The following is a 72,089-nucleotide window of genomic DNA, read 5'->3' on the forward strand; positions in this document are numbered from 1 at the left end:
CCACATCCCCAGCCCCTGTAATAGTTTTTATAGAAGGCAGCAAAATGGAGTCTTAGGCCTATCTGTGAGAGTTCTTGTTTTATAATTGTCTTATCTCACTTATGAAAATCTTATATCTATAGTCTATATTTTTTACTAATCTACAACCTATAACTTACCCTCTTACTGATTTTGTTGATTAGTTTGTACCACAACAGCATCACCATTCTAGACCTTAAACTATAATACAGAGCAATAGTAACAAAAATGGGATGGTATTGGCATCAAAATAGACTTGTACAGTGATATAGAATAGAGGACACAGAGACAAACCCCATAAATATAGTTATCTCATACTAGACAAAGGTGCCAGAAACATATATTGGAGAAAAGGTAGCCTCTTCAACAAATGTTGCAGGGAAAACTGGAAATCCATATGCAGCAAAATGATATTAAGCCCCTATCTCATGCATAAAACTCAACTCATAGTGGATCAAGGACCTAGGAATTAGACCAGAGACCCTGCTTTTAATAGAATAAAAAGTAGGTCCAAATCTTCATCATGTTGGATTAGGCCCCGACTTCCTTAACAAGATTCCTTTAGCACAGAAATAAAATCAAGAATCAAATGGGATGGATTCAAACTGAAAAGCTTCTTCTCAGCAAAAGAAATAATCAGTGAGATGAAGAGAGAGCCTACAGAATGCGAACAAATTTTTACCGTATTACATCAGATAGAGCACTAATCTCTAGGATGTATAAAGAACTCAAAAACATAACACCAAAAGCCCCAAATAATCCAATCAATAAATGGGCCAAAGAACTGAACAAACACTTCCCAGAAGATGTTATACAATCAGTCAACAAAAATATGAAAAAAATGTTCAATATATCTAGCAATTAGAGGAATGCAAATCAAAACTACTATAAGATTTCATCTCACTCCAGTCAGAATGGCAGCTATTAAGAATACAAACAACAATAAGTGTTGTTGAGGATGTGGGGAAAAAAGCACACTCACACATTGCAGATGGAACTGCAAATTGGTGCAACAAATCTGGAAAGCAGTATGAAGATTCCTTAGAAAACTTGGAATGGAACCACCATTTGACCCAACTATCCCACTTCTGGGTTTATACTCAAAGGACTTAAAAATAGCCTATTATAGTGATGCGTTAGGCATAAATGTCTGTAGCAGCACAATTTGCAATAGCTAAATTGTGGAACCAACCCACACACCCTTCAGTAAATGAGTGGATAGGGAAACTTTGGTATATGTACACACAATGGGATATTATTCAGCATGCCAAACATTCCTAGACACACTCTCATTGACATATGCAGAAGCCTCTTAGTCATTGGTATCTCCTAATCCAGTCAAGTTGACAATTCAAATTAACCATCACAAGTGGGCAGTCTCCTCTTTTTATCCACAGCACTGTCTCTTGCTCTGATAGGAGGAGCTCAGGGTCACAATCTAAGTGATTGGCTAATTTTAAAATTGAGATAGACAAAGGGAAGGGCTAGAGTTAAAATGGCAGCAATTGGATCTCAAAATGGCTATGATTGGATCTTACAACCCAATTAAGGTTAAATACTATGTTCTGAAAATTGACTGAAATTTCTATTTCTTTTTCTATCACAAGCCCCCCTTTTTCTTTTTATACATTTTATTCTTGTACCTTTTGGTATTGCCATCCATCCTATGCATATTAACTTTTTGAGGTGGAAACTACCCATGGTAATGAATTCTCTCCTTTTAGAAGTTTAGATAGCTATCCCAGTGATCAGGAGCACTTGGTAAGATCCTTTTCAGCTCAGTTGAAACTGATTTGGTTTTTATTAAAACCAAATCACCTGATAGAAGTGATAAATTGTGAACTCCAGGAGTCTGAGCAGCAGCTTATAATAATAATCATTCATACCAGCAAAAAGCAAAACACAAAAAACCCCCCAAAGAAACAACAAACAAAACACAAACATGTCCCAGATTTACTCATAACAAACCTGTGATTCTTTTCTTTCTTTCTTTTTTTCCTGTAGTGCTGGGATTTGAACCCAAGGCCTTTGCATGCAAGGCAAGCACTTTATCAACTGACCTCTATCCCCAGACCCTGAACCTGTGATTTTTACAGAGCTTTTTGTGATATTTATCAGACACTCCTGTATTAAAAAATCCTTCCTTTATGACCTCCCAGTTTTACTTACTTCTGGGAGAACTAATGCAAATGTACATCTCAAGTAAAGGAATCATTGTCTTATCTTTAAAATATCCATGTATGGCTATGTTTTTGTTACATTCTCCTGCCAAGTGTTTAAGATCACATTGGCTAAAATTGGCCTTTTGCCTATCAATTTTTATAGTTAGCTGATATTTGTTAGGGATCACTCTTGGGAACTTGTGAGAAGCCTTTTGGCTTCTTTAGTTTTTCTTCCATTAGTTGTGCCATCTTCCAGGGTTGGTCATAGTCTTACTGACCACATGTGGCTTCCCTTGGAATTATCAGGACATTTTCCTCCTTCAAAGGCTTTCTTCTTTGTAGAATGTATACTTGTCAGCTTTCTGTTTTCTAGGGTCCTCATGATCCCCTAATTGGTAGGTCAGGTGGCTCACTAGAGTTGCAGGACTCTTACAGGGGTCTTGTTGTTCCATGGATTCTGTCTGAGCTTAGAGGGAAAGGGCCAAGGCAACTTTTTCCTTGGTCCTTTTACTTTCTTGACTTTGCCCTCCAAGTTCTTGGTTTTAGACATCCAATGGGTCAGTTTCACCAGCCTTAAAGTAGGAGTACTGGGTTTTAACTTCTTTTTTTTTTTTTTTTTGCAGGTTCAAACAGCAATTCTTTATTCCCGCTCTCACACCGCCTCCACACAGGTCCAGGGGCAATCCCGTTCTCTGGGTTTTAACTTCAAGATCTATAATTTTAGAGTTGCCTCTTCTATTTAATTGGGGTCAGTATTAATACTGGAAGTCAGCTTTGTATTCTATTTGCTCTAAAGGCAATGGCTTTTTAATCTCCAATTAACTCAGGTCATTCTATCAAAATCAGCAGTTCTGCAAAACACTAACAGGAATAGTTACAAAGTCTTATAAGAAAAATATAAAATGAAATTAACAAGAACAAAAACATATTCAGTTTGTATAATATCTATACTCCAAGAAACAAAATTTTTATAATACCAAACCTTTAATTGTGTATTATATTTCTTGTTTATTTTGAAATCACAGTAATCCTTACAACAAAATCCTGTCTTTTGAACATAACATTAAATGTTCTTGATTCTGGCTTACTTTAGAGTCATCATAACATGGAGCAGGGCCCTTCTCTCAGGTGAGAGGCAGGGATATTGACAAATCTTGAGTAAAGTTCTTTATTTTGAATCTGATTTTGCCTCCTTCTTTTATGACTAAAAAGGCATAATAAATTAGAAAGTAAAATAATTTTCACAAAGTGCTCATATGACTCTCTGAATTTATCTGAATATCAGTTAATATAATAAATATTCTATCTGGAACATGAATCAAACAGAAAGGCTAAGAGAGCTTTTAACTTAAACAAATCAGACTTTCCTAACTATCTTCCAAAATTATGGTTAAATCCTCATCCCATGTAAAGAGTAACACAAAATTCTGTTATACTTTATTGATAAAAGTTTACCTTTGTCCAGGTATAGAACATTAAATGACATTAATAAATTCCCAGGTAAATTTGCTAATTTTACATAAGTCTAAAACATATTACCACTCCAAACAATTTTAGTTTGGAGAACATCAGCTTTGTAAAGTCTTCTCCTAAGTTTTCAGATATATACATATCTCTAGTCACATATATTTAGGTTGTTTGGCAAAACTGACTCAAGTCATGTTTTACAAATTTGTCCAGAAGACAATGGATCCCCACTAATGCTTCTGTTTTATTTTATTTGTTCTTTTTTAGTTTTACATGACAGTGAAATCCATTTTGATAAAATATACAAGCATGGAATATATCTTATTAAGGAAATATATATATATTTTCTTCCTGGGGCAAGTTATTTGCCCTTTAAACAAAATCTTGGTTAAGATAACATTGGTCATCTTTCTTGGATTTCCTTTGGACCAAATGGTCTTACTTTTAGTAGATCTCCACGATAGTAGGAGATTTTCTTTTCCTGTGAGGTGATAGACCGAACCTGATCTTTTCTTAAAATTGGGATCCATCTCACCACAAAGCCATGAAAAGATAATTTCGGCTTTACTATAAATTACTGCAAATTCTGAACCTGCTTGGAATGCCTGCCCATGCCTTGAACTCACCCATGCCTGGCTCTCTGACCAGATAGCAGCCCTCTTTGAAACTTTAGTGACACCTCATAAATATTGGCCTTCCCTGGCCAGACAATGACCCTCTCTGAGGCTCTAATGGTCCTCATAAATTCTGATGTTGGGTCCAGGAAAAAATGTAAACTACCATTAGTGTGATGCTTGTCAGAGTTCTGTTATCTGTAACCCCTCTTTGTGTAACTTTTTGGGCTATAAAGCTGGGCTGCAGGAAAGCTGCTGTGGCTGTCTTGTTCCTGCAGTTTTGGGAGGGAGAGGCAGCCCGGCCGGTCGAAATAATAAGCTTGCTTTAATTTGATTTTAATTGGAGTCAGTGGTCTTTTCTTGCATCCTGGTCTAACATGAGACACTTGCAAATTAGGTTGTTGCATTTTGGGTGAGAATGCTATCTGTGCATTTAGTTTACACAAAAAAATTTTATCCCAGGAGAGGGATTGGACAATCTGGCCTATACAAAAACTGTGTCTTAATCTTCTTTCTCCTAGGTTGCATTGAAGGGTTGGAGCACAGGATATTGTTTAGCTTAATATATTTCCCTTATCATTATCACAATATCATCAACCTTAAGGGAAATTTTCATTGCCACTTGTACTCAGACTTTTTTTTTTTTTTTTAACATGTTCAGGCACTTTGTCTAATGAAGGCCATATTGACCATACAGAGACTGTTAGGGATCTCTACAGAAATAAGCAGCAAAAAGCCACAGGCACCTCATACATAGGAACCCCAGAAGGCCCTTTTATTTTAGCTCTGTGGGCAATAGGAAAGGCTTAACCCACAGGAAGTGTCCCCTTGCCAAAAAGGGTATCCTGTTAGATCTTAAAAGAGGAGATCAGTTTGTCTTCAGGTTAAAACTAACAGTACTGGAATCTATTGCTATGTCCTGTGTGTCTGGCAGCCTTTATCCACTAAGTAAGATAGGATAGTTAATGGTGAGGCTGTAAAGGTAAAATTTCCAAGCTGATTCTAAGCCGCAGAGCCTGAGTTAAAGTGTAAAAGACCAGGCTTCCTAAAGTTTCCAAAGTGCAGGGATTGGGTTAAAAAGTAAAAGACAATTGTTACAATCATACAAGTCTATTGTTACAATTCCTCTGCTATCCCCGGAACTTGTAATCCCTGTAAAGTTGTTAGAACAATGAGGGAACTGCCTAGTAAATGTCTCCATTGATTCCCTGGTTGTTTAATAGCTAAGGGCTCTAGGTAGCATGGCACGTACGCATCTAGGCCCCAGAACCAATCAGTTTAAATGTGTACCCCACTTAGAAATGACCAATCATCTCTGCCTAAATTGTTCCCGCCAATGTATGTACTAATCATGTTTCAGAATTGTTGTTCAATTTTCCCGCGCCTTATGATGATTTGTTCTGATGTATGCAAAGCCCCCCACCCTCTCCAAAAAGTGTACTTAAGCTCCGCTTGAACTCTGCTCTGGGCTCTGAGCCGCTCTCCCTTCTTGAGTGGGCACAGAGTCCCAGCGCGCTGGAACAGGATCCTCAATAAACTTCCCCCCTGCGATTGCATGAAGTGAGTCTCTTGTGTGGTTTCTCCCCTCCGTCGCTCCGCTGCACCCCAACAAGGCCACCAGCATAATAGGTCCCAATTAAGTTTATTTTTTTGCAAATGTATAGCCCACCACATGAGGTAAATATTCCATTTAACTAATTTCTCCCAGAGCAGTGGGAAAATGGAAGTGTGGTGATAGATTTAAATGAAGATTACTAAAAAAATTCAGACTCAAGGACTAAAAAGGCATAATAAATTAGAAAGTCATAGGCCAAACCAATACCTGTACAACATAGATTTCAACCATTAGCCCCAACACTTTAAAAATATGTATTCAGGCTCTCTCTCTTCCCCCTCTCCTCTTTCTTCCCCCTCTCCTCTTTCTTCCCCCTCTCCTCTCTCTCCTCCTCCTCTCCTCTCTCTCCTCCCCCTTCCTCCTTTTTCTCTCTCTCCCTTTCTCCCTCTCTCCTCTCTCTTTCTTTCTCTCTCTCTCTCTCTCTCTCTCTCTCTCTCCCCCCCCCCATCTCCCTCTCTTTCCACCCCCTTCTCTTCTGCGACTGGCCTCTACTCCTGCTAATAAAATCTCAGACAGGTAAAAGATTGTTTCTGCTTGTTGAGTTTATGGAGCTTTTCAGTCGTTCCTACAGATATGGGCTGAAGAAGCCATAGAGTGTTGTAGACAGAGCTTAATGGGCAATTCTGATGGGAGCTTAGAAGACCAGAATGCTGTTAGAAATGTGGCCAGTAAAGACTGTACTCATGAGTTTTCAGAGGGGAATGGGGACTCTATTGGTAATTGGAATCAGACTAGAGAATATTCATGTTACATTCCAGCAAAGAAGTTGTCTACATTTTGCCCATGTCCTTACACTTTCTGTGAAGGTGAATTTAAAGGTAATGGACTAATAATTTGGTGGAAGAAATTTCAAAGAAGCACAGCATTCAGGCCTGGGTGGCCTGGGTGTTGCTGGCAGACTTTAGCTAGGTTTACTGTGAGAATTGGAAGCAGAGAGACTTGAAAAACTTTGTTGGTCAAAGAATCTAGATAAAATTGGGGCCAAGGAATTTACTGTAAAGATGGTCATCAATAAAGAGAAGTTAAGTACTTTGCTGAGACAAAGGAAAGATACCCTAAGGGCATCTCAGGAGTCAGCAAAACCACACCCATTGCAGGCTTAAGAGTGTAGAAGTGAAAACTTGTCTGAGAGACCTTGGACCTATGCTTGCATAGGGTTGCCTAGAAAGAAGTTTCCCCAGGATTCATTTCACTGTGTTTGATTGTCCAGGCATTCAGAGGTCACTGCAGTAATGGTCTAAGGGGGCCAGGCTACAACTTGAGCTGACTTCAGACCTCAGCATCATTCACATGGTGCTAGTTCTACATGGATACAGGACGCTGGAATTAAGGGGTATGGGCAGTTTACACGGAAATTTCAGAGAAAGGCCTGGGAGGCCAGGGAAAGTGCAGCAGGTCAGAATCCCTGCAGGCAGCCCCTGAAAGATCAATGCACAAGTCTCTGAGAAGGAAGCCAAAGATGCACTGCAAACACTCTGGATTAAGAGATGTCAACAACATGGAACATCTGCTGGGGAAAGAGGCTGGCTGTGGACAGAGCCAGCTTAAGAGAAAGGCCATTTGGACTGCAACTGGCAAGGCCATAGGGGTGAAGCTGCACAAGCCCTTTGAAGATCATATTTTGCCCTTATGTGCACTGAATACAGAATTTGGAGCTATAGGACTTGTTTGCCTAGCTGGATTTTGGTCTTGTGTTGGGCCCATCACTTTTTTCTTTTTTCTTTTTTTTTTTAAAGAGAGAGTGAGGAGAGAGAGAGAGAGAGAGAGAATTTTTAATATTTATTTTTTGCTTCTCGGCAGACACAACATCTTTGTTGGTATGTGGTGCTGAGGATCGAACCCGGGCCGCACGCATGCCAGGCGAGTGGGCTACCGCTTGAGCCACATCCCCAGCCCCCCCATCACTTTTTTCTATGCCCCCATTTCTTCCTTTTGGAATGGGAATGCTTACTGTGTGCCAATATATATTAGATATATGCAACTTGCTTTTTATCTTTACGGGGGCTTATAATCAAAAGTTTGCCTTGAGCCTCAGATGAGACTTTGGACTTGGACTTTTGGGCAAAACTGGAGCTGTTAAGACTATGGGGACTCTTGAAAATGGACCACATGCATTTTGCATTATGAAATGGACATGAGTTTTGAGAACCCAAAGGTGGAATGTTGTGGTTTGGATGAGCTATCCCCCAAACAGGAGTTTATGTTAATACAGGAGTTGAAATGATTAGATTTTAAGAACTGTCACATAATCCATGGGTTAATTCATTTGATGGATTACTAATTTGAAAATACTTCTTTACTACGTAACTTCAGTTACTGGTTAGCTGAAGGCAGGTGTGGTGTGGCTAGAGGAGGTAGGTTACTAAGGATGTGGTTTGAGGATTATACATTTTTGTCCCTGGCTCCTCCCTCTTTCTCTCTGTTTCCTGGCTACCCTGGGCCTTGAGCTGAGGAATTTTCCTCCGCTATGCCCTTCTGCTGTGATGTTCTACTTTACCTTAAGCCCTGAGCAATGGAGCCTGCTGAACATGGTCTGAACCTTTTAAATCATAAGCCAAAATAAACTTTTCCTCCTCTAAAAAATATGTATTCAATATAAACTCTGATCAATGCTTTTATCCAGAAGCCATAAGTTGCCAGAATAGCATACCCAAGAGGAATAAATCCTCTGTCAGGTTCCTCCTTGCACCATGAAGACACTATCTTTTTTTATTCAAACAAATCTTACTTTTTTCTTTTTTTCTTTTTTCTCTGCCACCATCCATGGCTTTTGTTCATTGAACATGTGAGAAAGGAATCAGCAAGGCCCTCAGTCCACATAGACAACAGCCACCAGCATAAGTGGTGAACTGAGTTCTATTGTCAAACTTCAGTTTTATTCCCATCAGCACAAAAGGGGCTGAAAAGCAGGGAAGAAGCCAAGTCCTCTTTGCCCATTTCTCCATATCCCAGGCAGTTTTGCTGGGATTTTGTTTTCTCAGCTCAGGTAGTGTCTCTCACCCACAGCAGGATAATTTGTAGCTGCCTGGGGCCAGGTTGGGAAACAGTGTTGGGGCTGCCAGAATTGACAGGATTTAAATGTTTAAACCCTTTCTTCTCATGTCCTGCTATAGATATGTGTTAGAGGCAGTGTCTTTTTGTGCCCTGAACTTATTTTCAGACTGTTCAGAGTCTTTTTCATGAAATTGCATAAATGCTTGTACCTACAGAATTTCTTTAACTTACTTTACCTTTGACAGGCCAACTCCAACTGCAAGATTATGCAATAATTCAGAAAACTATTCAAAGATCAGATTGTTACAGTAAAACATCATGTTTTTGTTTGATAGGCATATTGGTGGCCCTTTCAGCCAAGATCTTCCCCAAGAAACTACCTATAGGATCAATATAGTATTGCCACATCTTAAAGGCCCAGTAATGAAGTGGCATCCTCTCTCCACAGAAAAAGTCTTAACTGGGCTTCTCCAGGAATTCTCACCATGGCTGATTTTGGGACTGTCAGCCAAAGAGTCTCTGAGAAAAAGCTCAATATGGATAAATTTTCTATTTTCCTATTGCCCTGTTTTGCTTGGCCACTGGCCAGGAAGATACCAGCACTCCAGGTGCTGGGCACCCCTTAATAATTTTTCACAAATGTATCCAGTATAGTAATTTGTAGAAATGTGCTAATGAGGCTTCTGGCCTTGAGCTGGGCTTCACAGAGATGTCTACATTTTTTAAGATAAGATACCAATTGGGCTCCATGGTAACAGCTGGCAGGGGAAGAAAGGAGAGAAGAAACTCTCCCCTTCTCAGGTGTTGTCCTTGAAGTATTAACTTTCCCAAAACAGTGACAGAAAAAGCTGCTTTTGTATAAACTTCTGCAGACTGTGAACTTCTGAGCCCCTCCCTTAACATACTGGGTATTAAACTCTGAAATTAGATGTATTCAGAGTTCAGGGGATTGATTGATTACAGCAAAGGCTGTACCCTCTGAACCTGGCTGCAGCCAAATAAAACTGTTTCCTGCTATCTTCAGTGCCTTGCCTCATTTGTCCCTACTACAGTAATGGATAACAAACAAAGAAACAGAGAGGATTCCCAAATCCATGGCCAACAGATGGAAACTTTCAAAACACAAAGTCCAGATTGGGATAAATTCCCCCAAATGTTAATCTCCTGCTTAACTGATTTCTACACCAGTAGCACCATGTATGTCCCCACAAAGAGGAACAAAATATGTAGAGTCAAAGGTCTTGGTGTGTACGTCATGGGAGGTTACCAGATGGCCAAGGTGTCATGAATTTGTGAGTTCAGTTTTCTTTTTCTCAAAGTAGACCAAGATTGAGCAATGCATACAGTTCAGGGAGACAAAGTGGGAGTTCCGTGAAGAAAAAGTGGATTAGAAAGCTCTGGGATAGTGCCTCAGTCCCTCCCTTTACTCACACAAATAGCTCCTTTCACCCATCTCATAACTCTCCTGGGCTCTCAGCAAGTTCACAAGTGACCTCACATCTTCAGCCTGAAAGTGAGGTTTCTTGGAGTGTAAATACTGCCCAAGAAAATCAGAGCAGAGGCTGCTCTCAGGTCCCATATGGGTCACCCATTTGTTAACAAAAGCTTAGTCTTTGTCCCCAATGCCAATCTAATAAGGAAGAAGCCATTTTGAGAGAAAAAAAAAAGGTTTTGTTGCTTTGTTAGCAAAGGGGACTTCTACTGTTAAACCACCACAATGCAAAGAAAAGACCACTGACTCCAATTTTAAATTAAATTAAAACAAGCTTGTAATTCCAGCCAGCCAGGACTGTCTCTTCTGAAATCCATGGGTTAGAGGACAGTGACCACGCTCATAGGAGCATGGTTTTATAGCACAAAAAGTTGCAAAAGGGGGTGTCTTGAGAACTTACAGATAACAGAATTTTGACAAGCATAATACAAAGGCAGATAGTAGGTTAATGTTACAAATAGTTCAACATTTCAAGTTAGGGAGTAAATTTAGATCCCAACACCAGAATTTATGAGGCACCACTAAGGTTTCAGAGAGGGTTTTTATTTGGTCAGGGAAAGTGAGACATGGGTGAGTTCAAGGTACAGGCAGGCATTCTAAGCAAGTTTAGAAATTGCAGTAATTTATAGTAAAACAGAAATTAACTTTTTATGACTTTGTGACAAGATGTCTCCTAATCTTAAAATAGAATTAGGCTGGGTTCATCATTCCCCACTTGTCTTATGTGTCCCTTTCAAATCTTTGATAGGGTAGAGGAAGAACTCTGAAGGAATTTTAATCCCTCAGATAATGGTTCTCAGCTTCTTGGACTCACCCAAAACTGGCATCCCTGATCTAACCTGACTTGATTTACCTATATATATTGGTTGTCTATCTATTTCTGGCCTCATTGTTGTAAGAAAAAGAGGCGATTATTCTGGCTTCTTCAGAGCTGAGAGGGAGTGATGTGGGGTGAAGCAGCTTTGGAGTTCAGGTCAGATTACAGACTAGTTGGGAAGAACAGGTTGTAAAATGATGAGGATGCAGTATTAAAGTATTAAAGACATGATTCTTTAAATAGATAAACACAACTGAGGGTATTTAGCTAAACTGATCAAAAGAAGGAGAATGACTGAAATAAATAAAATTAGAGGTGAAAAAGAGACATTACAACTGATACCACGGAAATGAAAGGATCATCAGGAAATATTTTGAAAAACTATGTATATAACTTGAAAGTCAAGAAGAAACCATAGATAAATTTCTGGACCTATATGACCTACCAAAAATGTACCAAGATGATATGTAAAACAAATAGACAAATAGCAAGTAATGAGATTACATCAGTAATAAAGAAATTTCCCAACAAAAAAAAGTCTGGATCAGATAACTTAACTGTATAATTTTACCAACTATTAAAGAACTAATAACAATGGTCCTCAAACTATTCCATAAAATAAACAAGAAAGAAACCCTTCCAAACTTATTCTATTAAGCCAGCATTACTCTGCTAGCAAAAACAAATAAGGACTCAACAACAACAACAAAACAAAACTATAGATCCATATAGACAAATATCTCTAATGCACACAGATTCAAAAATCCTCAGGAAAAATAAATCAAATTCAATAGCATAATGAAATTACAAAGCACATTAAAAATTATATACTATTATCAACTGGACTCATTCAAGGGCTTCAAGAATTGTTCAACATACAAAAATGAACAAATGAAAAAGCACATAAGTAGAAACAAGTACTTTTCTGCTTCACATGATGTAGAAATATCATTTGATAAAATTTAACCTTCTTTCCTGACAATATTATTAATTAAATTATGTATAAAAGGGTCATACCTCAATAAAACAAAGATTATTTGTGACAAATTTACAGGAAATATAATACTGAATGATGAAAACCTGAAAGAATTTTCTATAAAATCATAAACAAGAGTTTCTACTTGCACCACTCTCATTAAATGTAGTACTAGAAATTTCATCCAAGAAATTTCAAGCCAAGAGAAAGAAATAACATGTAAAAACTGTAGAGGAGTAAATCAATCTATCTGTTAGAAAGTGATAAGATTCTGTGCATAGAAAATTCTTTTAGGCATCATGGTGTGCCTGTAATATCAATGTCTTGGGAGGCTGAGGCAGGAGGATTTCAAGTTCAAAGCCAGCCTCTGTAGCTTAGTGAATCCCAAAGCAACTTAGCAAGACACTGTCTCAAGATAAAAAAAAAGAGGCTAGAATGTGGCTCAGTGGTTGAATGCTCCTGGGTTCAATCCTTGGTATGAAAAACAAAAACAAAAAAATTCTAAGGAACCCACCAAAGACTATGAATACTGCTAAGCAGATTCAGCAACAGAGCAGGACACAAAATAAGAATACCATAATCAGTAGTTTTTATACATATTGACAATGAACTTGCTGAGACAGAAATCAGTAAAATAATCCTGTTAACAAAAACTTCTTGGAATGAACCTAACTATAAATTTTCAAAACATATAAAATGAAAATTATAAAGCATCAAAGAAAGAAATTGAAGCAGATATCAGGATGGGAAAAGACCTATATGTTCATGGATTGGGAGAATTATTTCTGTAAAAATGGTCATACTATTAAAAAAATTCACAGATCCAATGCAAACATGATCAAAATACCAATAACATAACCAAATGTGGTGGCACATTCAATATTCAGTATTCCGGAATCTGATGTAGTAGGATCATGTGATTTCAGTAGTCCTAGACCAGCCTGGACAATATAGTGATACCCTGTGTCAAAATATTTATATTTATATATATATATACCTATTATGATTTGGATCTAATATGTTACCTAGAAGCTCATGTGTAGAAGGTTTTGTCTCCAATGCAGCAATGTTCAGAGATGGGAGTTTCGGAAAGCAACTGTTTTATAAGGGTTCTAATTTCATCTATGGAGTAATCCATTGAATGAGTCATACTTGAAGGCATTTGGGGGAGGTAGTAGAAACTGTAGAGGGTGAGTCCTAGTGAGAGGATGTTTTAGTCAGTTTTTTCATTGCTGTGCCTGAAAGTCTGGACCAGACCAACTTTAGAGGATGAAAGCTTTATTTAGGGGCACAGGGTTTCAGAGGTTTTAGTCCATAGAAGACCTGCTTCATTCCTCAGGGATTAAAATGAAGCAGGACATCATGGTGGAAGAGTGTGGCAGCTTACATGGTGATCAGGAAGCAGAGAGAGAAAATCCACTCTTCAGATACAAAACACATACTCCATAGCCATGCCTCAAATGAACCACTTCCTCCAGCTACATCCCACTTGCTTCCAGTTGCCACTCCATCAATCCCATCAGGGATTAGTTCTCTGATTAGGTAAGACAATAACCCAATAATTTCTCCTTCAAACCTTCTTGTACTGCCTCACATGTGAGCCTTTGGGGACACCATGTCTAAACCATAACAGAGGGCATAATTCCCTTGGGACATGAGCTAGAACAATATATTTTATCCCACCTTCTTTCTTATACACTCTCTTCTTTCCCTCTCCCTTTTCAAGGCAATGATGAAGTGAGAACATTTTTGATGTGCTCTTCTGCTTTATTTCTGCCTTGAACCAGTCAACTATAGACTGACACCTCTAAAACTGAGTCAAAATGAATCTTTTATACTATGGTGATTTTTTTTTCAGATATTTTGTCCCTGTGATGAAAATCTGACTAACACAGAAAATTGGTAAAGGAATATCAGGTCATCTCTGTGACTAAATCTGAATATATTGTCCAAAATCCATTAGGACTGGTTTGTGGAGTGAATTTGAAAAAAATGGAGATACAAGTTAGAGAAGATTTAGAATGTAAGCAGTAATTAATGGACAATTTGGATGTGATCTTGGAAAAATACAATGCCAGTGGTTTGCAGACTTTAAAGACTGTACTCATAAAGTTTGAAGGGAATGAAATCAGGAATTGGCAAATAACTTTTCTTTTGTCCATGTCTATGTTTCTGCCTTGAACCAGTCAATCATAGACTGATACCTCTGAAACTGAGCCAAAATGAATCTTTCCTACTATGGAGATTTTTTTTTTTCAGAAATTTTGTCCTTTTGTGCAAGGCTAAATTTAAAGGTGATGAACCAATAAATCTAATGGAGGGAATTTCAAGACAGCACAGCATTCAGAATGTGGTGTTATGCTTGAATTCGAAACCCCCAAAAGACCACCAGAGACCAAGATTGATATAAGCAGCAAAGAGGTGTTTATTGTGAGCTAGCTTGGTCCTCGTGTGCACACAGTAACTGGTGAACTGAGAGGCCCCGAGCCCAGGGTTTATAGCAGTTTTATACACTCTTTGGGGAACAGGGACTTCACATACATCATAGCATCTCTTAGCAAATCATCACACAGCACGGGAAAATCAAACAACTCTTAACATTGATTAGCAAATTCACTAAAATCAGGAATAAGACAAGGTTGGCCATTCTCACTACTCTCATTCAATGTATTCCTTGAAACTCTAGCTAGAGCAATTAGACAAGGAAAGAATATTATAGGGATACAAATAGAAAAAAATGCCTCTGAGAATGACATGATCCTTTACCTAGAAGACTAACCCCCCCACAAAAAAACCTCACCAAAAGACTTCTAGAGTGGATAAATTAATTCAGTAAAGTGGCACAATATAAGACCAACATACAAATATCAATCACTTCCCCACATTCCAATAAGGAATCTGTAAAGAAATAAATCAAGAAAACTATCCCATTCATAATTACCTCAAAAAATACTTGGAAATAAACCTAACCAATGAGATTAAGGACCTCTACAATGAAAACTACAGAACACTGAAAAAAGAAATTGAAAAAGATCTTAGAAGACAGAAATATCTCTGATGTTCTTGGATAGGCAAAATTAATATTGTTAAAATGCCCCTACTAACAAAAGTGTTACCTGCATTAAAATACCCATGATATTCTTCATAGACATAGTAAAACAGTGCTAAAATCCACCTGGAAGAATAAAATACCCTGAGTAGCCAAACCAATAAGAGCAAGACTGTAGGCGTTGCAATACCTGATCTGAAATCATAGAGCTGTAGTAACTAAAAGCAGTATGGTATTATAATCAAAACAGAAAAGAAGACCAATTTAATAGAATAAAAGAAAGAGGAAAAATTGACATAGATACAGTTATCTGATCCTCAAAGAAAGTAGCAAAGTATTTGCAGGAGAAAAGGCAGTCTTCTAAAAAATGGTGCTGGGAAAACTGGATATCAATATATAAAAGAAAAAAAAAACTAAATCCGTCTTTCACCCTGCACAAAACTCAGCTGATCTAGGAATTAGACCAACAATTTAGCAATTGCTAGAAGAAAATGTAGGCCCAACACTCCAACGTATTGGCATAGGCACTGACATACTTAAGAAGACTTCTAAAACATAAGAAATAAAACCAAGAATGGATAAGTGGAAAGACATCAAATTAAAAAGCTTCTCCATAGCAAAGAAAATAAGAATTTGAAAATAGAATAGTGGAAAATCTTTGCCAATTACTTTTTTAAAGGGAATTTAATATACAGAATATACAATTTTTTAAAAAAAAATTACACTAAGAAAACTTCAGCTCAATATCTCTAATGAATATAGATGCAAAAATCCTCAATAAAATTCTGGCAAATCGGATACAAAATCATATAAAAAAGACAGTGCAACATGATCAGTGGGATTCATCCCTGGGTTGGTTCAACATGCGGCAATCAATAAAAAAAAATTCATCACATCAGTAGACTTAAAGATAAGAACCATCTCAATAGATGCAGAAAAAGTATTTGACAAAATACAGTGCCCCTTTATGTTCAAAACATTAGAAAAACTAGGGATAACAGGAACTTACCTCAACATTGTAAAAGCTATCTACACTAAGCCTCAAGCCAGCATCATTCTAAACCGAGAAAAATTGAAGGCATTCCCTCTAAAATCTGGAACAAGACAGGGATGCCCTCTCTCACCACTTCTATTCAACATAGTTCTTGAAACACTGGCCAGCACAATTGGACAGATGAAAGAAATTAAAGGAATTACTATAAGAAAAGAAGAACTTAAACTAGCACTATTTGCTGATATGATTCTATACCTAGAAGACCCAAAAAACTCTACCAAGAAACTTCTAGAACTAGTAAATGAATTCAGCAAAGTGGCAGGATATAAAATCAACACCCATAAATCAAAGACATTTCTGTGTATCAGTGACAAATCCTCTGAAAAGGAAATGAAGAAAACTACCCCATTCACAATATCCTCAAAAAAAAAAATACTTGGGAATCAACAAAGGAGGTGAAAGATCTGTACAATGAAAACTATAGAACCCTAAAGAGTGAAATAGAAGAAGTCCTTAGAAGATGGAAAGATCTACCTTGCTCATGGATAGGCAGAATTAATATTATTAAAATGACCATACTACCAAAAGCACTATACAGGTTCAATGCAATTCTGATAAAAATCCCAATGGCATTCCTCATAGAAAAAGCAATTCATCTGGAAAAAAAAGAGACCCAGAATAGCTAAAGCAATTCTAAGCAGGAAGAGTGAAACAGGTGACATCACTATATCAGACCTTAAACTATACTACAGAGCAAAAGTAACAAAAACAGCATGGTACTGGCACCAAAAGAGGCTGGTAGACCAAAAATACAGAATAGAGGACACAGAGACAAATCCACAAAATTACAACTATCTTATATTAGACAAAGGTGCCCAAACTATGCACTGGAGAAAGCATAGCATCTTCAACAAATGGTGCTGGGAAAACTGGAAATCCATATGCAACAAAATGAAATTGAATCCCTTTATCTCACCATGCACAAAAGTTAACTCAAAATCAATCAAAGATGTAGGAATTAAACCAGAGACTCTGCGTCTAATAGAAGAAAAAAGTAGGCCCTAATCTCCATCACGTTGGGCTAGGCCCCAACTTCCTTAATAAGACGCCTATAGCACAAGAATTAAAGCTAAGAATCAACAAATGTGATGGATTCAAACTAAAAAGTATTTTTCTTAGCAAAAGAAATAATACGTGAGGTGAATAGGGAGCCTACATCCTGGGAACAAATTTTTACCCCTCACACATCAGATAGAGCTCTAATCTCTAGGATATATAAAGAGCTCAACAAGATAAACACCGAAAAACCCCAAATAATCCAATCAATAAATGGGCCAAGGACCTGAACAGACACTTCTCAGAAAAGGATATACAATCAATTAACAAATATATGAAAAAATGCTCATCATCTCTAGCAATCAGAGAAATGCAAATTAAAACTACTCTAAGATACCATCTCACTCCAGTAAGAGTGGCAGTCATTATGAAGACAGACAATAAGTGTTGTCGAGGATGTGAGGAAAAAGGTACACTCATACACTGTTAGTGGGACTGCAAATTGGTGAAGCCAATTTGGAAAGCAGTATGGAGATTCCTTGGAAAGCTGGGAATAGAACCACCATTTGACCCAGCTATTCCTGTTCTCAGACTATACCCAAAGGACCTAAAAACAGCATACTACAGGGACACAGCCACATCAATGTTTATAGGATCACAATTCACAATAGCTAAACTGTGGAGCTAACCTAGATGTCCTTCAGTGGATGAATGGATAAAAAAATGTGGCATTTATACACAATGAAATATTACTCAGCAATAAAAAAGAATAAGATCATGGCATTTGCAGGTAAATGGATGGCATTAGAGAAGATTATGCTAAGTGAAGTTAGCCAATCCCCCCCAAAACAAATGCCAAATGTCTTCTGATATAAGGGGGGTGACTCAAAGTGGGGTTGGGAGGGAGAGCATGGGAGGAAGATTACCTCTAGATAGGGAATAGTGGTGGGAGGGAAACAGAGGGACAAGTGAAATAGCATGGATGGTGGAAAGAGACCCTCATCATTATACATTATATTACATATAAGAATTGTAATGCAAAAAATAGTAATGAGAGCTCATGTATAATGGGATTATTTGGCGTGAACATACTTTATATACAGAGTTATGAAAAATTGTGTTGTGAATAGATAATTATGATTGTAATGCATTCCACTATCATCATGTAAGAAATAAAAAAAAATAAAAAATACATTAAGAATAATCAACAACAAGAAGTAACCCATTGAATAAATGGTCAAAAGTACTAAACAGACATGTCTCAAAAGAAGAAATACAAATGATCAACACACATAAGAAAAAAACGTTTAACATCCCTAGCATTCAGGGAGATGCAAATCTAAACTACTTGGAGATTTTATCTCATTCCATTTAGAATGGTAACCTTAAAAAATATAATAACAAATTCTGGTAAGGGTGTGGACAAAAGGTACACTCCTAAATTATTGACTGCAAATTTTACAACCAGTTTGGAAAGCCATATGGAGATTTTTTAAATGGCTAGGAATGGAACCACCATATGACCCAGCTGTACCACTGATATTAGATCTTAAAGCACATCAAAAATTATTAGCAGTGCAATTTATAATTGCAAGTTATGAAACCAGCCTGAGTGCCCATCAACAGATGAATGAATAAAGAAGATGGGATATATGTGCACAGTGGATTTTAACTCAGCCATAAAGAAGAATGAAGTTATGGCATTTGCTGGTAAATGGATGGCACTGGAGAACACCATGTAAAGTGAAATAAGCCAGAATAAGAAAATCAAGGGTCAAGCATGCTCTCTCACATGTGGAAGCTAGAGCAAAATAAGGATAAAAAATGGCAATCTCATGAAAATAGAAGGGAGATCTGTGGAAATGAGGAGGGACTAGAAAAGGGAGAAACTACAGAATGAAATGGAACAAATTATTGTGTGTACACATGGATATACCAAGTGAATTACAACTTTAGGTATACCTATAAGGGAACAATTTTAAGAACATAAAATAAATAGATGGCAGATGAGTAGAGTAAGAGAAACATGGGGAAGGAGAAGGGGAGGGAAAAGGGAACTACTGGGACCTGAAATGGAGCAAGTGACTTTCCATGAAAATGTGAAATCTATCAACAGGAACCCTGATATTATGTATAACTATAATGAACTAATTTAAAAAGTATAAAAATTTGAAAAACACAAATAAGTCATTAAAGTCATGATTGATTCCACCAAACTTTTAATGGCAATTCAGTTGTTGGCTGTTATTTAAACAGCTAGCAGTTAGATAGTTTAAGTATGAAAAATTAAAAAGACTAAATTTTCATTTGTAAAATCTACTTAAGACATAGTTATGAATACCAAGAAACAGTTATTATTTTGCATTTCCAACATGATAATTAACATTGTTTTATATTGTTTGTCCCTTAAAAAGCATTAGAGCTGTTACTACTTTTGTTTTGTCTTTTTTCTCTTTCTTTATGAATGAGTGGTTTATAAGTCACGACTACTGTGTTTTTTTTGGATACTGTGGGTCTGTGTTCAATGTCTGTCACCTTTTGTTCTTCTGAAAATGCCTTACCTCTCCTTTGTTTCTGAAGACTGGTTTTGTGTATTCTGGGTGTTTTTTTTTTTTTTTTTAATTTTCTTCCCTCAGCACCTTCAATATATGATTCCACTTTCTGCTGCCTTTGGATTTTTCTGCAGATAAGTCTTAGGATGGGTGTATTGAACTCCTTTATATGTTACTTCCTTCTATTGTTGCTTGGATGATCCTCTTTTTGTCCTTGATCTTTGAGAGTTTCAATATAATCTTTATATTGGGTGAACCTGATTGCTTAACTTTGAACTTCCTGTGTCTGTATATTAGCATCTTTCTCTAGGTTTGGAACATTTTCTATTATCATTCATTTGAGTAAACTTTCTGTCCCTTCAGTTATGATTGAGTCTTTGGTTGACACCAATGACAGGGGGATTGGACTTTTGATGGTGTCTCTTCAGAAATAAAGGAGAGATTAGGACATTTGCAGATGAACAAAAGGCGACAGACTCATTGAACACAGACGTACATTATGAGACAAACTAGAAGAAAAAGATGCCAATATGTACAATGAGAATCTCTAAAGGTATAAAATCTACAATTATGGGTAAATGTCCACAATATTCAGAACTCCCTAACACAGTAATCATGAACTGTAAACACTTATTCATAAAGGAAGATTAAAAGACAAAACAAATAAAAATAACAAGAACTACAATGATTATTTATGAAACAAACAATGTAAAATGATGTCTACAATGATGTTGGAAATCCAAAATATTTTAACTGTTTATTGGATGTAGAAATCTTCTTGATTCTCATTATTTCTGACTGTTTGTGTATTTTCAAGTAACCTGTCTTTGAGGCTATTTTTTGAAGCTACTGAACTCTTCCTGTATTTTGTATATTCTGATATTGGTGTATTATATTCTGTTTTTCCCTTTGTTTATTTTATTTCTTAGCTCTAGGATTTTTGCCTAAATTTTAAAAAACCACAGTCACTTTTACATTAACCAACATACTGAACTAACCAGGATGTCCATCAGTGGATGAGTGGATTGATAAGAAGAAAATATGGTGTGAATATACAATAAAATATGATATAGCAATCCAAAAATAAAATCATAGTTTACAGCAAAATGTCCTATAGATTATCATCAGACATATGTTACAAAAATATTTTCTTCCAATTAAGTTTTCATGTCCAATATTCAATAGGAAGTAACTAAAATATAATATTAAAATATAATTATAAATTATGGACTTATGAATAAGTAAGTAATAAATAACTACTTTAAAATAGTATCACAATATAATGCAATAAATATATGGACATATAAAAAAGTTAAAATAAGATATCAAAATATAATTATAAATTATAGGCTTATGGATAAAATATTACATTGCAATTCATACATATATATGAACATATTTAAAATCTGTGTATCTTCCTGTGAATCCTCCTTTGGAGATTTCTACTTGACTTATTAGTAGATGATGGGGGTGCAGGTCTAAATAGTTCATATTGTAATTCAGCAGTAGCTTAAAAGAAAATGAAAATATTACATTCCTTATCTGAAAGATTTCATAATTGTCTAAATAAAGGTCAGTAAGTTGAGAATTTTTTTATCAGTGTTAATAAATGAAAAATATGTATGTTTATAATACCAACTTGTGACTAAATATAATTCAATTATACTTGACCCAGAATTAAGTTTCATTGGGGCTAAGTATTAGAGTTTCTGGTTTTCCCATTGTTTATTTATCCAACAAATGTATGCTAAGGGACTATGACAAGCACCAGAATGACAATATGAAGGTGATAGTGTCCACCCTTCAACAATTGCATGATGTGTTTCTCCCCACCAACCCATCAACTGGCAATTCACATACAGAGTCATGGGTACTATGATAGGTGTAAAACATAGCACACTATAGGAACACAGGGAAGGGACCTTGTCATTGTAAATATTGCAGACTTTCTGGTGGAGGTGAGCTGTAAATGGATACCTGAAGGATAAGGAGAAAGTACACAGAAAGAGAGAAGTACAATGCAAAGAGTTAGAGATAAGGAAGAAAATGTGGAATTACAAGTAATACAATTTGGCTAGAAGTTATAAAAAAGAGACAGGATAAGAGAGAAAAATGAGGTGGGATAACCTGTCAAGAATCAAACTGATTTATGCTTTTTTAATTTCCAGGTTTTGGAATTTGGAACTTTTCCTGATGGCCTATGGTAAATCATTCTCATTACAATGTAAATGACAGTAGATTTAAAGGGGCATTTGTTAATAACAGGTCAGGAATTCTAAATGCTTGCCTAAGTAGCTTTTTGGCACCAAATCTGAGAAGTTGGTGAAACCTTTGTTTTCCAAGAATAGTTTCAGTGTGCAGTCTGACAGTTTCAGAGATGGCAGAAGTAAAGAAAGTGTTGAACTAAGAAAAGAGAAGCATATACTTTTGAGATTTTTAAAATATATGAAACATGAATAAATGAGGAATAAGTATGTTCTTCCTTAGAGGTGTTTTCAACATCTTTTGACATAAGGAAAATAATTAGTTATTGTTTATTTGAAAAACCAGTTCATCTATATTTGATACACAAATTTTGGCAACATACCTTCATTAATTTGTGTTTCCACGTTTTGTAATTTCTGCTGGAACTGAAATAGATCAAATGTTATTTATAATGTTAAAGTTAAACAAGAAACATTATCATGTGAATGATATATAACTTTAAATATTTGGACTTTAAATAGGACTTGTAAGCAGAGCTAATGTAGGGATTGCTTACAAAATAATAATATAAATTGTTACTTATTTTGTATTGATAATAGAGAACACATACAAAATGTGGTTTGGATTAATCTGATAAGCAGTATAATTAATATCAATCTACTAAATATACATGATTTTAGAACAGTGATGTTTTAGTTTACTAATACAAAGATTAAACCACTCCATTCATTGTTTATACTGAAGGCATTACTTTGTGATTCTGAGAAACCTCTGCCCTTTATAAAAGTTTAATCAATTTTTTTCAATTCAATGGATTTTTCCTTAAAATAAATTTTCTATTCTATACTTTTAGAAAATTAAAAATTTAACATATGTTCTATGCTATTTATTTTTAAGCACAAAATCTAGAATATGTATGTGAGGTGAAAATTCTTCTGGCAAAAATTTAAAATATTATGTTGTCTAGATGATGACCAAACATTTTTGTTGACTAATCATACTTATCTATTTAATTATGAAATATCAAACTATCTGAAAGTATCCCAACAAGAGTATTACTTAAATGTTTTGCATACAAGCTATTCTCTTACTAATGCCCCAAGCAGGTTCTTAGCAAGGTGCACTGACTTTAATACATAATTCATGGTGATAATGATAAGGTGATACCTAATGCCTTTAAAAATTTTAGGTATAAAGGCAAATTTCTTTGACTGAAAGATATTACAATATTTTGAGTATCACATCCTATTTCTGTGAGAATAACATTAAAGATGAGTCTTGTAAAAGTAAGAACTCATTACCAGATGATGAGAGAAGCCTTTTTTGAAAAAATCGTGCATTATCATCAATAAACACTATTTAGAACATAAATCACATTTTATAAGACTTGAATAAGGAACTACACCAAGGTAATGTTATTATCTTTCCCCCCAAAAGTTATTCTTTATATTTATTACTATAAATGGTAGATTTTATTATGTTTTTATAAACACACCCCAAATACTTTCAAAATACATAAATTCTGCTTAGCTGAAAATGATATACTTTCTTAAAACACTTCTTAATTTTGTATAGAATAAAATTTCCTGCCCTTTTCTCCTCTGCCACTTTGTTTAGTGCTGGGTATTGAATCCAGGGCCTCTTGTATGCTAAGAATACACTGCCACTAAGCTACTTCCCTACCCATATGCTTAATATGCTTAACAAATCTTAACTCTTATTATTACCACTCATATTGTGGTATGATAAATTTCAGTCAGGGTTTTTTTTCTTACACTTAAAGGACACATAGTAGAAGTAGTTGCTTCTGCTCTATTTCCCTGCATGAATTATCTTCCATTCTTTGACTCTAGAAACTTGGCAGCATAAATGAGCTGAGGAGAAACGACTTTTGGGAAAGGGATAACAAGAAAGAAAAGACAGCTCAGAGGGATAGAGGGCAGACTAAGAACACTGGGGGTGAGCAGGCTGGCCTGGAAGAGAGTACATAACAGCTGAACTATGTGGAGTACTAAAAGTTCCAGGTTTGTCCTGGATGGTGGGAGGTGGAGGTGATTGAGCTGACAAGTGAAATCTGACAAACTCAGCATGTGTTTTTTAAAGTCCATTTCACTCAATTCTTACTTATCCATTAAATCATAAAGATTCCTTATTTCTATTAATAGAAATTCAGAACTGTTACCCTCAGTTAAATGGCTTAACATTTTCCAGCACAGACTACAAAGAAAAAAGTGAGAAACATGTCTTGGAGGTATTAATCTCTCTCTGTCCTATTCTGTCAGATAACAGTGCTGCCAAAGGCTTTCAAAGTGTTTAAAGCAACAACTTAGGAGAAACTAAATGTTACCAAAAGAAATAAAAAGCTTAATAAATTGCTAATTTTCATTTTATGCTCAATAACCAAATCAAAAGTCTGAAATAAGACATATTTTCCAGAAAACATTTCTCCTTCCTTGTTAACCTATATTTTTCTGGGTGGACACTGTGTTTCAGATGGTGGAGGAATCTTGAAGTCCAATCTTAAGAAGCCAGTAAAGTTGTAACTTAATTTATACTTTTCAATTTTCAAAAATATAAGGTGAAAAAATTATACCCATTTGTTTTAGTTATTTTTTCTTGATGTAACCAAAGATCTGACAAGAACAATTTTAAAGAGGAAAAAGTTTATTCTGGGATACATATTTTCAGAGATCTCAATCCATAGTTAGCTGGGTTCATCCTTTGGAGCTCAAAGTGAGGCAACACATCATGGTGGAAGGGTATGGTGGAGGGAAGCAGCTGAGAACGGGGAACCAGGAAGCTGAGACTCCATTTGCCAAGGACAAAATATAAACTGCAAAGGCACTACCCCAAAGACCCACCTTCCTCCAGCCATAACCTACCTGTCTATGGTTAGCACCAAGTTAATCCTTATTAGTGGATTAATGTACTGATTAGGTAAGGCTTTGAAAACCCAGTCACCTGTAAACACTCTTGCATTGTTTCACAAAAGATCTGGGAGACACCTCATATCTGAATCATAAAAACAGTAGACCAATGTACCATGAACTTTAAGCTCATTAGAAGAATTCCCTCATAGCTGGTAGTTTTCAAACCATGTCCTCAGAAATTGATGTTTCCACAGGGGGCACTGAATGATGCAGATGTAAGAAAGTTCCACCCTCACAGCCCCCATAATTCCTGTAGAGAGAGAGCACTCATTTCTATTTGTTTTATATCATGCAGATTCATGAAAAGTTTTTAAATAGAAAATTTATATTCTTTGAACAAAAATGTTTAGAAAAGTAAGAAAGCCACAATGTCACTAGTTTTACATAAGAGCAAAAACATTCTTAGGGATATTACAGCTTACATGAGTTCAAAAGCCAACTGATGGCAGGTCAGGAATGGCCTTAGTTGTTCTTACTAAAGTATGTAGTTCTGTGTAGTTACTTCTTGCATATTCAGGAACACGACAAAGGTTTTTAAACATAGCTCTGAGAAAATGCATATGCAAAACTGCCATGTAACTCAATGATATTTAAAGCATGAGGCATAAAAGCTCTCTAATAAATTATACTTTCTAAAGTTATGAATAAAAGGGAAGAGAATAAAAATTATATTATTTTTGTTAGTAAGGAGTGCAATACACTCTTTAAAAAAAAACCCTCTCATATTTTAAACAATGGAGCAAAGAACATGAAAGAAAAAAATCTTTACTTGAATAAAGCAAGCAAATTTTTCCTTACAAAATGGTATATTTTGTCCAAATAAGATTTGTTTTCCAAAATCAATTGATAAATGAATTATCTATGTTGTAGATTATTTATATCAAAATTTAAAACACACAAAAAGAGATTTCTCTTTACCATCTTGCCTACTTTTGGCCAACTTTCTAATCATTACTTAGGATATACAAAGATATGTGCTTGATTTCAATTACTGTTTAAATTCAGGCAGGAATTTAAATGATAGGAAAACCTTCATTTCCCTGGCCTCAAATTTCCATGCAGTGATTTATATTCTCTCTACTTTCCTCATGAGAAGAGAGGATATTTATCTACTGGAGAAATTGGATGAAGTACAATGAAATCTCTATTTGCAAATGACATGATTACCTAGATAATCTTAAAGAATCTTCAAAATAAATATTGAAACTACTAATATAAAGGCACAAAAACTACTAATACTATACTCATTTTGAATAATTGTGAAAAAATAATGTAAGTTTGAAATTTCTAAAAATTATAATAATAGTATTCCCCAAAATGAAATACATAGGCATAAATTTAACAATAGAGGCACAGGACATGTATGAAAAAAAAAAACCTAATGATAAAAAAAGAAAGTTCTACATAAATATAAGTTAAACTGTGTTCGTGGACCAAAGACTAAATATCAAATTTAAATTTTGCTTGTCATATATAACTAATTAGGCTCAAAACTTCATCTTGTTGAATTAGGTCCTGCCTTCCTTAACCAGACTCCTAAAGCACAAGAAATAAAATTAATAAATGAGATGGATTCAAAATAAAAAGCTTCTTTGCAGCAAAGAAAACAATCAATAGCATGATGAAAATGCCCAAAGGGTGGGAGAACATCTTTACGACATGTACATGAGATAGAGTACTAATAATCTCCAGGATATATAAAGAATTCAAAAAACTTAATACACACACAGAAACACATAAAAAACAATAAATGGGCTAAGGAACTTAACAGAAGAAGATATACAATCGATCAACCAAAAAAAAAACAAACAAATATATGAAAAAATCTTCAACATCTCTAGTAATTAGATAAATGCAAATGAAAACTACTCTAAGACTTAATCTCACTCCCATCAGAATGGCAGTTATCAAGAATACAAGCAATAAAAAGTGTTGGCAAAATATGGAGAAAAAGGTATACTCATACATTGTTGGTGGCACTGCAAATTGGTGCAACCAATCTGGAAAGAAGTATGCAGATTCCTCAGAAAAATTGAAATGGAACCACCATTTGACCCAGCTATCCCACTCCTCAGTCCATACCCTAAGGACTTGCCTAATTATTTTTAAAGCTATTGTAATAGTAATATTCTTTTTTTTTTTAATTTTTTTTTTAAAGAGAGAGTGAGAGAATTTTTAATATTTATTTTTTAGTTCTCGGCGGACACAACATCTTTGTTGGTATGTGGTGCTGAGGATCGAACCCGGGCCGCACGCATGCCAGGCGAGCGAGCTACCGCTTGAGCCACATCCCCAGCCCATAATAGTAATATTCTTATTTTACAAATATTGAGATAAAGATGCTATAATGAATCAGCCATTAGGATATACACTTCAAGAAAATGAAAATATTTTTACTTAAAAAAGAAATTACTCTTTAAAATTAATTAGTCTTTTTGAGTATTATACTTTTTAAGTTTCTAAATGAATTTATCTGAGATTCCTTTAAGTTATACACATACATATGTGATGAAATATTTGTTAATCAAACATTCACTATGATTAGGAGTGGTATTCTTGGGATGGTGCAGGAAAGCTTGAAAAGTATTATGAAGTACACCCAAGGTAAAATCACTTGGAAGGTAAGCCAAAGCAATTCAAAGGATCCAGTTAGTTACAGGCAATAATATTCATTTTGGAAAATCTAACTTAAATTGAGATTTTTAAAGAAAGCTAAGACGTATCAGTTAATTTATTGAAAAATGGGACAAGTAAATAGGAGCCCAGGGACAATAAAAACAGTGACATTTCTGTGTTTCTCTCTCTCTCTCTCTCTTTCTCTCTCTCTCTCTCCAGATCATTGTGATCTTTATTTAGCACGTATAGGTCAACTAAACAACATAGTATTTCACCAAATTAAAAAGAAAAAACAAATTCTATAAGGGGAAAAAGCTGATAAACTAACCTTAGTTAGATATTTCTTCAAGGTTTTACATGAAGATTGTGGGTATGAGATAGGCATTTCTCTTGGCATAAAATTTCTGTTGAGTCCCAAGTTGCTATGAAGATTTCTTTCAAGAGGACCCTCTCCAATAGGCCTTGAGTTCCCAGTGCTATTCTGCTGTATCACCAGAAGTCTGTTATTGGTTTCTTCTAGCATCTCAATGGCTCTGCAAAGACTGTAAAAGGCAAAGTCTTAGCATTTCATTTTCCTCTAAATGACTCTAAAATGACTCGCATTAAAAAATTTTGCCATAATTATAAATGGAATTTCCCATCAAACAGTGTCTTACCAATAATGTGTCAGCATGCATAGTGTATACAAACATAGGCTTTATACTGTTCTAAAGATGTACATATGTTTCCAGGGGCATTCTTATCTAATAAGTAATTTAAACAAAGCAGGAGAGAGGGAAATGGCTATTATGACATATCATTTCATAGGGAACCCTGCTGCTTTCTTGAAGGATCTTAAAAGATTCTTAAGGATGCCACTAGAAACACTTGCATTTAAAGAGGAACTGTTGAGATGATGGACATTTAATTTGTTTGACTATAATAGTCACTTCATAATATACAAATATATTATAGCACCATGTTGTATTCCTGCATTTTGTACAATTTAAAATGAGACTGAGAAAAAAAAAACCCTAGAAATACTTGCTTGTAGCAAACCATTTTAGCAACTTAAAAGCCTTCCCTTAAAGACATATTAAGCATTTGCTTTCAGCATCTGGACATTCTATCCATGGAGGAAATTAAGCATCTAGCAATGAGGACTATTTAGAGCAGCCACCACTAAGAGACAAGGAGATGTCTGAGTTAGTGGTCCAAAAGAATTAAAGGGGTGGGGGGAGAAGAATGAAAGCAGGTCCCAAGGCAGTTAGCTTATGACATCATTACCAAGACATCAGAGGTGGATCTGTCCTTTCTATCTTCCACATCCCCACTCACACCATCCAAAGGATATTTTTAAGCACTTTGTGAATTCTATCTCCCTTCACCCCAGTAACAATCATTCCTTGAATCATAAGTATTCCTTTATGTAGAGTAGAAAAACCCATGAAGCACACTTTATATCTTGGTGTCTTCTGGTGACAATACCAATGATCCTAATCAAGTTAATACACCAAGGGCCAGAATTTGCCCAGAATATTAGTATTAGTACTTGAACCTTGAGATTGAAGTTGTACTCTTATAGAAAATAGTTAAACTTGTTAATATTTCTGTATTAGGGAATGCTGATAAGAAATTTTATAACAGTAGAAATATGTTAGTTATAAAGCTTCAAAAACTATTTGCTGAAAGAATAATAGATCAAGTTAACTACATGAGAATATTGAAGGGGAAGAAAGCCATAAAAGGAGGTAATATAAAATATTCTGAGCTAACATTTAAAGATAAATTCATTTAGCAGCATCATTTTAAAAATTATATTGTTTAGTTGGCATTCACATCCTATTAGTAATCTCATAAACCTGTTTTGCTAGAAATTATGCTTTAGAGAAAAATTAAGTACAATTCTTTCTATGATTCTAGATTTTGGCTTACTCATTTAGTTCACTTGACAATGATTTTCTAAGTAAATGTTCTTCTAGATAGAGTTGTTTGAATTTTTCCAGTTCTGTTTTGGTAGAATTGTTTTGGGTTCTACTTTGAGAGACTTCAGATTCCAGATCTTTAATTCTGAGTTCCATCTCATTTCTTTGGGTTTCTCTTAACTCAAATAAATGATCTCGATGTTCTGTTTCTTTCTAAAGCAAATTAAAATAATATTTAAAAAATAATTATAACCCCAACAGTTATCATATGTGTTTCTTTTCTTTTTTTAAAAAATTTAAATTTGTTTTAATTAGTAATACATGACAGAATGCATTTATGCACTTTGATTTATCATACATAGATGGGATATAACTTCTCATTTTTCTGAGTGTACATGTTGCAGAATCATATTGGTCATGTAGTCACCTATATACATACAGTAATAACGTCTGTTTCATTCTACTATCATTTCTATCCCTACCTCCCCCCACCCCATCACTTCCCTATACCTAATCTAAGGTAATGCTATTCTTCCCTAGTGTCCTCTGCCTTATTGTGAATTATCATCCGCATATTAGAGAAAACATTCGCCCTTTGGTTTTGTTAGATTGGCTTATTTAGCTTAGCATGATATTCTCAACTCCAACCATTTACTGGCAAATGCCATAATTTTACTCTTCTTTAAAGCTGAGTAATATTCCATTGAGTATATATACCACATTTTCTTTATTCATTCATCTATTGAGGGACACCTGGATTGGTTCCATAGACTAGCTATTGTGAATTGAGTTGCTATAAACATTGATGTGGCTGCACACCACAGTAGTTTCCTTTACATCTGAGTCAGTGATTCAGAGAGCAATGTTAGTTACATGAAAAAAAGATGAGATGCTGGAATTTATTATATTTATCATCAACTGTGAAATCTTTGTATCTGAAATATAAAAAAAAATCTGTGTGTGTGTGTGTGTGTGTGTTACTGAGGATGGAATCCAGGTCCTCAAGCAGGCTAGGGAAGCATTTCACCACTGAGCTACAACTCAGCCATGAATTACTCTTAGTTCTCATGTGAGATGAACATTCAAAGAATCTTATGATAGATTCAAAACAATGATTAAAAAATTGAACAGCATAACCTAGGAACAATCTGAAAGTGTTATAATTAAAAAAATATTTTTAGTTGTAGATGGACACAATGCCCTTTTAAAATTTATTTATTTTTATGTGGTGCTGAGGATCATATCCAGTGTCTCATACATGCTAGGCAAGTGCTCTACCACTGAGTCACAACCCCAGCTCTAAAAGTGTTATAATTTCTATGTAACAATTTTAATTTTCTTCCTAATAGTCTTGTTTAATGTCAACTAGTCTTAAGAAATCAAATGATTCTCCAATAAAAGCTTTTATTCTGAAAAATCAACTTAGTTATATTAATTATTAATGTGAAAATATTTACAGGGAATACAGATGTCATCTTCCTTCTAAAAGTCTATTAAATTGCTCTAAGGGAGGTAGAAGAAGAACATAACACAATGCATCTAAAACATAATTTTCAGTGAAAGGAATTAAAGCACATTGCAGATAAATTTACCTGTAAAAATAGATTGATTTGTTTTAAGGATGTTTGTAATTCATTATTAAAATGTTCTTCAAGTTCTTTTTTATATTTTCCTAATTGTCCTTCAATGTTTCTTTCCATATGACTTTTTAGTTTTGTTACCTCCTGCTCCAATTCCTTTTTATCTTCTTTTAGTTTTTGAACTTGCTCTTGAATCATTTTCCTACATAAAAACTCCTAACAAAAACATTGATATTTATTATTCACATGAAGATACTAAAGATGGACTCTTAAATTTTGCTGTATGTTCATCAATATGCATGAATAAAGTAATTTGGCAATGAAAGAAATAGGCTGAGAATAATTTAAAAAATCCTACCATATTTGACATACATTCAGTTGCCACAACATATGCTATATACTAGAATCTGAGAATTTGGTCCCTTTAATGACTCAGAAAGTAAACCACTAGGAGTCTCAAAAACCATATTTCTTATACTCATCATTTTTTGCCACAAGACATTTACATTTGATCTTAGGTGTTTATTTTTCTATGAATATTTCATGTCTTTCCTTCTTAAAATTATTCAAAGGTGATTTGGGAGTTCTTCAGGAGGAATTAGGTTGAGCAAACTACTTGGATGCACATGCAGGCTGTTTCTATGACAAGAGTACAGACTACTATGACTTGCTTCTAATAAACAATGTGATAAAAGTGAAGCCACTTAATTTCAAACACTAGGTTAGAAAATCAGGTATTTCATCTGATTTCAACTATTGAACTCTAAGTGAGGCAGCTTTGAGTATTTATTTATCATTCTGGCATGTATCTTCATTTTCCCTTAATCAATGCAAAAGTAAAGAGAACATTATGGAATAATTTTAATTTTTCAGTAGGGAAACAAATGTAGTGTCCTTTGAATGTAAATAATTTTAATGTAATATGTCTTTTACCTTAATTCAATCTCATTTGGTGAAGACTATCTCATCTTTATGTTGTAGCACAATCTTCTCCATAACATGCATCTTGTCTTTAAAATTTTGAAGTTCAAATCACTTTGATTATTATTTGTCTTTCATAAGTAAACTGAATACTACCTGATTTTAAGTGCTGTATTCTTTGGATGAGTTGAACTATTTACTCCATATAGCCTGTACTGAGCTATAAAGCCAATGAAAACTCCAATGAAGTACCACTTCTATAGAAACAAAGTATACTGGTATTTCCTTAGGGCTGAATAGGTGAATAGGGAAAGCTAAGGTTGGATGACATATGGGTATGAGATTTATTTTTAGGGTGATATTCTATATTCTAAATATTCTACAATCAAGATGATGATTGCATGAAAGTATAAATACATGTCATTGAATTATACAATTTAAATGACTGAGTTTCATGTTATGTTAATTATATCTTAATAAATATGTGACCTAAAGTTTTATATCATGATTTAGTACTCATGATTTTGGGGCATGTAATGGTGAAGTGTTTGGCTTTAAATTATGAGCCAGGATTCATGACATAAGAGAATCATCACTATGGATCTTTCATAAAAATATATTTTTCATTAATATCAAGTCTATAAAAATTTGAAAAGATCTTCATTTCAATACTCATAGCATGGAGAAATTTTATTTTTCAAAATCAATTTATTTGGGTCCTAAAAGTGGCTAACCAATTACCTTTTGGCTTTCAATTTCACTGGCTTTCAAATCTCCATTGAAACCATGCTCTTCATATTTATATTTATTTAACTTCTTTTCTGTCCTCAATCTGCAAAAATGTACATAAGTATGTCAAATAACAACTATTTAAACATTCTTTAATCAGATGTTATGTTTTATCACATAAAAGAAATTATATGATCCTTTAATTTGTTTCAGCCTAACATTATGTGAAAACATTCTAATAAAATTAGAATGTGATATGAAAAGATGTTTTAAATTTATATGGTGGATAAAGAACTGATATTCAAAACATATATAGAATTATTATAGACGTGTATACCAATTTTGGTATGTTAACATAAAACATTTAGTATGTTACTATAAAACCATATTTAGTATGTTAATATTAAATATTACTATAACCTCTAAATCATTATCTAAGATAAAAAAGAAGATTATATTCAGATACAAATTTTTTAGAAAGAACAATACACTTTGGTATTTGTTTACCATGGTCCAAGTAGAAAAGAAAGTAAACAGAAAAAATGTCCTGGGGGACTGGAGATGTACTTCATTGGTAGAACATATGCTTAGCCTGTGGGAGGACCTGGGTTCCATCCCAGCACAGAAAACTAAAGGAAACATCAAGAAGATTATTCAAAGCAGATAAAGAGGCAAAGAAAAAAAATATTTGAGAGAAATATATATAGAGAAAAGAAAACAGGTGAAATTTTAGAAGAAAGGAAATCAAAGAGAAATGATGGATAAAGATTCAAAAGATTGTTTTAAGAAGAAATTTAGAGGTCTTTGCAAGCACAATATTAACAAAAATGCAACAGAGGAAAAGCCAGGCCCAGGTATACAATTAGATGACAGAAAATATTCATTAGAATAAGAACAAACTCATACACTCAGCAAATAAATAGTTACCCAGTCATGCTGGGGGCTTCAAAGATGCTAGAAAACATTCAATGTTTTTATAATCTGATGACACAAGCAGGGTTATTCATTTCATTTTTAAGTCATGTATCTTTTTCTTTTTTTTCCTTGAAATACCTTGATCTTATTTATTTATTTTTATGTGGTGCTGAGGACTGAACTCAGGGCCTTGCCTGTGCTAGGGGAGCGCTCTACCAATGAGCCACAACCCCAGCCCAGTCATGTATTTTTTTCTATGTATGAGACACATATAAAGTCAGCCCTCTGTGGGGGTTCCCAGCCCAAGAATCAAACCCCATGGATTAAAAATACTTGGAAACAATGATTCTGTATTGAACTTTTTTTCTTGTCATTCTTCCCTAAACAATACAGTATAACAATTATTCATAAAACATTACAATATATGAGCCTAATATAAGTGATGGAGAAATGATTTAAAGTAGGAGGATGTGAGTAGGTTACAAGCAAATATTACACCATGTTTCATAAAGAAAATGGATATTGATATTGCTATCTGTAGGGGATACTGGAACAAACATCTGCAGATACCAGGAGATGCCTATATATTCCAGTTGTGCATGTGTGTGTGTGTGTGTGTGTGTGTGTGTGTGTGTGTGAACGTGTGTATATTACAGCAGAAGTTTAATAACATGCATACCTCATGTACACATGAAAAATACCCACACAAAAGGAGTATATTTCCATGACTTATACCTACAAAAATAAAGATCCAGAAATAAAAAATATAAGCTAAGTCAAGATAATTCTTGCTATTATTTAAGAATGATGCAGATAGGCTTTTAGTTATTCAAAATGTATGAATGCTTGGGGGACATTACAAAAAGAAGGAAGAAGTTCAAATTTTAAAATTTAAGATGAATGAAGAGGGCAACCGCCATTCTATACCAAAGATATTTGTATTATTGTTTTCATAATAATTAAAGAGTAAATGTAATATTTTGGCATTTTATAATGAGTTCCAGGTTTTGGTGTTAGTTTCTGAAGTACATTTTAAGATAGAATACTTTGTCAAACTATGAAAAAGTGTATGTAAAATAAATTTGTGTTTAGGTTTTAGAAAAAATAGTTTTCATTAATGAGTGGTTAAAAAGATTATTAAAATCTTACCCTCTTAGCATTGTTTCTAATTCTCCACTTTTCTTCTTTTCTTGATCCAAAGCATATTCCAAAGATTGATTTAACTTAACAAGTTTACTTAATTTTTTATCATCTCCAGGCTTTGAAAAAATTTTATAAAAAAGTTTTTTAAAGATCTAGATACTCTGTTTTCTTAAAAAGTTCTTGTAATTAGTTTACAGAAATCATGTATTTAGTCAGGTTCATAAAATGCAGTGTATAATGCCGAATGGCAATCTTCAGAAATAATGACTTAACACAACTAACATTGATTTACCCTTTTACTATCTGTTTAGGAATTTACATTGCCAAAATTTATTTGTTCAAAATAGAAGTTTTTACACATAAGTGTTAATGGAAAAAAAATTTTAAAGGACTGGTTCAGCATTTTAGTTTCTAAAGATGCCTGAAAAACGTTTTTTAAAAAATATTTCAATTTTATTTAAATCATTTTCCTAAGACAATTTTCAGAAACCTCCATTCTGAGTTCCAGGATATTCTTGATCCTCACCTAATTGGCATGAGAAAAATTTCCAAATTAACCATTTCTCTTTAAATTTTCAGTCTTCTTCTTAATATAAAAAAAATAACTCTGGCTTGATTGTTAAATCTCTAGACTTCAACCTACATTACCTAATCCACATTAGCAGCTCTGAACTCTTTAAAGAGGTCATTTATGCTTTTCTTTCTTCCTTCTAGTTCACTTCTCAAAGAGAACAATCTCACAAGCCATTACCCTGGTGGATTTGTCTGGCATATAGCTGACATCACACATGATTATGTCCATTCTTAATGGTGTTACTTGGATGTAGTAATTTTCCCATTAGGTTGGAGAGGGGGCAGAATTTACTCTTAGGAGGGTGTCCAGCATACTTTATTTTTCTTTCTTAATGCTAGACTTTCCCATGAGGGTCAGATTATCAATTGTTTGCCTTGGTTTTCTTTTGAATAATTTCCTTTTCTATACAGACATGGCCTCATGGAAGTCTTGGTCAGAAGTTCCTTTTACATGTATCCTCAACTGTATTATCTGGAGGCTTGAGCCAGGTAGAGCTTTGTCTCCTTGCCAATGTAGACTCTTCCCCTCAAAATTGTGTCTGTCACATCTCTTAATCCAGGTAACCCATTATGTAGGAACCCATGATGTGGGAGACTTCGGGAGAAGTCAGGGGCTATTGATCTTTACTATACACACCTTAAAAGCTGTCTCATTCAATTTTTCATTCAAAGAGTAGACTTCAGATCAGCTAATGATCCTACACTGTATCCCTAATTCATTTCTTTGGGAATCTACAGAAAACCATTCATTATTTTCAAATACTTTTAAAAGATTTTGGATGCTCTCACCAGTTTTTCAGTTTTTTATACCTTAACAGATTTCTGCAACATAGCTATGTAAGTGAATTTAATTTTTAATTACATCTATAAAGCACTAATTTAAAAAAGCATAAATACATAAAAGGGAGACCAGTAGCATAGATCAAAGGGAACAAGGGGAGGAATAGAGGTACAGACTGAAAAACGTCTTTGCAACAAAGGAAACAATCAGTCCTGTGAAGAGAGAGCCAGCCAAATGGGAAAAGATCTTTACTATCCACACCTCAGATAGAGCACTAATCTTCAGGATGTAAAAATAACTCCAAAAACATAACAACAACAACAACAACAAAAACCCAATCAATAAATGGGCAAAGGAAATGAGCAGACACTTCACAGCAGAAGATACGCAATAGATCAACAAATATATGAGAAAAATGTTCAACATCTCTAGCAATTAGGGAAATTCAAATCAAACTACTCTAAGATTCCATCTCACTTCAGTGAGTATATTAATTACCAAAAATTCAAGCAACAATAAGTGCCAGTGAGGATGTAGGGGAAAAGTAGACTGATTCATTGCTGGTGGGATTGCAAAATGATGTAACCACTTTGGAAAGCAGTATAGAGATTCCTTAGAAAACCTGGAATGGAACCGCCATTCAACCCAGCTATCGAACTTCTCAGTGTATACCCAAATGGCTTAAAATCAGCATACTACAGGGACACAGCCACATCAATGTCTATAGCAGCATGATTCACAATAGCTAAACTGTGGAACCAACATAGATGCCCTTCAATAGATAAATGGATAAATAAACTGTGGAATATACACACAATGTAATATTACTCAGCCTTAAAAAAATGAAATTGTGGCATTCAGAGGTAAATGAATAGAGTTGGAGAATATTAGGCTAAGCAAAGTAAGACAATCCAAAAAAAAAAAAAAAAACCAAGTCCAAATGTTTTCTCTGTAAGTGGATGCTGATCCATAATGATGAGGACAAGGTAAGAATGGAGGAATTTTGGTTAAGTAGAGAGAAGTGTGGAGAGGGGAGGTGTGTGTGTGTGTGAGTGTGTGTGTGTGTGTGTGTGTGTGTGTGTGTGTGTGTGTGTAGGAAAGAAGGTGGAATGAGATGGACATTATTACTGTATGTATGGGTATAATTAGATGAACATCATGTACAACCAGAGAAATGAAAAGTTGTGCTCCATTTGTGTAAAAAGTGAAATAAAAAAGTTAAAAATAAAAAAGACTGAAAACAGGTGAATGGGAAAAATCTGGTTTCTGAATCTATGATTCTAGGAGCACTTGTTACTCTGTAAGGGCCTATTAAAACAAGCAGCCATTTCTACCTTTTCACTGGTATCTCTTTTATTTAAAAAATTCAAACAGAAAATTATATTTCTTTGGGATAAGTGTTCATGTAATGATTCACTATCCATTCTTGATAAATACAAATAACAATACTTTATCCTCTAAACCTCATTGAAAGGCTTGGATTACAAGAGAAATTTAAGAGGCTGGGGCTGTGGCTCAGCAGTAGAGTGCTTGCCTAGCATGTGCAAGGCCTGGGTTTGATCCTCAGCACAACATAAAAATAAATAAAGAAAATAAAGGTATAGTGTCCAACTACAAATAATTTTTGTTAAAAATTAAAATTCTAGATGAAATAATTACTTTTTAAAATTTATTTAAATTTAAAGTTATTCTAAAATATTAGCAGGTATTCTAACATATAGTTGTACACTAATGTCCACAGCAGCAGTATCCACAATAGCCAAAAGGTAGAAATAATTCAAAAGTCCATCAACAGATGAATAGATATATAAAAAAAGTTTTATGCATAAAACATTAGTTTTAGAATATTACCATTTTAAATTAAAGTTTTACTTACAAAATCAGTAGTTTTATGAGTTCAGTGAACTTCTCTTATAAAGAGTAATTGCACAACTCGTAGCAAGTAATATCCACATAAATACAACAAGTATTTTTGTCAATGAGACTTATCATATTGCCTATCATATTGTTAGAGAATGAAAGTTCCATATGACAAGAGTTAATAAGAGACTGACTTACCATATTTGGTCTCAATAGTTTTTTCTGTAGCTGTTCAATTTTCTCTGACAGATTTTTTTTACTTTGACTTTTAATGTGGAATTTTCAAGTTGAAGCCTAAAAGGTATATTTTATTTTTTTAAGAGAGAGAGAGAGAATTTCAATATTTATTTTTCAGTTTTTGGCGTACACAACATCTTTGTATGTGGTGCTGAGGATCGAACCTGGGCCGAAAGCATGCCAGGCGAGCACGCTACCACTTGAGCACATCCCCAGCCCCCTAAAAGGTATATTTTAAAACAATTATTCCCACAGACCAATTTTTTGGGGGGTCCTGGGGGTTGAACTCAGGGGCACTTAATCACTGAGCCACATCCCAGCCATATTTTATATATTTTTCTAGAGACAGGGTCTCACTGAGTTTCTAAGCACCTCACTTTTGCTGTGGCTGGCTTTGATTTAGTGATTTTCCTGTCTTAGCCTCCTAAGCCACTGAGATTACAGGTGTGCACTGCTGCACCTGCCCCAAATTTTAAAAATATGACAAATTTCTGAACAAACTTCGGAGAGTAATGAAATAAACTCCTGAAAATTTGAGAAGTAGACTTGGTAACTATAATTTTTTTCTAGATGTACTTTGTGGATAATGAGCAACATTGGAGCATAATGTGGAAACATTGTGCATCTTTTTTTCTTTTTGCAGTGCTTGGAATTGAACCCAGGGCCTTGGGTATGCAAAGCACCAACCCTACTGCTGAGCCACTTAACCAGCCCAATATTATGTGTTTCAAGTAACATAAATGCTGAAAATTTCCCCTGGGTGCATCATAACTGTTAAAAAATTCTTATACTACACTGCTTTTTTGCTTTATAAGTATTCAAGTTATTTTGAATACTGTTTAGATTATAGGTGATCTTGCCATTTCCTAGAGAACTACACTTACTTTGTATATTGATTCTTGTGTTCATGCAACTGAAAAAAAAAAAAAGGAAAAACAAACTTTACTAATCTAATACAAATCTCCCCAAAAGGTTGTTTAATGTTAAAATTTTGTATGAACATGTCTATACCTGTTCCTCAGCATATTGTTTATGGTTACTTTTGTGATGTAACTGCATAGTTAACTAAATTATTGCAACACTTGATCTTAAAGCCCATGAAGCCTTAGAGCCTTTTATAAAATTTATATAAAAACTTTATGAAAAATTTGCTTTTCCCGTACTCTAGTACGGAAAACACATTATTCTTGTTTTCAAATTCTGTTTTATCAGTTACTCAAACTGATATTGGTAAAATGGGAAAAAATAGAAAATTCCCTTAAGATAAATATATATGTCTATATTTAAATTATTTACAGTATATTACATATTACATCTCTTTCTCTAATATATATATATATATATATATATATATACATACATACATACATACATACATACATATTTGTATTCTGATCACCATGAAATTATAATTTGAAAAATTCATATACATATGAATATACATATGGGACCAAATCTATGCCAATAAAAAATTAACATAATGCTTTAGGTGACAACTAAATGTTTTATACAATCCTTTGAGAAGTAGTATTAACAGAGACACTGGGGTGCATGTAAAACACCCACTCCACTGAATCCTAGCTTGCTAGTTATTAACTGTGTGGTCCTGAAAAATATTAACTTTCTAGATCTCAGTTTCTTCACCTGTGAAATGGAGATAATAATAGTTCTTACCTCATGAGACTTGGGAATATTGAGTTAGGGACTATAATAAAGTACTTAGGGTGACCGCCTTCACTCACCTGCATGGAAGCCTAGTCCCAGGGTAGGCCCAGGATAGGCCTATTCTGCCCCACTTACCAGCAGACCCACACCAGAGCTGAGGCCTGGCCCAGGGCCACCCCAGCAGACTTGCATGGGAGACCATTGGATCCCAGGCCTAACCCAACTCCATCTTGAGTGACTGCAGCCATTGCCCTAGCCCTCCCAACACAGTAGCCTCCATTCTATGACAACAGATAGGTCTAGAAGCAGCTACATCTCAGAGTAGGCAGCCCAAAGTCAGTGTAAGGTCCACCCTTTCAGTCCCATATCTGAAAGAGTTTGCATTTATCTTGGGACACCCCCATAGATATTGTGAGTTATCTCCCCTATTGCTGCCACCACCTATAGTTGCTGTAGAATCCATTGCTGGTCACTGGCAGAAACTGGAATCCAAGGTGTTACAGATAATCTGCACCAATACTATAAGATTATAGGGTAGAAAATACCATAAATCCACTCTGCAAAAAAAGGAAGACACATAGACAACATTAAAAAAAAAAAAAAGGGAAAAAAGTGCCCCCAACAAACCAGGAAACCACAATAACAGAACCATGGACAGCACAGTTGATGAAATGTCAGACAAGCAGTTCAGGATGTATGTAATAAAATGATCTGTGAATTAAAGTATTACCTAAATGAGCAAATACTAGCAAAAATTGATCATTTCAACAAAGATATAAGAGAGAAAATATAGGCAACCATTGATCACACCAACAAAGAGATAAGGGAGCAAACATAGGTAGCAAAACATTACTTTAAGAAAGAGAGAGTCTGAAAAAAAACCAATCAGAAATCCTTAAAATAAAGGAGAAACAATAAACCAAAGAAAAAACTCAATAAAAAGCATCCCCAACAGACTAGATCACTTGAAAGACAGAAGGTCATATAATGAAGACAAAGTATATAATCTGGAAAGTAAAGTTGACCACACAGTGAAGATGGTCAGAAACCATGAACAGAACATCCAAGAATTATACAATAGCATCAAAAGACCAAATATAAGGGTTATTGGAATAAAGGAAGGCACAGAGATTCAAACCAAAAGAATGCACAATCTCTTCAAGAAGATAATTTCCCAAAAATGAAGAATAAATTGAAAAATCAAATACAAGAGGCTTACAGGACACCAAATATACAAAATAACAACAGATATACACCAAAGCACATTATAATAAAAATGTGTAGCATTCAGCATAAGGTTAGAATTTTAAAAGCCATAAGAGAAAGAAATCAGATCACATATAGGGGGAGACCAATTTGGATCTCAGCAGATATTTTAATCCAGACCCTCAAAGCCAGGAGATCGTGGAACAACATATACCAAGCTCTTAAAGAAAATGGATGCCAACCAATAATCCTGCAAAATTAAGCTTCAGATTTGATGATGAAAGAAAATCTTTTCATGATAAACAAACGTTAAAAGAATTTACAGTGATAAAGCCTGCACTAAAGAGCATCCTCAGCAAAATAATCCAGGAGAAGGAAATGAAAAACAACAATGAAAATCATCAAAGGGAGGAACTACACTAAAGGAAAAGGCCAAAGGAGAAACCAAGTTACATTGAAAACTAAAAATAAACCAAATTGTCTGGGAACACAAATCTTATTTCAATAATAACTGAATGTAAATGGCCTAAACTCATCAATTAAAAGACATAGCCTAGAAGATTGGATTAAATAAGAAGACCTAACTATATGTTGTCTTCTAGAGACTCATTTCACAAGAAAAGATATCTACTGACTGAAGGTGAAAGGGTGAGAAAAAAACATACTCACATCGACCACGTAAACAAGCAGGTGTTTCCATCCTTATCTTTGAGAAAATGGACTTCAAATGAAAGCTGGTGAAAAGAGATAAAGGGGCACATTTTATACTGCTTAAAAGATACATACATGAACAAGACATAACAATCATAAATATCTATGCTCCCAACAATGGGGCATCTATGTATGTCAAACAACTACAAGAACAAAATAGACCACAACACAATAATACTGGGTGACTTTAATATACTTCTCTCACCACTGGACAGATCTTCCAAACAAAAACTAAACAAAGAAACTATAGAACTCAATAATATAATCAATAATTTGGACTTAACAGACATTAACAGAATTAACAGATTTAACAGATTTAACATTAACAGACATTAACAGACTTAACAGACATTAACAAATTCCATCCATTAACAAGAAAATACACTTTCTTCTCAGAAGCACATGGATCCTTCTCCAAAAAAGATCATATGTTATGCCACAAAGCAAGTCTTAGCAAATACAAAAAAATCCCCAGAGATACTACCCTGCATTCTCTCAGATCATAATGGAATGAAATTAGAAATCAATGATAAAATTAAAAAGAGAAGTTATTCCAACACCTGGGGACTAAACAATATGCTATTGAATGATGCATGGATAACAGAAGACACCAGGAAGGAGATAAAAAATTCTTAGAGGTAAATGAGAACTCCAATACAACTTATCAAAATCTCTGGGACACTAAAAGGCAGTGCTAAGAGGAAAGTTCATTGCATGGAGTTCATTCATTAAAAGAAGAAAAAGTCAGCAAATAGATGACCTGACATTATAGCTCAAAGATCTAGAAAAAGAACAAACCAGCACCAAAAGTAGTAGAAGACAGGAAATAAAATCAGAGCAGAAATCAATAAAATTGAAACTAAAGAAACAATTCAAAAATTGACAAAACAAAAAGCTGGTTGTTTGAAAAAATAAATAAAATTGACAAATCCTTAGCCAGTCTAATGAAAAGAAGCAGGGAGAAATCTCAAATTACTAAAATTTGTGATGAAAAAGAAAATATCATGACAGACACTATTGAAATACAGAAGACAATTAAAAACTATTTTGAAAATTTAAACTCCAGTAAAATAGAAAACCTATAGGCACCAACAAGTTTATAGAGACGTACAATCAACCCAAATTGATTTAAGAGGACAAACAAAAGGCTACCAACCAAGAAAAGCATGGGACTAGATGGATTCACAGCTGAGTTCTACAAAACTTACAAAGAAGAATTAATACCAATACTCCTCAAGTTATTCCATGAAATAGAAAAGGAAGGAACCCTTCCAAACTCATTTTACAAAGCTTGTAATACTCTGATACCAAAACCAGGCACAGACACATCAAGGAGAGACCAATATCCCTGATTAACATTGATACAAAAATTCTCAATAAAATTCTGGCAAATTGCATACAAAAACATATTAAAAAATAGTGCATCAAGATCAAGTTGGGTTCATTCTAGGGATTCAAAGTTGGTTCAACATATGGAAATAAATAAATATAATTCAACAGACTTAAATATTCATATGATTAGATCAACTTATGCAGAGAAAGCATTTGACAAAATACAACTTTTCATGTTCAAAACACTAGGAAAAACTAGGGATATTAGAAACATACCTCAACATTGTAAAAGGTATCTGTGCTAAATCCAAGGCCAACATACCTTGATTCATCATTTCTTCACATGAATGTACCCATGTTTATTCAGTTCAGACACTTGTCTTCCTAATTACTATTGTTTCAAAGACAATAGATTCAGCCCTCTATTTAGTCCTCCCCTGATATGGTTTTAAATTTTATCAATCTACTGAATTTTCAAGAAGAAACTGGACCATAGGTGGTGGCACATTTCTGTAATTTCAATTACTTGAGAAATTGACATGCGTAAAATAAAAACATCAACCAGAAACACATAGAAAACCACTAAAGTAGAATTATCACAAATTATAACATCTAAAATTCAGTTCATCAAGGAAATCTGGAATGAACTATCAAAGTACCCACTTAATTGAATATAGGTATTGGCATTTCTGTTTATCTGATAGTCTTAAAATGTAGCAATATTGGGCTGCGGATGTGGCTCAAGTGGTAGCGTGCTCCCCTGTTTAGAGTCACCTTCATTATATAAAAGAAGACATTCGGCATTTGTTTTTTAGGGATTGGCTAACTTCACTTAGCATAATCTGCTGTAAGCCATCCATTTCCCTGCAAATTCCATGATTTTGTTGTTTTTTAGTGCTGAGTAATATTCCATTGTGTATAAATGCCACATTTTTTTATCCATTCATCTATTGAAGGGCATCTAGGTTGGTTTCACAGTCTAGCTATTGTGAATTGTGCTGCTATGAACATTGATGTGGCTGTGTCCCTGTAGTGTGCTCTTTTTAGGTCTTTTGGGTATAGTCCGAGAAGGGAAATAGCTGGGTCAAATGGTGGTTCCATTCCCAGATTTCCAAGGAATCTCCATACTGTTCTCCAAATTGGCTGCACCAATTTCCTATTTATGTTTAGCACTTTAAAAGGAAGATTATGTAAGATCAAGTTGTAAAATGACCAGAAAAGGAAAAGCCTAGCAAGAAACTTTTAGACAATAAATTTTTGTCTCCAGCCAAACATTACATTACATGAGTCTAGACTTCTACTCTCACCAGACTATAGATTCCCTACTGAATATGTCACAGAGACATTCAGGTCTATGACAAACAATCTAATGTTTAAGCTAAAGAAGTTCAAGAGAAAGAGGATCAACAGGTGGGTCTAAAAATTACTCAAAGAAGTACAGCTGAAAACTTTCAAAATTTTGTAAGTCAAACCTGTGGACTTGAAAAGTTGATAAGACCCTGAACAAGAAATACCAAAAAACGCATATCGAAGCATAATATGATTAAACTTTTGAAAGGTGATAAAAATGACTATAAAACTGTTAAGTTCAATACTGAATCAAAAATTGTGCTAAGCTATATTTTATGAAATAAATAATAAAACATTTTAACTAATGACTGGTGCCCCTTATGGACACCAGTCATCTCCCAAACTCACTCAAACAGTTGCTGATTCCAAGCAACTTTGGTTCTATCACAGCATTTACCTTGGTGTTCTGGAGATACAAGATTTCTCCTCATCTAAACTAAGGGATTCTTGAGGGCAAAAGTTATACTTGTTACCTCAATAACCACCAAACTATATAAGATCTATAACTAATATAAGATCATATGGCCCACAGAATCAGATTACAAATAAGAAACACCAGTCAATATTATAAGGGGATATGAATATTACTTCATACTATTTGTTCTTTTTTTTTTTTTTTTTTTTAGTTGTAGTTGGACACAATACCTTTATTTTTACGTGGTGCTGAGGATCAAACCCAGCGCCTTGCATGTGCTAGGTGAGCGCTCTACTGCTGAGCCACAACCTCAGATCCAATACTGTTTGTTCTTGTGTTGCCCAAATTATTGCTTTTCTACCAAAGTGATGGTTTATTTGCTATTTTTCATTAAATTCCAATAATTATAAGTTAATTTTCTTTTTCCTATTAATTTAATATTTAACTTAAATGATGGTAACCACTCTAGAACCCCACAAAACAAACTACTGTACCTTTCTTGTTCAACTGCATGAACAGTTTTTTCTTCTCTGTTAAAAATGCTTCTACTTCCTGTCTCTTGTGTTTCAGAGCAAACGATATTGGTGTGAGGCCATCCTATGAAACAATAAAATGATTTGTATCAAAATACATATGTCTCAACTGAACTGAAAATCATATCAATGGTCTGCTTAACAAAACATATCAAATAAAAAGTAAAGGAATAGTAAGTAGTCTCTTTCTTCTGACACTACCACATTTTCACATGTGCTGCTTGTTTTCTCTTTGAAATCCCTCTCCTCTGCCTAGAGTTGCCCCTTGTGGACACCAGTCATCTCTCATACTGCTTTCCAAATTGGCTGCACCAATTTCCTATTTATGTTTAGCACTTTAAAAGTGACATGATCCTAAGCAACTTTGGTTCTATCATAGCATTTACCTTGGTGTTTTGGAGATACATGATTTCTCCTCATCTAAACCAAGTGCTTCTTGAGGGCAAAAGTTATGCCTGTTATCTCAATAACCCCGAAACTATAGTAGTAAAGTTGAAAGATTGAAGCACTTTTATTGGATTAGTGAGCTACATTATCATCTCTAGATCAGGGTTTCTCAATCTGGAATATTTCTCAATTTCTGGAATATTTACCTTTTCAGAAGTACCATGACCCAACAGTAATATTCCATGACCACCACTTTGAGAAAGAATACAAAACTGCATTTTATGTCTCCTATTAAAGAATTCTCTTTAACTTTACTTAATCATTCCCTCTTTGTTTCATATTTAATCATGACCTAATCAATAAAAATCTGGTGCCATTATTGATAGACAAGTTTATGATTAAATAACCTTTTTCCCCAAATAAGAATTATTGAAGAGCATCTTATATGTCAACATAAACTACAAACAGTTTTCCTTCACATTTTTATTGGTGCATTAGAGTTGTACATAAAAATGTGTTCAGATGTGGTATCACATATTAGCACATGCACACAATATATCAATATAATTTGGCAAATATCATTTTCTAACATTTTCTTCTCTTGTCACTCCTCCCTTCCTATCTGGCTCCCCTGGATCCCTTTCCTCTATTCTACCGATCTCTTTTTTCATTTCATGAATCACCCCCACATTTCTTTTACTTTTTCCTCTCTATATTCCACATTTGGTAGAAAAGTAGGACACTTGGCCTCTGAGTGTAACTTATTTTGCTTAACAATATGTTTTCAAATTCCATTAATTTTCCTGCAAAGGACATTGTTCTTTGTGGCTGAATAAAACTCCAGTGTGTGCATACATCACATTTTCTTTATCCATTCATCTGTTGAGGGATGCCTAGGCTGGTTTCATAGTTTGGCTATTTTAAATTGTGCTGCTGTGAACATAGGTATGCATGTCTCACCATGGTATGATAATTTAAACTTCTAGAATACTGAGAAGTGGTATAGGTGGGTAATATGGTAGTTCCATGTCTAGTCTTTTAAGAAACTTCCATATTTATGGAAATACATTTTTTTAAAAAAATGAACAATCTTTTCTTGTCATTTTCCCTTGATTATCTAATTTCCAAATTGGCTGGAACACCTCTGATTGATTTCCTTCATTTTCCCTTTTTCATGCTTTACCACTAAGAGATAAATTTCATTTATATAAGTTATCAAGAGCAAGATTTCCATTGATGTTAATACTTTCCACTTGTCAGAGTTTTAATATAAAGTCTTCTTCTAAGGCAAATTTTGCTTTCTTGTATTTTTGTACATTAATTGAGAAGAGCCTTAATGGAAAAAAATTTGAACAAAAGGAAAATTTTCACCTTTAACAAATTTATAATTTTCACAAATATTTTCTATGAATGCAAAATAAGCCTATGTTCCTCCTCAATTCTTTTTTAAAAATATCAGGATTTAGAGCAAAATCTTCTACAATAAAATTATTTTAATATTTTAATTCAGAGAATTCTTGAACTTCTTAAGTAGAAAATAGAACTTACAATATGCAACTATTAAAATATGCATTACAAATATTCTGAAAACAAAGCTTTAGTGGATCTATACCTTGTTTTTTGCTTCAATATCTGCATTATATGAAAGTAATTTTTCTGTTATTAGTATGTTATTCCTAAAGGCAGCATGGTGAAGCAGAGTGAAGCCACTTGCATCCATAACTTTTGGATTTGCATCATGTTCTAGAAGAATAGTCACACATTCTTTCTGTTGGCATTATATGGCCTGTTGGTATTGTAATGAGAAATAGATTTTATATTCACAATAAACATCTAAAAATCTCATCAATTAGATATCTTTAAATCAGAAAATTTATTTTTTTTCTAAGCTGATATTTACTTTAATAAAAACTGTGTGGTTTTTGCAGTCACAGTCACAATGATGCATTTCCTATCTACTAGGAGAGTCACCACTTCTGGATGTCCAGAGAAACAGGTAAAATGTAGAGCAGTTCTATAGAAGCAAGAGGATTTGTTAGGAAATTTTAGAGCACTCTCTCACAATATACAATTATTTATGCACTTGTAAATATTAAATAGTATGTAATTATTATGCCTAAAAAACAAATATTTTATGTCTTCTGAGGAAAATACAATATTTAGCAATATTTAGTAGTACCTTTAATTGTTGTATTAATGAAAGTTTCTTTTCTTATTTTATTACTATATTAATGTGGTGTCTTTTTTTTTTTTTTTTTTTTTTTTGGCAGTGCTGGATATGAAACCAGGATCCTCCAAAAACTGGGCAAGCAGTCTACCACTGATTTATATCTCAAGCCCAGAGAAGCCTAATTGAATAGAAAGAATATGGCCTTTCAATTTAGTTAAACTTGAGTCTAAATTTTACTATAAGTTCTGCTACTTAAAAGCAGATATATTTTTTTCAAGGTTTCAATTTACTTGTCAAAAAATGGGCATTAAAAATACTAGTTAACTCACAGGACATTACTGTGATGCTTTAACATGCTTCTATGCTAAGTATTTAGAAGGTTTGTAAGTCTTCAATAACAACTCAATAATCATAATTTATAATTATTATGTTATTGCTACTTAACAAAGACAACATTTCAGCTAAGTAAAACAATCCAATTATATCTATTTTTCAGATACATCTTGAAGAATATAAATTTCAGTGAGTCTAAGATGCTATTTTTCTCACATTTTAAGATTTTTAACATTGGAATACCACTTAGCATTTGTGAGATGTTAAAACTATACTTGGCAAAATTTTTTAAAATTTCATAAGAAAAAATTTTGGTGCTTTCACATAATTCATGGTGCCTTACATAAAATAAAGTATGATAAAACTGACAAGTCTTTAGCTATCTAGACAGTTGTTTGGCATTTATAGAAATTGTGATTCTTATCTGTACTAAAAGTGGAAGAGACCTGTACACACACACACACACACACACACACACACACGTAAAAAACTAATTATTTGTTTTTAAACCAGTGGAGTTGGTGCATGTCTATAATCCCAGTGGCTCATGAGGCTGAGATAGGAGGATCTCAAGTTCAAAGTAGGCTCAGCAACAGTGAGGCAATATGAAACTCAGAGAGACCCTGTCTCTAAATAAAATACAAAATAGGGCAGTTGTGGCTCTGTGGTCCAGTGTCCGAGTTCAATCCCTGATACTCAAAACAAAACACTCTATTTGTTTTCCAAGAAACATTAACACAAAGAAAACTTAGCATTGAAATGGGTGTCTCATTCAATATTTGGATATTTAAAATATATGGAAAAGCAGATGTTTCTAATGCCTAATGACAATAATATTATTGTAATTTTTCAAAGACATTAAAGATACTTTTACATAATAATTATATATTATAGTTGGCTTCATTGTGGAATATTCATAAATTCACATAACATAGTTTGATCACTCACATTCCCTAGTACCTTCCCTTCCCCTACCTTTTTCCTAATCCCTGATATCTCTTCAGACCCAGTTTCACTTTGCTTTTCATTGAGTATTCTATTTTCCCCCTTTTTTCTATCTACCATTCCCATGTCAGAGAAAATTTAGGACCCCCGAAGTAGGACTCCTGTAGGAGCCAAGCAAGACATGCCACAGGGTCTTCACAAGGAAGTTTGTAGTTTGGTGTCTGATATGGGCCAACCAGTAATGGTTGCCCAGCTACGACGGGGACACAGCAGTGCATGTGCACCTCTTGGAGTACGCAGATGCAGCTCTGGTTTCCAAAGGCCACTAGAGGGCCAAGGCAGCCTAGTGCCCATGTGCAGGGCCTCTCAGTGTGTATGTGCAGAACCTCTGTCAAGGTTGGGCTGCAGAGGTGCCCCGCCTTCTCTTCCACTCTGTGCCGACCCAAAGAACTATAGCAAGGACCACAAGGAACACAACCTTCTCCAGGCAGCCTTGCCCCAGAGTCAAACTAAGGGCCTGAAGGATGATGAGTGACCCTTCAAGTTGATGCACCCCCAAGTTTTTGTGTCCCTGAGCTCTGTTCACAGGGACTCCATTCCTCTATACTTGGATTCTGACCGATAAATAGTGAGATTAGTACATTTCTTTTAGTACTAGGGATTGAACACAGGGATGCCTTACCACTTAGCTACAAACACACACACACACACACACACACAAACACAAACATATATATATATATATATATATATATATAGCCGGACTTACCGGTCTACATTACCATGCCCAGCCTTTTTACAATTCCTTTGGGTCTACGAATGAAATTACTGGGTCATATGATAATTGCTTAGCTTAAATATTGATTGAGAAACTACTATATTTCATGAAGTGTTTTAAGTACTGACAACACACTATTTATGATATTGGAAAAAATAGATAAGATCTCTGCTCCTTATACTTAAATAGCAAAACAAAACACAATAAACAATACATAACAGTGGCATATAATTTGTGGCACAAAATGAAAAGGCAGGTCCATTGCTTAAAAATTATTAAAATATCAAGATAAGCCTGGTTCATTGGTAAATGCTTGTAATCCTAGGGCTTGGGAGGCTGAGGCAGGAGGATCACATGTTCAAAGCCAGTATCACAACATAGAGAGGCCTTAAGCAACTTAGTGAGACCTTGGCTCAAAATGAAAATATAAAAAAGAGTTGGGTATGTGGCTCAGTGGTAAGAATCTCTGGGTTCAATTCCCAATACCTAATAATAATAATAATAAAAATAATGATAATATTTTAACACTGAGTTGCTTAGCACTTTGCCCATTGCTGAGGCTAGGCTTGGAACTTGCAATCCTCCTACCTCAGCCTCCTGAGCCACTGGGATTATAGGCATGCACCATTATGCCAGGCCCTGAGCCTATTCTTAGAAACCTGTTACATAGTTACTAGTTGTAATTTATGCTGCCTCAACTTTAATATTCAGAAACTACACTTAGTGCATGACTTGTGTTACTAAAGCTTCACATTCAGTATTAATTTATTATGTTCAGGTATTCTAATCTGTTTCTCTGTCAGAATCAATATGTCATTTGTTAGGACTATCAAGCTTGCTATTTCCTCTACCTTGTAACACTTTTTCAGTTCTTCATAAGGTTGTCTTCATCTTGCCATTTAGGTACCAGCTCAAATATTTCCAGTTTACCTTCCCTGTCCCACCCCTGAGTCACACTGTTGGATGGATGCCACTTAAACATGTAAAGATGTAGTTAGTACAGGTCAGTCTACCAAGCACCATGCTTTAGGGTCTTGGTCTTAGGATCATGTTAATGTTATCTTGCTTCATTTCATGTGTTGCTTTTTTTCTGTGTGTTTATCATCCATCTTGCCCCTAGAATTTCAGATTCTTGAGACCAAGGGCCTGATCTTGATCATATCTATATTACTACCTTCTAGAAACAATGACAAATGCTTGTTAGGCACTCCATAAATATTTGCTATGTGCAAAAAAAAAATCTCACTTCCACACTGATTAATCTATTCCAAGGAAAAAAAATACATAATTATGGAGGCAAGAGGTCCAAAGATTTGCAGGACACATTAAACAGGCCACTCAAGAGAGCTAGTGGTTTTAGTTCTAGTTCAAAATCTATCAGACTTAACACTGAGGAAGAACAGGTATTTTCATCGGGTATTTTGCTGCTGTGACTAAAGGAACAATTGTAACTGCTGTGACTAACTAGAATGATTGTAAAGGAACAAAAGTTTAGTTAGGGGCTAGTAGTTTCAGAAGTCTCAGTCCATAGACAGCTAAATTCATACCCATGGGGCTCCACTTGAGGCTGAACAACATGGCAGAAGACTGCTTCAGAGGGAAGTAGCTCACATTGTGATCAGGAGGGAGAGGGGGAGAGAGAGAGAGAGAGAGAGAGAGAGAGAGAGAGAGAGAGAGAGAGAGAGAGAAACAGACAGACAGACATTACTTGCCAGATACAATATATACCCCAACTTCATGTTGCTGACACCCATCTCCTCCAATCACACCCTACCAGTCTTCAGTTATCACTCAGTTAATACCATCTGAGGATTAATTCACTGGTTGGATTAAGACTCTCAAACCCAATCATTACTTATCTGAACATTTTTGTATTGGCTCATACTGAACTTTTGGGGGACACCTCACATCCAAATCACAACATTTCAACCTTTGACCCCCACAGCTCAGACAGTCTCACACGGCAAAATATATTTGGTCCATTTCCAAGAGTCCCCATGGTCTCAGCAGTTCCAAGACTGCTCAAGGTCAATTCTAAAGTCTTATCTGAGGTGCAAAGCAATCTCACACTGTGAGCTCATGTAAAATTAAAAAAAATTTACCAAGTATCCAGTATATAAAGGTATATAGTAAACATTTCCCTTCACAAAATTAGGGGCATAGAAAGAAGGGATAGAACCAAAACAACATCAAAATCCAGCTGGGCAAACAAGTCCTGTAGTTCTGTGCCCAGCATCTGGATCAAGTGGAATTATGTCCTCTCAAAAGGGCTTGTGTATCTCCACCCCTATGGCCTTGATGGTTGTAGTCCAAGTGGCCTTTCTGTTGGCTTATTTCTCCTCAATTCCTGTAGCTTTCCCAAGATAATGTCCCACATTGCTGGCATTTCTTAATCCTGTGTGGAGAGCAGTGACAGAGAATGGGAGAGCAGTGTCGGAGATTGGGGTCTTTGATTGCCTTATGGTTGTTACAAGAATGTAACTTCTTGGTGCCTGGGAAAGCTTCTGTGAAAAGATGCAGGATGCCTAGCTGCTGTGGTAATGCCCTGCATGAGGAGGCTCTATGCTAGAGTCTTATGAGCCTCAACCTTGATCTCAGGCACATAGCTCCTGGGAATAGAGGAATTCTCTTGCTTGACAACTACAGTGTTTCACCAAGCTCAGTTGCTCCTGAACCTGCCTACATAACAGTAACTTTAAACAATGGACTTTCTTGAGAGCTACATAAAGCTCTTAACATTGCACATTGCAACTGTAGAATGTAACTGCAGAATAAGTTTCATAATCCTGCTACCTCTGTAACTTTCATGAATACAAAGAACAATTCTTGCATGATCTTTAATCTGATAATGAGACATATATAAATAAATATTGCTGGCATAATTTTTTAGATCTGCTTCTCCATCAGATACTCCACCCAGCTATATCTTTACAATCCGCATCTGTGAGTCTTTATTTTTCTTATCCCCCTTCACCTCTCACTAGAACCTGCTAGACTGACCATTTTGGGGATCTCCATTGAAGCTTTGGCTTTCTCCTCACATCTCCATGATTTGCCCTCTCAGAGGCTTCCTGCAAGGACTCTTACCCTGCTGTACTTTGCCTGGCTTGCCAGGCCTTTCTTTGAAATTCTGGTGGAAGTCTCTATGACCCCCAAATCCAACTTCCTTCATTCCTGCAGAATTAGCATCACGTTGTTAATGCCAAGGTTTGCTGCCATCTCCAGCAGTAGCCAAGACTCCAGGCACCCTGGCTACAGCATCTTTTGAGCATCTGGTGACTAAGCATGTTGTAAAAACATCCTAGACCCTCTTGTACAGGAAGAGTTCCCTGCAGGTCTCTTCTCAAAATAATTTTTACTTTTACATCCTGGAGTCTGCAATGGGTTTGGTGTTGCTAGCTCCTGAGATGACCTTAAGTCATCTTTCTCATTGTCTCTGAGCAAAGTCATAAGTATTTATCTTTAGTGGTGTTAATCTCTTTAACAATTGCAACTTCCTTAGCCCCAGTTTTACTCCCACCTTTCAAGTCCAAGTTTTTCAAATATTTCTGATCTGCTTTTTGTTCCTGATTATCATAATAAATTTGGCTAAAAGCCACCAGCAATATTCATGCCACAGTCTGAATGCTATGCTGCCTAGACATTTCTTCCACCAGATTAAGAAGTCTATTGCTTTTTAAATCAGCCTCAAAGAAATGAGGCAGACAACTTCTCAGCCAGAACACAACAGAAATGGCCTCTAGTCCAATTATAAACAGTGTCCTCCATTTCCTCTAAACTCTCTTGAGCTCTGTCTCCACTATCTACAATTCTATTGACATTTGGGCCTTCTAGGCACACACTAGAATTGGCCATGAAGCTCTGCTTACAACAATCTAGAACATGTCCTGTTTGCCCTGCTAAGCATCTCAAAATTTCTCCCACTAATTCCAGAAAGCTCATAAAACTTCTGAACCACATGGCAAGGTTAGTCACAGCAATAAGCCCATTTCTTGGTACCAATTTGTGTTTTAGTTAGCTTTTTTCTTGAGAGAGAGAGAGAGAGAGAGAGAGAGAGAGAGAGAGAGAGAGAGAATTTTTTTAATATTTATTTTTTAGTTTTCGGCGGACACAACATCTTTGTTTGTATGTGGTGCTGAGGATCGAACCCAGGCCACACGCATACCAGGCGAGCATGCTACCGCTTGAGCCACATCCCCAGCCCCTTAGTTAGCTTTTTCACTGCTGTAACTGACAAGAACAATTTTAGGGGAGGAAAAGTTTACTTAGGGATTCATGGTTTCAGAGGTATCAATCCGTAGACAGCAGGTTCCATTTCTTGGAACCACTTCAAGGTGAGACAGATTATCATGGCAGATGAGTGTGGCAGAAGGAAGCAGCTTATATGGTTATCAGAAGGCAGTGAGAGAGAATCCACTCACCAGAAGCAAAATATATACCCAAAGCCATGCTCCTGCTGCCCACCCACTCTAACCATAACTTACCAGTCTTCAATTGTCACTCAGTGAATCACACAAAAGGATTAATTCATTGACTGGGTTAAGACTCTCACAACCTGTAGGGCATGGCTGCCCACTTCCTGGTCTTGAGGCCGCATATGTGGCTGGGATGGCTTCTGGTGATCAGCCAGGAGTTGGTGTTGTGGGCAGTGACAGAGGAGGCAGACCACCTCAGGATAGGTCCAGGACTCTTCCGCCCTTGTGGACAGCTCGTGCCTTCCCTTACAGACTATGGGATAGGTGTACACGTGAACTTGCTCCACCCCTCTGACCTTTATTCTGATTGGCTCCTGTACAGTATATAAGCTGTGTGTACTTCCTCATTAAAGGAGATCCTGCTTTGACTGTTCTCCCTGGCATGTCTGATTGTACTCAGACTAGGGAGGGCTGGGTGTTGGTGGCCAATTTCTTGGCTCGTCCTGGTCAGGGCGCACTTTCCCTGCTTCTCCCACTGGTCAGGAGGAGATGGGGTGGGGGGGCTAAAAACCCTGACAACAACCCAATCATTTTTCCTCTGAACCTTCTTGCATTGGCTCATACTGAGCATTTATGGGTCACCTCACATCCAAACCATAACAGCTGGTTTTTCAGCTTCTGTCAAAAAGCAGAAAAAAAGCTGGTGTCTCAGACTGAAGGTAGACATGCAGGAGGAGTTCTGTCTTTCTTGAGGAAGGGCTAGCTGTGGGAGACCATCCTTGCATGTGACTGAGTTTTCTCCCTGGCTGGGTGTGAGGCACTCAGTCACTTTTAATGTGGCAGAGCTTTCCTCACTCTTCTTGGGTTTGAGAGCTTGTCTGTGTGGAGGCATATCTCATCACTGCCCCCAAAGATCCAATCATCACACCTGACCTTGCCACACTACCTCCCTTGACCTTTATTGGATCAGATTTTCCCCAGAATTTTTTGTTACCCAATAAAAACCTCTCCCTAGTGTGCTCGCTCTCTCTCTCACTAGCCTCTTCAGTAAAACCCCACTCCCACCCTGGGAATTTGAGGCTTAGAGTTTGAGGAGCTGTCCTGGAGCTGGTTTAAAGGTAAAATGGTGTCTGTGTCTTTAACTTAAACTCCCTGAGGATTTTCCCACATGATCAAACTGTTCTATCTGTGCTGGCCTCAGACTGTAAGGGTCCGGAGAAGCATCAGAGGAAGAGACCACCTGCCAAAGGCCAATGTCTCGGCTTGGCACCAGAATCACGAGGCACTCACAGCTTTGTAGGTTCAAACAGCAATTCTTTATTCCAGCTCTCACACCGCCTCCACACAGGTCCAGGGGCAATCACGTTCTGCCGTCTCCCGCACCTTTCACCTACTCCACGAGGCTATCTCCAAATCCCATTTCAATCTCACGAGAACTCAACGGGAACAAGTAGCAGGAACACCCTAATCCCAGCAATAATCTCCAACCTCCAACTTCTCTAAAACCCATTATCTTAAACTGGCAACGCCTTAAACTCAAGGAGCCGGTTACTTCCTCAAACCTGACCAGCTCTAAACCCGGATCCGCCTTGGTCCTTGAGCAAGGTCACCTTATTAAAACATGCATGCAGGGCTGGGGATGTGGCTCAAGCGGTATCGCGCTCGCCTGGTATGCGTGCGACCCGGGGTTCGATCCTCAGCACCACATGCCAACAGAGATGTTGTGTCCGCTGAGAACTAAAAAATAAATATTAAAAAAAATCTCTCTCTCTCTCTCTCTCTCTCTCTCTCTCCTCTCTCACTCTCTCTTTAAAAAAAAAAACATGCATGCAATGTCCCATCGAATGTCCTCTAAGCAGCATGGGGTACCCTTGGCAAGGAAATTTCGATGCGTCATTCCTACTTGGTAATGGCCCTCAGCAACCACCAAGAGACTGACTCATGATATTGCAGAAGGGGATTTATTGGGGATCCATTCCAGCGTGCTGGGGCTCCGTGCTCACTCAAGAAGGGAGAGCAGCCCAGAGCCCAGAGCAGAGGTTAAGCAGTGCTTAAGTACACTTTTTGGGGAGGGCAGAGGCTTTGCATACATCAGGACAAATCATCATGAGGTGCAGGAAAATCAAACAACAATTCTTAAACTTGATTAGTACATTCATTGATGGGAACAGGTGGGGTGGGGGTGATTGGTCACTCCTAAGCAGGGTACACATTCAAACTGATTGGTTTGGGTCCTGTATGCCTACATGACAAGCTGCACAGGGCCCTAGGCTATTAATCAACTGAATGGCCAGTAGGGCATTATCTTAACTGCCTCAGGAATTTCAGGTTCTGGGTGTAGCAGAGGAACTTAACAATACCTGGTCCTTCACTTTTTAACTCAGGCCTTGCAGCTTAGAAACTTTACCCTTTCAAGACTAAATGTGGCACCCTTGAACGTGGGCCATGTGAGTTATGAAAGAATCCTCCAAGCAAGAAAATTCATTGGGGAGAATTCCAATTTTATTGCAAAAGGCTATGTGCTTATATCGATCTAAGGAGAGATGGCAGGGCTTAGATAAATGGCTGGCCACCTGTTTATTGGCAAGTTCTTCTAGATATCAGTTCTGGAGCCCAAGAATTAGTTCTTATTGGGGCTAAGTTTCCCCACCAGTGAGATTTGAAATTGGCGCTGGCAGGAGAGTTCACACCCGTGGGAACTTTTCGAGCCAGTGGAAAAGAAGGGGAAAGTAGGAAGAGAAGGTCCTTAGGGGCTATGTTGGGTTTTTTTTTCTGGGGTGCAGCTGCCATTATACTTTTCCCAACAGGTTAAATCCTAGGTTGAGTGGAGAAGCACACTATATAAATTTATTGGATCGTGACAATTTTTGTAGGGTCACAGAGATAGCAGACAGTTCAGAGCCAAGGACGTTAAAAATTAATAATGGGAAATTCAACTTCAACAGATAAGAACATGTACCTTACTATTTTGGAGACAGTAGTTAATCAAAAAGGAAAACAAGTCAAAAAAATTCAGCTAGCACAGTTCTTAAAGACGGTTGGTGAATTTTGTCATGGTTTTGTGATCAATATTTACCGGATTTATGTACTTGGGAGAGATAAGGAAGAAAATTACATAAAGCTTGTCTTTCTGCCAAATTACCAAACAGTACTATTGATAATACTCAGAGGGTTTAGACTGCATTAGAAATTTACCTTTTTTGCTAACTTGGGCCAGAGTCCATGGCCCCCAAAAGATCTATTGAAAGGAATTCAGAGAGCAATCAAATCTATACAAATGAAACAACTGCCTGAGGCTAAAAGAATCTCTCTTCCTTTACTGAGGTTGAGAGCAGAATCAAATTCCATTCAGATTACCCATCAGGTGAGTGACCTTGCAGCCAGACCCAAGATTGAGAGGTTAGCTCCACCCAAGCCAGACTAAATTAGTCACTTAGAAAAACATCATTCCCATTCCTTCTCGGCCTTTTGTGAAGCTAGCCAAACCCTAAAAAACAAATGCCAAATATCTTCTTTGATATAATGAGAGCAACTAAGAACAGAGCAGGGAGGAAGAGCAGGAGGAAAAGATTAACATTAAACAGAGACAGGAGGTGGGAGGGAAAGGGAGAGAAAAGGGAAATTGCATGGAAATGAAAGGAGACCCTCATTGTTATACAAAATTACATATAAGAGGTTGTGAGGGGAATGGGGAAAAAAACAAGGAGAGAAATGAACTACAGTAGATGGGGTAGAGAGAGAAGATGGGAGAGGAGGGAGTGGGGATAGTAGAGGATAGGAAAGATAGCAGAATACAACAGTCACTAGTATGGCAATATGTAAAAATGTGGATGTGTAACCGATGTGATTCTGCAATCTGTATTTGGGGTAAAAAAGGGAGTTCATAACCCACTTGAAAAAAAAAAAAGAAAAAGAAAAACATCATTCCCAAGAAAATGCAGAGGAAAATCATAGAGAAGAAGTTTCCAGAGGAATAGATAATGGCCCTCAGAGAGAGAAGAGTGGAGAGAGAGAATTTCTAGAGAGGTAGAGAGTCCTCCTCCTCCTCGAGGCTTTTGGAAACAAAACCAAGATGGTGGTGAGGAAGGATGAGTCTCAGACCAAGGGAGATGAGTCAGACAGTGAAATCCAGAAATTACCAGGAAATTTTTACATATTACATCTAGCAGGGCCTGCTCTAGCTATTCAGATTCAGCCGCTTCCAGTTAGGAGGACAAATTTTAACAAGTACTCTTGTAAGAGGGGTCTGGTGGAGCGTCAGAGGGAGAGACCACACAAGAGACTTACTCCATGCAATTGGCAAAAGGGGATTTATTGGGGATCCATTCCAGCGTGCTGGGGCTCCATGCTCACTCAAGAAGGGAGAGCAGCCCAGAACCCAGAGCTGAGGTTGTTGGGGTGCAGCGAAGCGTCGGAGGGGAGAGACCACACAAGAGACTCACTTCATGCAATCGCAGGGGGGAAATTTATTAGGGATCCGTTCCAGCACGCTGGGACTCTGTGCTCACTCAAGGAGGGAGAGCAGCCCAGAGCCCCGAGCAGAGGTTCGAGCAGAGCTTAAGTACACTTTTTGGGGAGGGTGGGAGGCTTTGCATACATCAGAACAAATCATCATGAGTCGCGGGAAAATTGAACAACAACTTTGAGACCTGATTGGCACATTCATTGGCGGGAACAGGTTGGACAGGGGTGATTGGTCATTCCTAAGCAGGGTACACATTCAAACTGATTGGTTCAGACCCTGTGACAAACTGCACAGGGCCCTAGGCTAAATGGCTAGTAGAGTGTTGCCTTAACTATCTCAGGAATCTGGGTGTAACAGAGGAACTCAATAATACCTAATCTTTTACATTTTAATTCAAGCCTTCCAGCTAGAAACTTTATCCTTTCAAGGTCAAGCAGAGCTTAAGTACACTTTCTGGAGAGGGCGGTGGGCTTTGCATACATCAGAACAAATCATCATGAGGCGAGGGAAAATTGAACAACAACTCTGAGATGTGATTGGCACAATCATTGGTGCGAACAGGTCGGGCGGGGGTGATTGGTCATTCCTAAGCGGGTTACACATTCAAACTGATTGGTTCGGGCCCTGTGACCAACTGCACAGGGCCCTAGGCTAAATGGCCAGTAGGGCATTGTTTTAACTATCTCAGGAATCTGGGTGTAACAGAGGAACTTAATAATACCTAATCTTTTACATTCAAGCTTTCAGCTTAGAAACTTTACCCTTTCACTCTGAGCTAGCAATGACCTTCCTTACACCATTACAATGTGGAGTTAGGAAGGCTCAGGAGGCAGGTGATGATATTAGTGGATTTCAGTTTTTCCCAGTTTTTGAACAGGTTAATGACCAAGACCAGTGTGACCACGTCCATGCTGTAATACCATTTAAAACTATCAAGGAGTTAAAGAATGCTTGTGAGGTATATGGTCCTGATTCACCATTTGTGCAAAGCTTGCTCACGACAATTTTTCATTAACTCTTCCACCTTTTGACTGGGTCTCTATTGTATAGTCTTGTTTAAGTGGTGGGGTGTCATGACCCCCTTGCCTGCAAGGAAGACGAGATTCAGGAATCTTCTTTCAGCAGTTTATTCAGGCCCTTGACATTCTTCTAATAATTCTTCTAATTCCCGGAATAATAATTGGATGCCCCTCCCAGCCTTAATAAAGCACCACGAACCCCAATGCGAAGCTGCCACGTGGACCCTTCTCACAGGGTGCTAGAGAACGACACGCCAACTTTCTCTGATAAGGAGTTGACAATACGCCAACTCTCTCTGATATGGAGTTGTCCTTCACAGACCACAGCGGAGCCAGCGCCATCATGTAATGGTGACCACAGTCCGCAGGAACGGCTCACCACAGTGGGGACTTCCTACTTTGGAGGTCATATTAGTCCAATTATTGTTCAGAGCAAGCAGAGAGAAATTGAAGGCAAAATATTGAAATCCCCTTGGAGATGCTTTTGGGGACATATGAATTCATGGACTTGGAAAGATAGTTGAATTATGAATTTGCAGTCTATGATCACATAACTGCATGTGCTAAGCATGCATGGTGACAAATTAACTCCTGGGACCAGTCTAGTTTAGTCTTATCTAACATTAAATGGGCACAGACAAGCTTTAACTGAGACTTTGTAGACTGCCTGTATTGAATTGGCACCCCCTTTCTCCACTGAAAAATCTTAACTGGGCCTTCCAGAAATCTTCACAAAGTCTGATTTCAGGACTGTCAGCAAAAGAGTCTCTGAAAAGGAGTTTAATGTAGACAAACTTCCTATTTTCGTGTCACCCTGTTTTACTTAGCCACTGGCTAAGAAGATACCAGCACTCCAGGTGCTGGACACCCCTTACTAGTTTTTCACAAACATATCCAGTATAGTACTTTGAAGAAATGTGCAAACAAGACCTCTGGCCTTGAGTTGGGGCTTCACAGAGATGTCTATATTTTTAAGATAAGTTACAATTGGGCTCCATGGTAACAGCTGGCAAGGGGAGGAAAGAGAGGGGAGAAGAAGCTCTCCCCTTCTCAGTTGCTGTCCTTGAAGGGTTAACTTGCCCAAAACAGTGAAATAAAACCTGCTTTTATGTGAACTTCTGCAGACTGTGAACTTCTGAGCCCCTCCCCTTACATGGTGTGTACAAAAATCTGAAACTACCTGAACTTGGGGTTCAGGTGATTAATTGATTACAGCAAAAGCTGTGCCCTCTGAACCTGGCTATAGCCAAGTAAAACTGTTTTCTGCTATCTTCGGTTCCTTGCCTCGTTTGTCCCTACAACAGTATCAGATGGCTAACAGGTCAAAATCAGAGACCCAAGTGCTTGTGAATTTATTGTCAAGCAGTTAGCATTTGAAAATACAAATAAACTGGGGCTGGAGATGTGGCTCAAGCGGTAGCGTGCTCGCCTGTCATGCGTGAGGCTCAGGTTTGATCCTCAGCACCACACACAAACAAAGATGTTGTGTCTGCCGAATACTAAAAATAAATATTAAGAAATTCTCTCTTAATGGGAGTTCATAACCCACTTGAATCAAAGTGTGAAATATGATATGTCAAGAACTATGTAATGTTTTGAACAACCAATAATAAAAAAATAAAATAAAATAAAATAAAAATAAAAACAACAACAAAAAATTCTCTCTCTCTCTCTCTCTCTCTCTCTCTCTCTCTCTCTCTCTCTCTCTCTCTCTCTCCCCTCTCTTAAAAAAAAGAAAATACAAATAAACTTTGTCAGGATGTTCTCAAACCCATGGAAAGAAAGGAACAATTTCAGAATTTATTGGTTTGTGTTCAGATATTGTTCCAACTCAATTACAAGGTTTTACCATTGCGACTGCCTTAAAACAAGCATTTCAACCACAGCCAGTACTCCAATCCCGCAGGTGGTGTTTTAATTGTGGGAGAAATGGTCATTTTCTGTGAGACTGCAAAACCTGGCACCATAAGGCCAGGGCTCTTTCTGCTTGCATCAGTGCTATTATAGGGTGAGAGGCCAAGTAGTGGGGGAGGAAATTGACCAATATAGAATCAGTCCACCTCCATCTTGGCCTTCGCTTTTGCCTAATAGGGAGTCAAAAACTTCCAGTTGGCCCCTCCCTGGGCTGAAAAAAATGGGAAATGGAAGAGAGGTCACAGGGCCTGAGGTCATCACAGCTGGCCATGGCCAGCCACCATTTTTACTGGTGCAACCCGCCCAGAGAATCCTTCTGTGGCCAGCCATGGTGACTGACTTAACACCTAAAATAGGTCCACTGCAAATTCCTACCAGAGTTTTTGGGCCACTTCTTACAGAAAATATAGGGTATATTTTGTGATGTAGCAATTTAAAGCAGGCGATTGAGGTACTACCAGGAATTGTGGATTCTTATTTTAGGAGTGAGATAACAGTTACTGTAAAATCAGGTTATGCCATCCAGCTACTGAGAATACAATAGCTCAATTAATTCTTTTGCTCTGTAATTCCGCTGATTGTCCGGATAAAACCTCAGCTCCCAAACCACCAGACAGAGTGTACTGGGCTCAATTAGTGTGACAGGAGCGCCCCTACTGGAACTCAAAAGTAATCATAAAAATTCAAAGGACTGATCGACACCGACTTCGTCAGATTAGTCCTGTCTCACTAATTCTAACCTAAGAACTGGCCTTTACATATAGCACCAGCCAATTTAGAAGGAATAGGACAGATTTCACAGCCTGCTCAGAGTGCCCAATATCTTTGCTGGGAGGATCAACATGGAAATAATGAAGTTTTAAAGCCATATGTGTTCAATTTTTTACCAGTAAATTTATGGGGAAGGGATGTACTAAACAAGTTAGGATTATTATTGATAACTCCAAATTCTATGAGGTATTTTAAAGAATTTAATCAAGGGTTTTTTTTCTAAGGATAGTGAAAGAAATTTGCAGGACGAATATCTGGTTAAAACCAGTCTCCTTGACAGAGATTAATAAATGCTCCAGACCAAAATTTTTATTAGGGGCCCTGAGTGTCTCCCCAATCCAGAAGACAGAAGAAAAAAATCACCTGGCTCACAGAAGGGCCTATATGGATTTCTCAGTGGCCTATCTTAGGGGAGAAACTTAAGATAATTCATATGTTGGTTGAGGAACAACTTCAAGCTGGTCATATTGAATCAATGCTTAGTCCTTGGAACACCCCAATTTTTGAAATTGAGAAAAAAATCAGGTAGTTGGAGGTTATTAAGGATTTAAGGACAATAATTCATACAATTCAGCCTATGAGATTATTACAGTCTGGACTTCCTTCCCCCACAGCAATTCCTTTGGATTATAGCTTAATCGCAATAGACCTGAAAGATTGTTTCTTTTCAATAAAAATACATACTGAGGATTATGAAAAATTTGCTTTTAGTGTCCCAGCAATTAATTTTAAAGAACCAGTTAAGAGATATTGCTGGAAAATATTGCCTCAGGGAATGCATAATAGTCCAACCTTGTGTCATAAATTTATGGCTCAGGCAAGTACACCTGTAAGAAACAATTTTTCTGATGCATATATTATGCATTTCATGGATGACATATTATTAGCTCATGCTAATCCAGAAGTACTTTCAGAAATTTTTACCCAATTAGAGACTTCACTTCAGCAATGGGTTTGTGCATTGCACCTCAAAAGGTGCAAAGGATGCCTCATTTTCAATATTTGGGCCATGTAGTTGAAGGACATACAATTCATCCTCAAAACTTATAGATAAGAGTTAAGGAGTTACATACCCTTAATGATTTTCAAAAAAAATATTAGCAGATATTAAGTGGCTAAGGCCATCCTTAAAGCTAACTACTTTTGATTTAAGTCCTTTATCCCAGATATTACAAGGAGATCCTTCTCCAACTTCTCCTCATCAGCTAATAATAGAAGCTAGAGCAGCTTTGAAAAAAGTGGAAATTGCAATTATGAATGCATAGCTTACTATAATTAATTCTCAAGAGCTGGTATATTTATTAATATTCTCAACTGCTCATGCCCCCACAGGAGCTATATGGCAAATATTGGGAGTTATTGAGTGGATTCGTTTAGCCCACTCTCCCCAAAACACATTAATTCCTTTTCATGACTCTATTGATCAATTAGTAATAAAGGCAGAACAAGAGTTTTCAACTAGTCAGATCAGAACCTGATGTTATTATCATTCCATTTTCTGTTCAACAGAATAATTGGCTTTTTCAAGCTTCTAATTTATGGAAAATAGCTTTTGCTGAGTTTCCTGGTCAGATAGAAAGCCATTATCCTCGTGATAAAATTATTCAATTTGCATTAATAATGCCATTTATTTTTCCAAAGATTGTTCATGCACAACTGATAGATGGTGCCTAACAGTGTTCACTGAGGGCTCAAGTTCAGGTAAAGCAGATTTTCATAGTCGTGTTCATACAGAGATGATACAAACCTCATATACTTCTGCCCAAAGAGCAGAGCTACAAGCTCTCATTTGTGCCTTAGATAACTTTACAAATGATCCTATTAACTTTATTCTCACAGCTTATATGCAGTCAGAGTTACTAAAAATATTGAAACTTCAGTTATTTGGTATACATCATCATAAGAGTTATTTAAATTATTTCATAACTTACAAAGGGTGGTGCAAATGCAAAAGCACCCATGTTTTATAGGTCACATACAGGCTCATACTAATCTTCCAGGACCTCTGACTTCAGGTAATAACAAAATTGATAAATTATAACAAAATTGATAAATTGGTAGCTGTTTATCAGCAAATGTCTCCAAATGTTTGTGCATAAACCTCACATTCTTTACATCATCAAATGCTTCTAGTTTACGTAAACAATTTAAAATTACCAGAGAACAAGCTCGTCAAATTGCAAGTCACTACCCCAAGTGTGTTATACACACTCCATCTCTGCCATCAGGGGTAAATCCCCATGGATTAAAACCAAATCTATTATGGCAAATGGATGTAACTCACATCCCTCACCAAACAGTGTTATGTCCATGTAATAGTAGACACATACTCCAGATTTATTTTTGCTACAGCCCATGCAAAGGAAAATGCTCAGTATGTCATTTCTCATTGCTTAGCTGACTTTACAGTATTAGAATGTCCTTTACAGATTAAAACAGATAATGCACCAGCTTATGTAAGCTCTTCTTTTCAACAATTTTCCCAGGAGTTTTGGATTGACCATAAACAGGTATTCCTTATAACCCCCAAGGTCAAGCCATTGTAGAACGAGCTCATTTATCTATAAAGCTACAATTACAGAAATTAAAAGAGGGAGATAGGATTATGACTCTCCCAAATAACCTCAATCATGCTCTGCTTGTTTTAAATTTTTAAAATTGTGATGCAGAAGGTCACAATGCAGCTGAGCCACATATGTCTTCCACAGCAACAGACCCTTTAGGCTGAGTTTTGTGGAAAAACTTACAGACTGGCCAATGGAAAGGCCCAGATCCAGTGATTATGTGGGGTGAAGGTCATGTTTGTATTTTTCCAGAAGGTGCTTTTCATCCTACTAGGGTGCCTGAATGTGCAATCAGACATGGAGAAAATAGAACCAAGATTCAATCACTGAAGACAGACCCAGAGAAGCCTTCCCTCAAAAGGAAGAGATTTTGAAAAAGAAAGAAGATGACCCAGAAAGACCCAGCAGAAAAGCTGATCTCATTGGAATACCTAAAGAAGCTGACAACATACACTTCATGAATGATTCAGCTCCTAGGGAGAAATAAGACTCCAATGATGATGCTTGCAGCTGTAATAAACTTACTGGGCTGTCAGGTAAAAGGGAGTCAAGCAGATACTTATTGGACCTATGTGTGGACTGGAGAATTCATCCCAGTGTTTATAAATGACTCATTTATGATTGGAGGATTTACAGACACTCATATTACTCCCAATAAGGTGACTAGTTTTAATTATTCTGGCTATAGTGCCCAATTACCTTTGTGTTGGTCCCATGATAAACATGTTGGCTGTCTAAGAGTATCATTTGAGGAAAAGACAGCAATTGGGAGACCTAGACTGATTAATCATACTGTTAATGGAGACTTAAAATCTTATTCTAGATCAGTTATTAAAATGGGACTTTCTCATAACAAACCAGTCATTTCTGCTGAACCTCCATAATACTTCATTGTCCTAACAGTTCTGCAATAGAAATTGGCACCTTTCCTAGATGGATAGATTATATTGAAAGGTTAATAAAATAGGTACTTGTCACTCTGTTTTTCTATATGCTTAACAAAACACTGTTGAAATCTTGTTCCCAGGATGTGTTGTCCCCAACTGTGAACTCTTTGCTAATCTTGTTCCCAGAATGTGCTGTCCCCAACTGCCAAACTGCAGGATGCACTCCCTCACTCGGTTGCAGGCAAACTGCCCACTCACCCTGACCCATCAATGAACTTCCCTCCATGCCCTCTCCAAGAAAAGTATATAAGCTCTGCTCAAGCAGTTCTCAGGGCTCTATCTCTCTTTGCTATAGAGAGAGCCCCAGCATGCTGGTCTCCAAATAAACCCACCCTTCTGCTGTTGCATAAGAGAGTCTCTTGTGGTCTCTACTCCGACGTTTCACCGTACCCTTACAATATAAATACCTTTCCAGTACAACATAAGGTGTCTGAAGATAGTGGGTATATTTTAGATTGATCTCCAAAAATTGATAAAAGACAACTATGAAAAAGTTCTACTATGACCCCCGCAGGATTTGTTAGAAATATTTTGACCTACAGTAAATGTAGTATTCAAAAGGATGTTTGTGGTTAATTGCTGCCTCAGAATTTTTACATTTACAGACAAGCCTTTACCAGAATTTGTTGGCAAGAGGTGTAAGGAAGGTTCTTGCTATGGCTTACGAGCCTGTGTTCAATCTCCTTATGTTTTAATTATTGGAAATGTGAAAGTTAAATGGGTAGATGATAGATATATTGTAACATGTAACAAATGTCATCTAACTAATTGCATTACCAGATATAATAGAAGAAAAGGAGTGCTGATACTTCATCAGCCTTCTTTTGCCTTATTGCCAACTAATATTTCAGAGCCATAGTACGCTGATGCTAGTTTTCAAGTTTTACAACAAATATATGCCCAGTTAGCAAGACCTAAACATGCCATTGGAATTACAATAGTGGGAGTTGTTGCCTTGGTTTCCTTTATTGCTTCAATAGTCACAGCTTCCGTGGCCTTATCTCAAAATATTCAACATGCAATTTTTTTTTAATAATTTGGCTCAGAATACTTCCAAGGCTCTTCACAATCAAATAAATATTGTAGAAAGGATTGAGACTATGTTAAATGCCTTATAGGTAACTGTCATAAATATAGGTAATGAGCTTTCAGCTTTAAAGTATAAAGAAAGTCTTAAATGTCATGCAAGTTATAAATATGTGTGTTATAGCCACCAGGTACAATACCTCCCTATGGGATTGGGAGAAGGTTAAAAACCATTTATTGGGTATTTGGCAAAATAATAATAGCAGCTTGGATCTTTTAGAGCTCCATCACCATATTCAGAATATTAGGAATAATAGAGCTGATATTTTGGATCCTTCCTTAGCTAATCAAATAATAAAAGAATTAAATGGTTTTAACCCCAGAAACATTTTTAAACACTCTGCATGGTATATTTTTGCATTGTTCTCTTTGCTGTTAATCCTCTTTTATGTTGTAATTATAGAATGGTGGGTCTTCAAAGCAAGAATTTGGGGACTCAAGAGAGTAAATTATCACCTGATTTTGCAAAGAAAGAAGGGGGGATATGTGAGAGACTAACCTCGCACATGACTTGAGTCACTCTCCAGTTGGGTGCTGAGGCTTCCAGTCACAGAGATGTGGCAGGACTTTCCCCACTTTTCTTGGGTTTGAGGACAGTGTCCATGTAGAGGTGTGTCTCACTACTATCCCAAAGACCCAATCACCTCATCTTATCTTGAAACACTGCCCCCCTTGACCTTCATTGGAAGGAATTTTTCCCAGAATTTTTAGTTTTCCAATAAAAGCCCACTCCCATGTGTGTTCTCTCTCTCTCTCTCTCTCTCTCTCTCTCTCTCTCTCTCTCTCTCTCTCTCTCTCTCTCTCCTCTTCTGTAAAACCTCGCTGCCCCCCCCAGGGGGAGCTTGAGGCAGAGAGCTCGAGGAGCTGTCCTGGAGCTGATTTAAAGTTAAAACTGTGTGTCTGTGTCTTTATTTTAAACTCCCTGAGAATTTTCCTGCGGGACCAAACTGTTTACCATCTGCACTGGCCATGGATTAAATCACTTAAATTGAAGCAATTCATATATTAAACTCCTGGCATCCTTTATGATATAACAACAGATAATCAATAGCAGCATGATTGTCAAGAATGGCTTGATGGTGTTGTTTTTGTTCTTCATTAATCATATTAATGGCCATAGAAGTATGATTAATATTTTTTACCATAGCACAGGCCAGTTTCATAGTGGTTTTGTAAGCCCTGACAGCTAATCCAGATATACTCACTAAGGAAAATGGCAAAGCATCAGATTCTGCCTTAGAGAGAAGATGTACTAAATCATCACAGCTTTTATCAAGGGAATAGTCCTCTTATGAATACATTGTGCAAGATGGAGACCCACTAAATCCTGGGAGGATGGTGAGAACACAGTTAATCTGATAAAACAACAATGGGTACCATGCAACAGTTATATAATAATTTTGCAGATATATAACAATTTCAGCCAAGTGAACCCAGATATTATAATGGGTTCTAGAGGACCAGGAGTATGACAAAACTAAGTTTCTCACAACTTGAGTACAACAGCAGAATAATATTATCATAAGGATCAAAACATTTACAGAGTTTTGTGTGAGTTTAGCAAACACGGATGTAACTAAGTTTTCCAGAGTACATTTTAATCCCATTTGAGCCAACAGCTATTGAGCTGAGGCTTTTAATGATTATATATCTCCTCAAGTAACTGAAAGTCTAGTAGGTTGGGGTCCTCTTTTGGTGTTTCTTATCTGTCCTTCTTTAATGTTTCTTCTCTTTCAAGGAGAGTTATTATTGTCCTCTTGTTTGGTGTTACTCTCCTCATCTAGGATCAAACAAAACTTGGAATTGGGTTGTAAAGTCCCTGAAATCTATTTATAATTGATAGATCTCATGCATTGAGCTGGAGTCCAAACAGGACCTGTTGGTGTAAGCATAGCAGTTTAATCTTTTTCTAATGTGATCAGAGGCATAGAGTCTTGTTATCCTGGGTCTGGAACCCTACATTTTACATATATTTTTAGTAATGACTGTTTAGGAATAAAATGTCTATCCAAAGCAGAAAACTAGTTGTAAATTTCCATAGAGAGTCCCATAAGGGTACATTGTAAGAAGAGTTGTTAACTATAGCATGAACCTGCTGATAATACATGGAAAACATTTCCATTAGTGATTATTTTGATGAAAAAATCCACAAGATTCCACAGTATCTAAAAACAAAGAATAAAGGGATTTTCATAGCTTTATCTGTGTGAGCATCACCCTCTATCAAAAGTTTAGAAATCTTGGTGTGGCTGTGTACATAAGCAAGAAAGGTAGGAGATGCATGATGCTATAAAAGAGTCTAAAGGGTTAAAATAAGTTAGTAAATTAGAATCCAAATGAGAGGATAACACAGACATGGAAATGTGGGGAAAAATTTTAGTTATACATTGAGAATCTGTAATAACATTTAAAGTAGTAGAAAACAATTTCAGCATCAGGATAATGGTGGCTAACTCAGCTCACTGTGGAGAAATTTAAGGTAGGGTATGGTAGTCAATTCATTTACTATTAATAAGACACTACTCTTCTTTGTTTACCTCCATCTGTGTATATTGTTATTCCATCTGCAAGTGGAACAGTAGAATTTAAGAAAAAGGGATATAATTAAAGAACCTGATATAACAAAGAGAATTGTCCATCATGAGGCATGTGAAAATCAATAGATGCTAAAAAACCTGTTAATACAACTTTGTAATAGGATAAAATGTAAATATTAGAGATATAAAGGTTTTTTTTCATACATAAGGTATAAAACATGAATGTCCATGATGCCTGTTAGGGATAAAATTTTAATATGACCATTAGCAATTAATTGAGTATACATATCAGTAAAAGACAAATATTACAGCCTGAAAAGTGAGGACAATATAATTATTTTAACATACATAATTCTTGATTATAATTGGCAACTACTGCTGATAATCATAAGATTTTCCAACAAAAACTATCAATGATAATGGCATTTTAGATATTGAAAGTTGGTCCACCATTACTGTTGATAACTTTTTATTAATTCTTTATAAAGTTTGTTTTAAAGGAGGAGTCAAATAAAGAAAGTTGTTACTTTAATAACTAGAAACAAAGGGAGAGATTGCTTGGCATCAGCTGTAATTTTTAATTTATTTATTTAAGAAACCATACTTATGAAGATTAATCCCATTTATGCTAAACTTAATTTAATCATTTTAATTGTAACATAAAAATAAGAAAAAAAATGATTAATGAAAGAACGAATAAGGTTTGTCATCGTAGCAAATACCCTTTTATTGAGGAACAGCTCTGCATATTTATAGAGCCAGGGGTGGTTTGACAGTTGGCATGGGGTGCTTTTTGATTGGAGGGTAAGGATCAGGTGAGCCAGCAGGGCTAGTCTGATAGGTGGGTAGGATCAGGTGAGCCAGCAGGGCTCTGATTGGTGGGTAAGGATCATGTGAGCCAGCAGGGCTCACCATTGGACGGCTCTTCTTGGGGGATGGGGAAGTTAGTCTTTGGAGCCATGGCGATTCCCAAAAATTAATGCTATTAATTATCTTTTTTCTGTTGGAGAAAAAAAAATTTAAGAGGGAGAGAGAATATTTTTTAATATTTATTTTTTAGTTTTTGGCGGACATAACATCTTTGTATGTGGTGCTGAGGATCAAACCCAGGCTGCACACATGCCAGGCGAGTGCGCTACCGCTTGAGCCACATCCCCAGCCCCAAGAAGAAAAATTTTAAAAGTAATAAATTTTATATTATATTTCAGATTTTTTTTTTTAGAAATTAAGACTTTATTGTTTGGCCACCTAGAAAAACTCATGAGCCATAACCTTAAAGACATCTATATATTTATGTAATTATTTGATTTGAATTAAGTTATTTGGATTCATTTAATTTTTAAAATTTTAATATGTGAGTGAAATGTCAACTTAATATTTTGTTTATAACATATAGACATGACAGGATTGTGTAATTGGATAAATCAGGTATAAAATCCAACAGATATCATGCACACTGAAATCAAAATTTTCAGTTTGCCAGCTATGTTGTCCTTGATACTTACAAATTCATTTCCAACATAACCATATTTGTATCTTCCTAGGATTTATTTAAAAAATCTTTTGAATGTATTTAAGAGTTAATTCTGGAGAAATCAGCCTTTACATAAAGACAGTGTGATAATCAAGCCAAAGTGACTCCATTTTGTTTAGTAACTCCATTTTGTAAAACAACGATGCCAAATAGAATGGTCATGACTGGGGCAAGGTTTTTTTTTTTTTTTTTTTTAACTTTTGCTAGAAACCCTTAACAACATGGAACTATCTAATGGGGCATTGTTTCTGAAACTAGGGTAATGGAGCTGTGTTTCTGTAATTGGCGTGACTGGGCTAATTGTAATTGTTAAGCTTCCCACCACCAGACTGCAATCTCCTACTTCTGTAACTTGGCTTGCTTGCATTGCTAATCCCCCAAACTGCCGCAGTCCAGCTGCAGCATAATAACCGGGGGGTGACGAATAAGTTGTGTACGTTGATACAGCAGGAATAGGAGCCGTTTATTGTAGGACAACAGAGCTATTTATACATTTTGCACAGCTTATCTAATTAGCATAAACTAGATACATCAATCAACCAATAAGGAATCTCCACACTTAATGGCTTGCTTTTGTTACTTCTCAAACCACTCCCTCTGGCATTTTGCCAGGCACCATCCAGACTTGTTTGCGAACTCTAACATTTCTCTGGCAAAATACCACGTGTTATTTTGACTTGTCTACAGACCTTAACACCAAACATCCCTTTTGTGGTTTTCAGGCTTAAAAGGAGTGTCCTTGCAATTCAGGGCAGACTTAATGTTCCTGGTGAGTCATCACCAGTGTGCTTCAATAAAGGCTTGATTCAATT

The 72,089-nt window shown here is 36.2% G+C and overlaps 1 protein-coding gene across 1 annotated transcript; it reads right to left on the reverse strand.

The window, feature by feature from the left end:
• Positions 1–14,556: 14,556 nt before the first annotated feature.
• LOC120893022 (ankyrin repeat domain-containing protein 26) lies at positions 14,557–42,016 on the reverse strand. The gene is made up of 8 exons (XM_078017296.1): positions 41,988–42,016; positions 41,741–41,805; positions 32,704–32,794; positions 31,054–31,257; positions 29,472–29,674; positions 27,886–28,099; positions 22,394–22,436; positions 14,557–21,315 (listed from the first exon to the last, which is right to left on the reverse strand). Exons 4-8 carry the CDS (start codon positions 31,237–31,239, stop codon positions 21,206–21,208), a joined length of 756 nt encoding a protein of 251 aa, XP_077873422.1. The 5' UTR covers positions 31,240–31,257; positions 32,704–32,794; positions 41,741–41,805; positions 41,988–42,016; the 3' UTR covers positions 14,557–21,205.
• Positions 42,017–72,089: the final 30,073 nt, after the last annotated feature.

This window comes from Ictidomys tridecemlineatus, chromosome 7 (assembly GCF_052094955.1).
Source record: "Ictidomys tridecemlineatus isolate mIctTri1 chromosome 7, mIctTri1.hap1, whole genome shotgun sequence".
Lineage (NCBI taxonomy): Eukaryota > Metazoa > Chordata > Mammalia > Rodentia > Sciuridae > Ictidomys > Ictidomys tridecemlineatus.

Coding starts and splice junctions, on each gene's coding strand:
- LOC120893022 (XM_078017296.1), bottom strand. CDS start 31,239: ATGATTCAAGAGCAAGTTCAAAAACTAAAAGAAGATAAAAAGGAATTG. Junction 22,437..27,885: donor TGAAGAAATATCTAACTAAG/GTTAGTTTATCA, acceptor GATCTATTTCAG/TTCCAGCAGAAATTACAAAA. Junction 21,316..22,393: donor GGAAACACAAATTAATGAAG/GTATGTTGCCAA, acceptor TTTTCTTTTAAG/CTACTGCTGAATTACAATAT.